Consider the following 52,638-nt stretch of genomic DNA (forward strand, 5'->3'; position numbering starts at 1 on the left):
ACAAACAGCCCACTCTTCTTTTTTTTTCTCTCCTGCAGAACAGTGCCACAGTGTTTAACTGTGCCAGACTCACTGAGGGGAGTTGACCTCCGCTCATTTATCCGTGTGTGCTCGAGGTCGTGCAGCAGTCGCCCTACATTTGACACAGTCTTTAAATGGCCACATCAGCAGACAGATAATCAGTGAGATAAAGAAGAGCATCTTCCATGCCAGGTCAGGGAGGTGTGTGTGTGTGTGTGTAGGGGGAGGTGGGGGGGGGGTGATAGGACGATTGGAGGGGTGTATATAAATGGAGGCCAATGGTCATTCACAATCCCACGCTCTGCTACTGCCTTCAACCCAACGAGCCTGCAGCCATGGCATTCAACGGATCCTGGAAGGTCGATCGCAGCGAGAATTATGACAAGTTCATGGAGCAAATGGGTGAGTGTGTGAGAGCCTGTCACTCATATCATATTTCATTACACATGTCATATTTACCTGCTTTTTCTGGCCTTATGATCTACTTTATGAGTGCAATATATGTAACTGTGTCATGTGTTTCCACATCGTTTGACATTGCTGTGTGGGTTTAACAGAGTGCAGTGAGGTGTTGATAAGTTTGAAGATTTATGGCAGCACCTATTATAATAGCTGCTGCTAAATTAAGAGCTTGTCAATGAACAAAGGCTTTTTCCGGACTTGGACACAGTGTGCTGCTTTAAAGGAGACTGGTGACAATTTCTACTACAAGCAGAGTCCTTTGGTTTTTCTTTGAATGACGATAAATTGTTACTTCCAAATTTACTCTCATTAAATTACCTTCATTGTGTCCCATAATGGCAACAATCCAGCTTCATATTTCTATTATTCTCTGTTCTACAAGGTATTAACATCATGAAGCGCAAGCTGGCAGAGCACGACAACCTGAAGGTCATCATCGAGCAGACAGGGGACAAGTTTCACATCAAAGAGTCCAGCACCTTCCGCACCAAAGAAATTGACTTCACCCTGGGCGTCTTGTTCGACTACAGCTTGGCCGATGGCACTGAAGTCTCAGTGAGTGTCTCATAAAGACGTTCAGACACTATGAAATGAACAGGTGCTGTTTCATAATTTCAGTGCAGCCAGAAATGGTTTTGCATTTCTGGTTGCAAACCATGCCAGCTAAAGCTAAAGCTGGAAGTGATGGAAAAGTGCCAGTGAATAATTACTGCTAGAGTTAAGATGTAGAAGCTGCAATGGGTTTTTATTCCTCAAAAAACCAACAAGCATTCCCTGTGAAACTTAATGTAACACAGCAATAAGAAGAGTATTAAAAAGCTTTTATCACCAACTGTATATGCTCTTCATCAGGGTGCGTGGGAGATGGAGGGTGACATGCTGAAAGGCAAATTTACCAGGAAAGACAACAACAAGGTCCTGACCACCACCAGAACTCTGGTGGGAGGAGAACTCGTGCAGGTCAGTAGGTCCAGATGCGTCTCATCGATCATGATCCAATTCCTATGAAATATGTTAATCACTTTGGCTGCAATATATGTCTCCATACAGTAACACCTCTCTCTCTCTCTCTCTCTCTCTCTATGTCTTGCTTCCCTGCAGAGTTACAACTACGAGGGAGTGGATGCTAAGAGAATTTTCAAGAAGCAGTGACCTTGAGTCCGCAGTTCATATTTTATTTTTATATAGATGACACAATAAAGATTTATGTGTTTGTTTTCTAACTGAAAGACACGGCCAAGTTTCCTGATATTCTACTTCATATTTGACAGCAGGGACAAGCAACTTCCATGAGCTTAAGAGACAATATGGCAAACAAAAAAAAAGCCAACTAACCCCTTTAAATACTTAACAACTAATTACATGCAGCAGGGAAAACAGGTGAAAATGTCATCACCATCTTTAAAAAGGGCATCTTATAAATGGCCAATGACTGATTAAAGGGTTGGTTCACCTAAATTACACAAAATATATTTTCTCACTGACCTCTAGTGGTGTCTAGCAATGCAGATAGGTTTGGTTTAGTTGCTCAGATTTTGAGATATTGAGATCTTGCTGTGAGCAATGCCAATGTATTTCAGCAGAGGCAGAAATCTCAAAATCTGGAAAAAATCAATATCTAAATGGATAGACAGCACTAGAGATAAGCTAGACACTGTGTTTTCTTGTGAACTTTGGGTGAACTTACCCTTTAAATGTCTCCAACAGTGGAGATGAACAGACTTCTTACACTTGAGTTGACCATCCTGTTCACACTAGTCTTCATCATTGTAAGGGAAGCAGCTTACAGCATCACATAGTGGAGGATCAAACCATTACATTCAGTTCATTAGGTGTCGTGATGTGTCTTTATGCAGCTGGGAAATCATTCATTTTGCACTAAAAGGTTCTGATTTAGTTTGTGATAATAAATAAAATGTCATGTGTCATTTGATTCTGTGGTTCTTCTAACACATTTTGAGTACAAGAGGGATGAAATTGTGGATTTAATTGAATGTGGGTGTAAATTCATGACAGGAAAAAAAGTCTAATTGGTGCATCAAATGTCTACAAAGCTGCGAGTCATGGCCGGCTTTGTTCATGTCCTGGTGATTACATTTTACGAGCATCATAAGTTCATAATCGCTGTCGGGTTTCTGAGGAAATGTCACATTAGCAAAGCATTTCAGACTCTGCCTTTAAGACTCTCTTGCATAGCATGACTCCAGTCTGATCACGTGGTGGCAGCAGGGTCTTGTGCAGTCATGTGCTACCCTCAGCAGCAACTATCCTGAACAGACAAACACAGTGATGATAAGGGTTTCTCACATGACAGGCTTGTAAAAATATGGTGGATAATGATGTTCATTCATTGGCAGAAATGTTTGCTTTTCAGTTGTGGATAGAAATGGTAGGAGTGTGTGTGTAATGAGCTTCTCTGACCACAAGAGGGTGACCTTTGTGTATTTTTGATTTACAGCTGTACTAGCCCTGTCTGACACTTCATTTAGTGGTAGACTCGTCTGGCCAATGAAAATATGATTTAAATGGCTTTAAAATCTTATTTGATTCCTACAAAGAAGTTTGACTGAGCAACTTTGCTGCATGTTTGAATCCTGGGATATCACTGTTTGCAGTGATAACAAACTGAGTGCTTATTCCTCACTTGTTTGTAGTTTGAACCAGCATCATCTGCTCCTCTAACATATACAATAAAACAGCTTTAGAGTGCATATTTTAATTCTATAAATAACAGATGACCGGCACAAAGCTGATTATCATTTAGATATGGAGAGTTCACCCGGGATGAGGACAAATATCTTTCATAGTGTGAATTAGAGCTGTGCGATATGGTTGAAATCAGGTTTATATATGGATATTAATAGAAATATTTCTCTCATATCCTATTTTTAGATATAGGCTATCGATATGAAGGAAATGTATTCAAAAGTCACAGACAGATAAACCTCTTCAAACATGTAAAAACAAACTAATTTTTTTTGTTTCTAACTAAATTTTACTTAAAATTAATCTGGGCAACTTAATTTTATAAAGCAATAACATCAAGATATGATTCCAGTGAAAATGATAAATGAATCATTTTAATGTACTGTTTGCTGGATTCACAAAAGCCACACAAAAGTGGTGCATTAAATGATATTTGCACCATAAGTCATGGTGTGCTTCGGAATATAAAACAGACAAGAAGAACATTTCATCCAAGTATGATTAATAACTAATAAAAGTAAGGGTGCTATCCTCCCTCGACATCTCACATCAAAACCTGGACTGCCTGAGTCTACCATCAATTGATCGCAGCCCCCCTCTGAGCCCTGAGTGGCACCCTCTTTCATGGGGGTATAAACCCACCGCGCACTAGGCTAATCTGGCAGAGCCAGGGCTGCTTTGAACACCAGTTTGCCCCTGAACCCACCATGGGGAGCAAAGTCCTCAGAGAACCCTCAGATACAGTGAGGCTAGAGGACTGCCAGCCTACTGATTCTGGTGTAAGGAAAATGGGCTGATTGTGGTATGTTTTTTATTTTAAAGTAACTAAAATCCCTAATAGGATGGGAGTTGTTTCCAATCTTGCGTTTTTCTTAATGTGCTTTGACATGCAGGTTTTGCACCATCCACATCCTCTACCTGCATTCACCTTATTATTGTACCTTATGAAAAAAGTCCCTAATTTTGTGTATGTTTGGCTTAAACTACTACTACTTGAGCATAATGAATATATTGTACAACAAATGGATATTGCTTAAAAAGGTAATTGTACAATATGCCAGAATTTGCCAAACATCCTGTCAAAAAAACTTCTTATTTCTCTTAATGAGGTTTAAAAATATATATTTTGCAGAAGAACATTTCATTACTATGAGTAATTGTGAAAAGTAAATACATGCAGTAGACTTACTTAAGTACTACATTTAAATACCATGCTTGAAGTACAAATTTGAGATACTTGTACATGGGTATTTTTATTTATGCTACATTATAATTCTACTCTACAACACTCATGCACACAAAATGTAAAATATAATGTATTCATCTAGATTGAACTACCCAACAGAACATAAATGAGTCAACACCACTGACCTCATTACATTAAAATGCAATAAAATCATTAAAATGCGTCATTAATTCATTAATATTATATGTTAATGCAGCAGTAATAATATCTATATGATAACATAGCATTCATAGGTCAATTTAGTTAATTAAACTGTTTTTACTTAAGCGCACTTGTGAACACTTGTACTGGAGTATTTTTACAGTGTGGTATTGTCACTTTTACTTAATAAGTGAAGGATCTGAATAATTCTTCCACCAATGATTATAGGAACTGTTCATTGTACTGTGCGTGAATGCTGTAATATAGTTTTATAGCCATCGGGTAGTGCTGTGGAGCTCTTGATCTTTTAAGAGAAATAGCCTGGACTATCATATGATGTCATCTCTCTGTCAAGTTATCATATGACACACACCCTGTTTGCACAGACAGACACACACGCCTACACAATTATTGGATTTCAACTCAAATTATTAAGCAAATAAATCTCCCTGAATCTTTTTGGAATCAAAGAGTAGACTGCAGCAGCGTGAAAACAGTGAGAAACAGGAAAGTAGTGGGAGACCTCAGTGTTTTCATTGCTGTGAGACCGAAGGCGCAGGGGCCCACCCGAGGGAGGTGCAGGCTATGGATGAGAGAGGAGCGGAGGAAAATAGTGAGAGGTGGACAGAGGAAAGACTGAGAGTGAGGACAGAGGGGGGGGGGGGGGGCCCAGAGAGGACAGCGCAGGAAGAAACCTCCCCCTTCCTCCCCCTCCTCCTCCCACACACACACACACACACCTGCTGTGAAATCAAATTCACTGACTCACTCTGAAGTCGTCAGCTTATCTAAAAGAGTAACGATCACAAAAGAGACCAACAGCGCGTCGGGGAGTGTCAGGGCTTTGGGGTTGGGTAATCTTTCCAAGAAGACACAACCCACTTTTGTCCAATCACTGTTTAGACAATGACTGTTCAGGCCTTTGCAGAGACATATGACAGAGGCTGCTGAATGATGAGTCACAATCACTAGTCAGTGCTGAATAGGCTACTGTATCTGAACCATTTTAAAATGCCTTGAGAGATTGGAGCTATTTTAAATTCACGCTGTGTACAGTACATGCTCTAACATAACCTCTGCCAGCCTTGTGAAATTGTAAGTGTTAGTATGATGAAAGTTATGATGATGATGATGGTATACAGTATGTCAGGTTTTAGAGAAAAAAAAGAGGATTGTTTACTAAAGTTTGTCCTTTTGCAAGATCAAAAATGCTAGTATTACAGCGATTTTTTAAATAATATTAGATAATATGTAGATGTATGGGTGTGCAAATCAGCCAGAGCCTGCAAGTAAAATGCCATTTAACAAGATAAAGTCTTTATAAATACACTGGGAAGTCCCAACCGGATGGTTTGAAACACCAGCCAGAAAGATCTGGCCACAATTCAATTCATGGGATAGGAGGTCATCATTTTTTCTAACATTTTGGGGAAATATGCTCATTTGCTTTCTCTTGCTGAGCGTTAGATGAGAAGATTGATACCACTCCTATTTCCATGTTTTTATGCAAAGCTTTTCTTCTGGATCTGGCTTCATATTAACCATAGAGACATCTATCTTCCCATTTACGTAACTACCAGGAAGAAAGCGAATAAGTGCATTTTCAAAAATGTCAAAGTATTTCGGGGGGGTTTTTATAAGCTTAACTAAAATAGGAGACAGTGTAGAGTGACAGGAAATGTGGGGAGAGACACAAAGTCTCTGGTTAATTCCCAGCCAGACCCAAATGTTGCAATCACATGTATTTCCTCTATACAGATTTATTTTTTTCTATTTTAGTTAGGAGAGTTTCACCACACTCGGGCCTCTTAAATGATCAAATGAAATGATTTAAAGAGGGAAATCAGTCATAAACATATTAAATCTGGTGGCTCACAAACAGGCATGGCTTCATTTTAAGGGGGCTTAAGTGCACTATGAACACACTGAGTCCACAGTCTCTTCAGGAATTGTCTGTAACAGCAGTGTATGATACCATGGTTGCCTATTATAGAAAGCAGTGGTTAATGTTTTACTGCGAGTGAGCTGAGCGACATAGTTAATGGCAAAATGAAAATACAAGGAAATACAAGCTCTGATGTCCGAGAGACAGATAAATCCAAAGGGTAGAGGTACAAGATTTTTTAAGGACGTGTATGGCAGCTGGAAGAGGATGAGTGAGAGGAGACAGAGAAACACCTCTTTAATGGATTTGTCAAACGGAGTAACACCATTAGTAAGTGTTGCCAGTTGGGCGTATGCATGCATGCACCTGGATGAATTTGTCCCCCCTGCCCGAACTCCCGCATGCATACACAAACATTTTTATCCCCCCACTTTGCTCCACTCTGACACCCGGTGTGAACCCCCCCCCCCCCCCCCCTCCAGGCATGCAGGCATGGAGGCATGGACCAGTGTGTGTCATGTGAGAAGCTGGTGTGTGCCACCTGGTGTGACTGAGCAGACAGGAGAGAGTGGAAACAGCGAAGAGAGAAACTAAATTGGATGTGGCCTCTGTCTCAGGAGTAGCCAGCCCCTGGGTTAGGTGGGCTATTCTTAAAGAGGGCAAAAAGAGGTCTCCAGCTCCCTTGGCACACAAACCACTTTATAGGATCCCACATCATGTTTTTCATGGCCTCCTGGGATTGTGGGGGAGGTGTTATCCAATGACAAGTGTGAGAGGGGAAGAGGAAATTGTGTTTTACGTAGGTGGATGTCTTTGTGGGTCTTAATTCTCTTCAGTGTGGGACACCCCAACATGACGAAAGCTAGTAAAACATCACACTCGATTGGTGCTTGATTTGAAAAAAAAAAAAAAAAAAGCATGCATCATTAAACGCAACCACAATAACATTCAGAAAGAAGCTAAAAATATAATAATGACAGCAGGGATGACGTCACAGTCTTTAATGGCAGACGGCCTGAAATGTCTTCATTTAACATTTTCATAAAAACTCCTCATTTTGATCACCTTTTTTTTTTTTGTTTCAAACAAACAAACCTCTGCAATTCACTGAAATACAGTTTCTCCTTACAGCGGCTAAAATACATAAATATCAACAGTACTGTATGCATTAAGAAAAAAGAAAAGAAGAACACACACACATGCCGTGAACATGCACAGAACACACGGGTACGCACACGGTATACAGAAACAAGAAAGGAATATTTTTCATTGACAAAAGGAGGGATCATCATATGAATTTCCAGGAACTTCTGTACCGTACTGCTGGCGAAATACAAAAAGATCCATTCGTTCAAAGGGCATGTTTTTTTTTTTTTTTCTGGATTTCACAGTGAATTATGTAGGTAAAACAGTATTCATATATTACATACAGTATGTTCCGATCAGTCAGATACAAACACAAAAAGAATCTCTAGAAAATTACCAAATGAATATACAATTAAACTTACAATAATACTTACATTGAATTATATGATGGGCATCTTCTATGAACTTTAAAAACATAATACCCATAAAAACACACGCACACACACACACCTTATAAATACTTGTTCTAATAAATTTGGTGCCACACTTGGCTTTAAAAAATGTCTGTAAAAGCAAAAAAAAAAAAAAAAAAAAAGATCTCAGAAAATCAGTCGATATGATGTGCATATTATTATTATTCATTACAAACATTGACTATATGATTCAACCAGTCCAATATGATTGTACACACCTGGGCTAAATACAATAGGGAAGATTGTTGTTTTCATATTTCACTTTTTGATTGTCACATCACTGTGAAATGCGACTTAGCCTTATCAGAAAAGTACAAGAATCACTGTTTGTTTGAGTAAGAACGCGACATGAATGAGAATTTTGGCGTCAAAATGTCACAGAATGACGATCACAGGATGATATGTCATACAGCAAAGACGTTATTGCAGGCCCAGAAAACATAAGATTACAAAAAGATTTATTTTTCTCCACTCCGATCACTACTATGTAAATTCAAAATTTACAAAAGCATTTTGAATCACGTTGGCTCCCTAAAAATAGACAAAAGAGACAAATTGCTTAAAGTGAATATCCTTTCAGATGTAGAGTGGCTCTTTGGAGTGACACCAAATGAGACATGCAGCAAAAATAATGTCATACTTCATAAGAAATCAGATTGAGGACTACAAAGCAGTCAAAAATGAAATAATTCCACTAGCCTAGATAGCTCTCCAGTGTAATAAAAAAAATGCCTTTGGTCTTTTGTTTCTCTATACTGTGCTGCTGTCCTCCTGCTACACAATGAAGGAGCAAATTCCTAATTATAGCAGGGCTCAGTTTGCCATGTATTGCAGTCTCTGGGGTCACTCTACCTTCAGCAGCAATGGCTTACTCCTGTCAATGCCTCAGTGAGCTCGTTTTTTTTTTTTTTTTTTTTTTTTTAACACATCTGATTTACCTCAAACTTGTTTTTGTCTCTCCGTGTTAACATCGACTGCTCAGTTGAACCAAAGCACGTCAGACAAAAAAAAGGACTAATATCTTCATCAGGTAAAGACGCCACAAGACGCACATTAGCGGAACAAAATCCACATAATATGTAGACAAGATAAGAGCAAACCAACAGGACTGCTTTGGTGTAGCGAGGTGGCTTACCATTTAGTAATGGCACGAAACAGGAAGGGCAAAAAAAAAAAAAAAAAGTAGGAAAGTTCCTCACACACTTTAGCACAACATGAACCAATCAAACAAAACCATTTCAAACATTGTCTTGATTACAAAAATACCTTTTTGTATTTCTTTAAAATATCTAAAAATGTACAGCATCGTTTTTTTTTCCTTTTTTTTGCAAAGTCATGCTTCAACATGTATTTAATCATCATAATAACATTAATATGAATGATATACAGAATAGTAATAATTATAGTCATATAATAACATTATCCGGTAGCGCTTTAGCCACACTTCTGTATGTCTGGCCTTGCAAAAGTGGGCTGCATAAATGTGTTTGCACTCCTTTGGTGGGCTGTCTTTATACTCGCTTATACAGAATGCAAAAGCGAGAGACCGGCTAACGTTAGAGAGGCGATGCAGTCGACTGGTAAACAAAGGGTGTGCGTGCGCCTTTGTCATGCGGTACCTTTCATGTAGGTGTCAGAGGAGGTGTCGCTAAAGCGCTGCCGGTAAATCTTGAGTATGTAACAGTATAAAAAAGAGATGGAGGGATTTCGGGGAAGGGGTTGGGGGGTGGCTCGATGTGTGATGGAGGCTGGGGTCTAGTATGTCCTGAGGCCCATGAGGCTGCTGCTGCCTGAGAGAAAGACAAGAGAGAGAGATAGAGGGAGACAAGAAAAAAAGGGGTGAGGTTGCCATGGTTGCAGCACACGAACCTCGTACACTAGAAAACACAGGGGAGCATGTGGAATTGTTGCACGACGCAAAACACATTCGCACGCCCGTAAATTCACACACACACACACAGGTAGATACTTTAGTGTAGACACACACACCACAAACCCTAAATACACGCAAAACATGTTTCTTGTTTTCGCTTCAATTTCTCGCACTTGCCTACGAGATGCCAAGACCACACACACTTTTATAGCACAAATATCTTAATACTGCGATTCTGGGTTTTGTTTTCAAAACACTTTCTGTTGAGTAGAAAGTTGAAACATACACAGATGAAAGCTGACATGCTGTCAATATGGCTTGGTGCAGTTATGTTCATTCCAGCAGATGTCTTTGGCAGTGTGATACTGACCCCCCCCCCCCCCCCCCCCCCAATCCAGAAAAAGAAAAACACAACAAAAACACTTTCAAATCAGACACTAAGCCAGAAGGGAGAAAGGCGGGCTGCTTTGGTGGAGGTGTGAGATTTACACCTTTTGTCCTCGCCTGTTGGGATCAATGGTCCTGAAGTCGGCTACCTGAGAGTCAGAAACTCACCGACGGTACGCTGCTAGGTGAGCTGGAGTCAGGTCAGTCCTCCTGGTTTCTAATTGGACAAGAGAGGCAATCAGCAACGCCCGTCACAGCCGGCCACGGCCACCATCACACATCAGGAACCTGAAGGCACAAAGGAGACAGAGTTTTACTGAAGTGAACAAGGTGCAACAGCATCCAAAGTGATGGTGGATTGTTTTTATTGACATGTTGTTTCAACTTTATGGTAAATTTAAAGCTCCACCAATTTAGTATTGCACTTCCTTATAGTTGGGGGACTCAAAAGAGAAAAAAACCAATGGTATATCTGAATTTTTAGCCCCTGGTGTGGCTCAAGCTCACTGGATCCTACAATTCCCAAAATGCAACACAATATTTCATTAGATCCGCTCTGTCTGGTAAACACCAATGTCTTTCAAGCTCAATGCACCCAGTTTGTAACAGATTTAAAGCTCCCACCAGAGCCACAAAACATTATATGTTTTCTCTGTAAGTGTAGTCCTGCCTGTTAAATGACATATATAAACTCAACGGATTGCCCCTTTAAAAAGACAGTTTTGCCAGTATTTCCCAAATCCTTCAAGCTTAAAGCACAGCTGCGACAAACAGGATGTCACATGACAATAGTCTTAAATACTTATGTTGAACTTCTGCTCAATAACCATATCTCCCATGATCCCTCTCCACTACACTGCACCCCCCACATCCCTCCACCACCAGCAGACCGAAGCTAAAGGTCAAACCTACGACCCCGTCACCCACCCCCAGATGTATCACCAAAAATAGACGTCTCTTGGAGACCGTGGTAACTCTTGTGCGGGGGATATGGGGTGGGGGGGGGGGGACTCTTTGGAACAATAAACAATTAGTAAACCAAACATGACCTTAAGAGAAAGAAAGAAAGACAGACTGGGAACTGTTCTCTGTTCAGAGAACGGTGCGTTTCGAAGGGGCACGGCTGGCCTAGCTAATGCCCTGTTGCGCGTTCAATCAAGGATGAGGGAATCGATGCGTTGTACAGCCGCTTGGCTAAGCTGATGCGATGCATACTTCCAGACCACCCTATTTGTTCTGGCTGAGACACCAAGGTTAAAGATTGGGTTGATCATTGAACATGTCTGTGCGAATTAGAGAAAGGTTTAGTGATTTGCGGGCTTAATGTGTTACATCCAATAACTCGGCCCAAGCGCATAATGTGAGATAGGTAAACAAGCAGTGTTTGAGAATGTGGGAGGTGACTTGCTTTCTCATGAATGTGTGCACTGTTTTTGTTTTTTTGGGGTTTTTTTCACAAGGCTTCATGTGGAAAATGTTCCTGCCTGTGTTATCAGTGAGCATTGATCTTGTGCTCACAAATTTAAGCTCAGCATTTGACAGCATATCATGTTTCAGCCCATTTACTATAAATGACCTATAGTGTACTTAACTTACATTAATCACTACTAGACATTCTCTAAATTACGCTCCTATGTATTGGAAAGTTTATTGTTTCTATGTCTCTAGGCATCATTGGACTCCATTCATTCCTGTACGGTATGAAAATCTTTTAACACTCTTGAATCCTGCATGAGTTGAATAATCCACCACAGTGAACATCAAGTCTACATGAATTCTTGTCAAAATTGGAGCCCAACTGAAGCATCAGTATGGTTGATAATATCAGCCAGTTTTAGCTTATTAAAGATATATTGACATTGGCAACTACAGTCTGTTGCAAAGAAGAAAAGTAAGGAAATAAGAAATTAAAGTAGAATGTCAAACACATGTTACTGTATGTTTTCTTTAGTAGCTAAATTTTTGCAACTCTTATCAAATAGTCAGTTTTTGAGCAAAAATGCCCAAAATTTACAGGTTCCTGCTTCTCGAATGTGAATATTTGTTGTTTTTAAGTCTTTTATGATAGTAAACTGCATGTATTTGCAATTTGACAATATCTCCCTGGTCTCTGGGAAATTTCGATGTGCATTCATGGACTCACCAAATAACCAATCAATCAAGAAAGTAATCAGCAGAGGAATAAACAATTAAGATAATTGTTTCAGCTCGTTAATTGTCGGACGTTTCAATTCATTTTACCTTTAAACTGCATTACCACACAATAGTGTAACACTGACAAAAATTAAGCTGAACTTGATGTTCAATGTCAGCAATTACACAACATAAGCAAGTTTCAAGAATCTTCTACCTTTTGTAGCATATGTAAATAAATGAAAACCAATAGTTCCCTCAAGCTGTAGAAAAAAATACATCAAAAATCTAAAGCTATATATATCGTGCTCTCAAAAATTGTCAGCAAAAATGTAAAGTATAATTGATTTGAAGTTCAGGAGCTAAAACTTATAAGCACACCTGCATGGTCCTTTAAGATCCTTCTACCTGTGCAGCGTGAAAAAGGGCCCCGTCCAAAGCCCCTTTAATCCGGAGAAAAGCCTTTAGGCCCTGGCTGTGTTTCTCACATACCAGCAATATCTGGTGGAGCTGGGTGGTGATGAATGCAGCTGCTGACATGTATCTAGCTCCTGAGACCCCGGCACAGGGACGAGGCCACAGTGTCTAGCTACACTGTATGCTTGTCTGTGTATGTGTGTGTGTGTGTGTGTGTGTGTATGTGTGTGTGTGTTTGTTATGTGTCAGTAGGGGGTGAAGGAATAAAGTCCCACTTCCTTATTAGAAGGGGCCCCAGCTGGCCCTCAGCTCTCTAGTGGGAGTTATTCCAACATTGCACAGGAACCATTGGTTTTGTCGGGCTATTGGCCAAAAAGCTCCTCAGGGCAGGCAGCCAGACTACACACACACACACACACACACACACACACACATACACACACACACATATTCATCTCTCTCAGGCTCACACACAAGCATGCATGATAGGGGTACACACACACTACACTCCCCCACCATGTCTTGTCAGATGGAAAATCCGGATTACCTTTCCCTCCAGTTCACTAGGCATTAATGTTCACTATTAGGTTGTCTTTGGGACCGGCCCTGTGCCGGAGCATGAATGTCAAATACAATTCAGCTTCACCAACACTCAGATGAATGTCTAGCCTAAACCTCCAAGGATGGTAGAGTACAAACCTTACGGTACACAGTAGTATGTTTAAAGAAGTCAACTCTGGATAGCTACCTGTTTGAACTTGTATGAAGTGGCACTGCTGTAAATAAAGTTTTCAAAATGGCACTTGACAGGCAGGATGCCAGGTGATTAGGAAAGCTTATTACCAGCCATGACTAAAGACCCTGAACACTACCTCACTTTCAGCTGTTCACACACACACACACACACACACACATTCTAGTCTCCCACGGTTACACTTCCTAAGGCGAACCGCATACTCCGACCGTGAGTGGTCCGCATCCGTGAGATGCCGAGACAACCGTTGACTGACCGCAAGCCTCTCAGGACTGTGGCACTTTACGCTTCTTTGAATTCCCATTGTGATGGTTCACTGTCACCAGACGCCTTCAGCATGAATAACAATTCATAAACGCTGCATTTAAAAAAAAAAAAAAAAAAATTGTACATGAGCCATCAATAGCAGACAGATTGTACAATAGTGGTGCAACAGCTTTTTCCCTGTAACCTCAGTTCATATTTATTTTTGTTGTCTTACAGCTAAAATTGTTTCAATGTTTCACAAGCGCTTTACTTAGCGGATTGCATCGCATAAATAAGTAACACCCCGTCACAGCCCACATCAGGACATCAATTAACTGACCTGACTGTATTCATTTTATGGACAAGAAGGGCCAAAAAACACAAGGTCTGGTACAGCCGAAATGTTTGTTTGAAAAGCTGCAACATGTCAGGGACAAAGAGAGCAGCAAGGTTAGCTCAACACTGACAGTATGTACTGTAGCAAACGAGCAGGATTTCCTTTTTTATTACAGTTACAGGACAGATACAGTTGAACATGACTATTATTACTATGTTAACATGCTTACTGAGGAGATATGTTTTAGTGTATAGAGTAATTTGCATTAAGTGAACGTTGGCCACTGGAACTGAAACCTCCTACTGCGAAATCGCAATTGCAAAATTGTTATACCAAATAAAATTGTTGTCTTCTCAATGTGAACTATGCTCCAATTGTTGTATTGAGACATATTATCTTATTATGGTTCAGTGATTCCAAGAAGTCTTTGTTTTGGGTAGGGGAAAGCGTGGGTAGATCTAATATCACAGGTAAGAATATTCCTTGTTTCCCAACTTCGAAATGATGACTCACTGTGTAATTTATCATAGTTACAACAGAGTGTATCTACTGTAACATCTGACAGCAGCAAAAAAAAAAAAATGCTTGCTGTACTAACATGTTACCTTAATGGCATTGGTTGCTTTCATGGTTGCATATTATGTATTCAGGACAAGCCAGAAAACATGGAGCTAAGGCAGAAAATAATGAAAATTGGTCTGAAGTCAATTCAAGTGTCTTGTATGTCTGACTTTCTTCTGTATTCTTTGTTTTTATGATTTGTGTTATTAGTGATAAGTCGACATGTAGATCATTTTGGATGAAGTTGTTTAGAGATGTTTGTCTCTGAGATTTGAAAAAAAAGTAATAAAACAGCTACATCTCTTTCCTAAGATCATTTTCTGCAGTAACAAGTAGTTTCTCAGAAATGTGTTCACAGTTAAGTTCGTGGTTTTCCAGTTTCTGGAAAGACATGAAGCTGTTGACTTATTTACGTGTAATTTTCCAACGCTGTGAGCAACACAAACAAAATTCCTTTCACCATTATTGTAATGGGGGTGGTGGCAGAAACCTCAGAAACAGATACCTACAAATAAAGACAAATTCGATGAACTTTTGTTTGTGTGCATGTGTTTGTGTGCTTATAAAATTTCCTCTGTTTGGGCATGCACGCAGCATCATTTGAGTGTGTTGCTGCTGCAGTTGCCTGTAATTATAACAATATTCTGACCAGTGGCGTAGGACGAAATTGTATTTTGGGTGGGCCAATATAGAAGTGGGTGGGCCAACTTTTCCCAGAAAAACTGATTTATGATGTTAGAAGAAGAAAAAAGACATCAGTCTATAAAAGCTGTACACAGGCCTGTAGTTAACATTGAGGACACTGAGGTCATGTCCTCAGTATTTTTTCTGAGTCTTTTTTAACTTTTTAATATATATATATATATCTTAAAATGTTAAATTAAAGTGACATATTGCTAAATGTACTTAGTTGTATGGTGTATTGTGAACAAAGGTTGGCATCATCTCACCAGCAGAGCTTTTGCAACTCATTACATTATGTTACATACATTTAACGAGTTGCACATGTACAGTACAGTCCTGTCATTCTATTCACTCTGTAATCTACATACATGCAACACTTAGTACAAGATCAGTCAACTCTATGTTTGAGGTTGCACTTTCAAAGCACATGACTGGCCTTAACAACATGGTATTGGTAATATGGATGATACAAATCCTCTTAGATCATTTAAGAACAATATAGAGTGGCAATAATAAGGAGAGGCGCTCTGGTTATATAGCCTACCTATTGAAGCAAGATTGGTTAATGGCATGAGTGATAAACCTGGTTAGAGACTGTATTCCACCTGACCTACAAACTCAAAACAAGTAACTACGAGTTACACAACACAAACAGAAGCAGCAACAGCAGTGTTCAAGATCTGAACTCACAAATTATTAACCTTTCAAAACATGACAGGTCCAAACTTTTGCACGCAGACTCAATTTGGAGTTTCTGCTCTGACATTCAAAAATATTCACTGTGGGAAATAGGCTAATACATTATAATAAAGTTATACTGCACAGCAGCAGCTTTGAATAAACAATTATCCTAGTTTGCTGAAGCCACGCTGTCTGTTATCGCCTACTCCAAAACTGGCCCTTGTCAAGCCTTGTGCGAGGTTTGTGGTGATGAAGGATCACATCAGGGCATATAGCCTATGTCCAAAATAAATATGCTCACATGTATGAGAGAGAAGTCAGTCTCCTCTGGGTCATTGTGCTGCTAAAGATTTTGGGATGACAAGATTTCCTAATTTCCTTTTGCTCTCTAATGCTTCATGTATCAGAATCTTTGCAGACAGGAAATGAGGGACAGATAGATATTTGTGTGTCCAGTGATTATTAACAAAATGTTTCAGTGATACCTCATTGATCAATAATGAGACATATTTATTTTTATTTTATTGCAAATAATAAGTACATTTACAGTATTTTATTTCTTATTTTAAAGGGCATATTATGTACTGGTATATATTTAATTTAAGCCTATGTATCTTTTCAGCAATTTCATATAAGTTTGAATTAAACTGTAATTTTCCAAGTCAAAAAATCCCCAGCACTTCTTTCTTCCCTTGTATTGAACACATCATTTTTGGTGGGTGTAGTAACCACCAAATTTAGGATTAATTATTTCCATCCCTGCCTGGCCACCACACACCCAAGAGTAAAAATAAAATTAAAAAAAATTACAAACTGGGCAGCAGTCTACAGCACATTACGTAATCAGTGTTCATGGTTCCAAAAAGCACAGCTAAGTGATTAATCAATGCTAATTCATTGCTTGTGTCCCCATTGTGACATCATCAAGGGCAATAATTCTGAACAGCTTGTTAATCTGAGGACTTCAATGCCTGGCCAAACGCCAAGGAGTACCATATTTATGTCATTTTCCCCCAGTGCCTAAATAACATTTCATTTGTAGGAGGAGGCTTCTTTCACCTGTGGTCAGCTGCTGCTATTAGCATTATTCTTTTCTTTCTGGTTTGGCAGTTAAGACGTTTCCACTGTGGATTTTTCCCATGACTTTTTACTGCTTTTTTTTACCTTTAGTAAACGCACTCATTCACACTAGCACACACACACACACATACACACACACATTCCCACATATATACACTGCACTTACACTCATTTTATTATTTGCATAAATTCTACTTTTTTTCAAATGCATCTTTTTTATCTTGCATTTTTTTCCATGTTGGGTTCAGGGGCCCTCAGTCATAACAGTCATACATAGTTTATTTGTTCTACTATATTTTATACACTAATTTTTTCACTGTCATGCCCTGTGTAATTTTTAGATTACGGCTTATTGTTTTGATGAACTTGAGTAATGAGTGTTAAAACACTTGACAGGTAATTTAGTGCAAAACCTGAAAGATACTGCAGTTGTGCTCCTTTATTCAATGTGTTTGACAGTGAAAGTGATTTCAATGCAATAAGAGACTGAACAGAGGAAGAGTAATTTCAAAATTGGCCATATTTGTGACTTGTGTTGGATTCTAGGTGTGTTTCATCTATGTGTTGGTACTTATTATTATTTCCTAAGTGATTAGATACATAGATTTATACTATAGTCTTCAAAATTTTCTCAGAGAGGAGGGGGGTGCCTCCGAACCTGGCTGCGTCTGGTGGACTCGATCGATGGAGGTATCGTCTTCTTCCTCATCTTTTTTTCAAATAACACATTAAAAACTTTGTTAAGCCATTGTTGTAGTGTTAACGTTACATCACCTGAAAAGCAGCTAGTTGGCTGAAAGCAGCCCAGGAAAGTCTGTGTGTCAGAAGCAGACTTCCTACAACTTATTTCAACAGTTTTTGATCAAACTTAGCTGGGTGGGACAGTGAGTAATGTGGGTGGGCCAGTGCCCAGTGCCCATTTACTGGCTACGCCCCTGATTCTGACTGGAGGTCTCAGCCACACTTCACCCTCCACTGCGAGCCGGATGTGGGGATGTTGTTGTTTCACTAAGGGGCTAATATCCACTGGGGCAGCCTGACTGGCCAAATGACTCCCCCTGGTTTGATAGAGGAGTAATTATTTCCTTTAAGCCCCTCCCTCCTCCACTCCCTTCCTCCTTTACCCCCCTGACAGAGCAGAAATCCCCAAAACATCAAATTACAGACATTTTTTTTTTATCATGCTGTGTGTTTAAGTCTCTGAAAATAGACAAATCAGCCATGATACAGGGTTGGAAGGGTCCAGCGCAGGACTAGCACCAATCAACAGCTTGATGAATGTTAGCCTCAATGCTACCAACCACCCACCCACCCACTCCCTACTGACTCCCCGAGGGGTCGGGAGAACATGTTTCTTCCTGTCCCGAGACGTTAGAGGGAGGGTAGTGGTGACAGTGTGACTGGCGCCGAGTGCAAACACACACACACACACACACACACACACACACACACACACACAGGCATGCATGCACACACGCACACGCACATGCACACACACAGACACAGCCAGCCAACACAGATACACAGACTAGCAGGGGATTTGTTGTGCTTTGTGGTTTTGTTTTTCTGCAAGCACAACAGCGTTCAGTTTGTCTGAACCAGAGAGCGAAGCACATGTGCTGTGTGGCTCATGCATGGTTACGGTTGACTCATGTACTTATCAAAGCACTTATTAGAGGCCAGCTGCTCTGTTTACTGTCTGCAGCTCCTCTAAAATTAATTCATCTGTGACTTATTTTAAATAAAGCCCCATACTAATCATTTTTAATAAACTTTCATAAAAAGGTCCCTTCCGGCAGAACCCAGGTATTCCAGGAGTTCATGGTGCATATTCCACATTTACGACCTTTTGAAGCATCATATCCTCTGTCTCTCTCTGTCCTATCCTTTTATAATTCTCCACTGTGTACTTTGTCGTAAAGCCAAAAAACATTTTTTTAAATTAAAAAATGTATTTCATCCTGCCAGGGTTTGACAAAATGACAAACATTTCCTAATATCTGCTGCTTGGCACCACCACTATTGTATCACACTATTCAGTGTTTATTATGACAATGTTCGAGCGACTGCACAATAATAAGCTTTCCTATTTCATACAAGTACAATAAATATCAGGCGACCGTCTTTGGAGCCAATCATTTTCTCTGACCTAGGACAGAAACTTCTCAGCATTTCTAATCCTAAAGCTTGATTTAGTTCCCTTAATGAATAATCATTTCAGTGTAATGAGACAATTTTGTTCCAAAATCAATGAGAATTATAATCAGTTAATCATCAGTAGTGTGTTGTCTGTAAAACCTTAAAGTACAGCTGCCAAATAAATGCAGTGGAGTAAAAAGTACAGTGAGCCTCTTTGATTTTTACACTTAAAGTGTAAAGTACCATTAAATGGAAGGTAAAGTACATGTTCTGTACCACAAAACAGTACTAGAGTAAATGTACTGAGAGATTTCCACCACTGCTTATAATAATATTAACGATCAAAGCAGTTGATATTAGCATTTTAGTCATTTTTGCTGAGCTCTACCTCATCTGTTTTATTAAAGCATCGGCGTCGGAGCTCGTTGTCTATTCTGTTTGACTTACCGCCTTTGATGCCAGAGATCAAGCATCGCATCAATGGGGGAAAGTCGACCCTCTGTACCCTGTGACCTGAGCGGGGGAAAATAATGGAGTTCCCCTTTAAATCGCACCTTTCATCTCTTAGGATGATGTGCGAGGAGTGACCGTGGTTTCGTTGACCACAGGGGCTTAACGCACCTACGTTTGCCTCTACCAGGCTACTTTGTTTTTGTGTTAGTGAGTTGTATGTGTATATGTTTGAAGTCAACTAGCAGAGACGTGACTGATTAGTAGGTTAGTTTGTCAGTTGGTAGGAAGGGGGCCTTTTTCATGTGAGGTCTGAGGGTAAAAAGAGGGTGCTCAGTTGATGCACACACCACGTGCATGGAGTAAAACCCTGTGATATCCCCCACATATGTTTAGGAATATCTCTGCGCCTGTTTAAACAAAGTGTCATAACATTTACTGTAGTAGTTTTATGGCACGTTGCAATGTACACTTTTTTGTCATAGCAGAGCAGGGGGCTCTGTGTGTGCATGGGTGTGTCAGTGTGTGTGTGTGTGTGTGTGTGTGTGTGTGTGTTACTCACACATACTTCAGCAGAACTGCCTGGACTTCCATCCCTGAGGAGTTCCATCTGCAGGTGGGAGCCAACGAATCTAAACACACATGATCACACACGCATTAACATTCACGCACACATACAAATTGACTATATATAACATATATTGTAAGTTCTAATGTGATATTTTGATACATTTTGAAAAATATGTGTATTGGCTTTCTTGCCGCAAGTTAGATGATAAGATCAATACCGCTCTCATATCATTAAGTAAATACATAATGTCCCTTCAGTATGAAACTGGAGCCAGCAGCCACTTAGCTTAGCTTATCCCAAGACTGGAAATGGGGACATAGCTAGCCTGGCTCTGGCTGGAGGTAACAAAAGCAACTTACAAGCACATCTAAAGCTTACTAATTAACATGTAACATCTCGTTTGTTTAATCCACACAAAAACCACAGTGTAAAAACAACAAGTTGTGGCTTTACGTGGGGTTACTATTTCTTGGCCAGGAGCAGTAACTTCCTGGAATCTCCACTGGTTGCCTAGCAACTTAACAGGGACAACAGCACTCTGGGCCAGCTGTTTCCCCTTGCTTAGCTAAGCTCATCTGCTACTGGCGGTAGCTTCATATTTTTCATACAGACATTAAAAAGGTAACAATCTAACGTGAATAAGTGTATTCCTACAATTGTGTACTTTCCTATATATACCTAATACTATCTATTAATTGTTACATATCTGTAAATTTCCACATAACTCACACAATCATTGTCTAGTATTCAAATGAAATCCACATGATATCACATGATGGGTGGATATACTGTATTTCTGAGAGGTATACTTTACAAACAGCTCAGTTGCTAGCATTTACTAGCAATCCAATAACATTGCTGTTCTCTCACTAGAGAGGATGAGAGCAGAAGATCAACCCGGGAGCAAGAGAGCTGAGACCATGTTATGAATTTGGATTTGATCATTTGGTTGTAATGAGCTCTAGGACCTGTTTACATTTTAATATATTTATATTGTACATCAGCATCTCTGTAGGTCAGAAGAGACTTTGAGATGCTAGCATTAACCGCAAGCCCCTCCTGAAATCACAAAACCAGACTCTCATTGTGTGTGTCAGTGTTTGTTCACATATCTGACGTGTGGAGAAATGCCAGCTAGGCAGATTCAGCTTGCACTCATTTCAAATTCTGACATCACCCGAGCCTCAGCTTTGGAGTCTTTGCTAGAGGCCTTTGTAGTTAAATTACCTTACTGAAGATAGGCATTGCATATATGGAAATATACTGGGAAAGATAAAAGGCCAGTAGAACATGCCCAGGTACTGTATTCCTTTGAGCTTAAAATATGCTTGAGTTTAAAATAAATAAATAAGTAGTGAGTGAAGATCAATGCAAGCTTGCAAACCAATCAGCAAACAAAAATTCAGAAACGGTACATCTAGTACTGAGATCTTATCAGGGCCAGTCGGCACCAAACAGGATTCATGAGAAGAATTTCAAGAGATCAATAATGAACTCTTATGTGAACTCACAGTGGAGCTGTGCAGATTAGAAGACCTCGATAAACTGGATCATGGTTGGTGGAAGAAAGGGATTTAATTAATGAAGAAGGTGATGGTCAAATGATGATGCAAACCTTTCACAGCTGGAGCATTCAGTTGAACAGATGATGCTACTAATTGGGATCCGTAACAACACGATATGAGTTGTTATTGATTCATTTTAAATTAATAAATACAATTAAATCATTTTTTGGTCTTGATTTTATCAAGATATACTCAGGGTCTCAGTCAACATGATGATTTCAATTTGTTCTCAAACAATCTTGCTAAGACCTAGAAAAGTTCTGATTATTAATATTGATTATTCATTTGTAGCTTTTTAGATTCAGAAACCTCAGCAGGAGTCCTGTACACTTAGAGGTATATTTCAACTTTACAGAGTTTTATTATTGTTTGTATCAGCATTGGGGCGCAATTCAAGTTCTGTAGTTTATACATGTACCATTTTCAATAAAGGGAATTTGTGGAATTTTGCCATTTTTTGTACTTTTTAGGTTAGGTATGATTTAGGTACGATTGCTTCGTACCGTACCTGAGTAAGACTGCCCCCCCTCTTCACTCCCCCACTGTTCAGCTTTCACATAATTAATGTTGTTCTGTACTCAAGTACACTTGCGTATCCAAACACTCCGATACAGTGGGTGGCAGTATGCGCCTAGTTGGTTTGCAATCCGGCAATAAACACAAAGAAGAAGAAGAAGAAGACGAGAACACTTGTGTCATCAACTATGCGACATTTGTTTTGTTGTCGCTCCAGTGTGGAAAAGCACGCCAATCGCAAGATCCCAATCCTATACAATGGAGCCAGCCTTCACACTGTACCTACTATTATTGATATTTGGAGACAATGTCAAGAACAACCCTCTCAGAGAGATCCTTTTGCGGCCATGTTTGAACAGGACAGTCGAATAGTTATGACGTCACAAATTAGTTTATTTTAGCTGAATTCCTGGAAGTTAATGAGATCAGGTAGCAGTTCCTCCAAAGAGAAGGGTAATACAGCATTAAATGTCTTCAAAAATGGACTACACCAAGTAAATTTAATATTTATAAAAACTAATTTTATACTATCAATAAACAAATTTGATTATATCAAAGTCCCAATCCACCTCTTGCTTTCGTGGTACACAGTGAGCAGATGAATATGACTATGATCAGGTTTTTAGAAATGGTAGTTTCAAGCTATACTTGTTAACATTTTGTATGTTCTTGTCAAAATGTTTAAAAAAAACAAGTATAACATATAAAAACCTTTAACACAGGAAAATATGTATTAAGCTACCTTTGTAAGAGTTGCTGTTACCATAGACCTCACTGAACTTGAGTTATGATCACATTCAACATAAAGTCAAAATGCATGCAGAGACATTTAAAAAATGCCTGCATGAGTTTGCCTGATTGTAAGATAAATGGCAAAATGCCCCAAAAACAAATTGCCCTTTTAAATAAAACAAATAAAAAACACTAGAAATAATTCAAACTTGACTGCTTATAATTTGCAGCCTTTCAGTAGTTTTGTAAATCTACAAATGGAGGTGACTGGGTGGTGTGTGCTCTGAGGTGCATCTGTGGGATGGAGCAAAGAGTGATTTCAGGGCTGACAACAGCAGCTTTTGTGCAGTGGGCTCAGGAGGAGGTGAAGGAGGCGGTGGTGGTGGTGGTGGTGGGGAGAAAGGGGTGGCTTTGCAGGTTACCTGAGCGTGGAGCGAGGAGGGGTAGGTGAAAGCGGGTGGGAGGGCCGGCGACAGCTCCGCCGGGTACAGCGGGTATGACGCCCACACGTCTGGGCTGCTGGGATATAGAGCAGGCACTGTGAGCTCATCTGTGGAAAGAAGAAGAGGAGGAGTGGAGTGAGGAGAGTGGCCAGTGGATGGGTGGGTGGCTAGAGAGACAGGGTGGAGGTGACGGCAGTGGTGGTGGTCGTGGAGGTGTGCTACAGGTGAGTATCAGTTATCTGAAGTAGCTTCCTCTCCTTTCATTTCTTCAAATCAATTGACCGTTTGCTTTGGACAATGGAGCAACCATATCTTAGCAACCATAACTACTCATGGTTGGTCATGGCTAGCCTGTCAACCAGTAGATTTTTTTGTGTTAAGGCAGTGTGCATGGAGCTGTAGGAAGGGATATACTGAGCATCTAAAGATTTTAGAAGAGCGTGCGTTTACATAGCAGTAGTAACTAAGTCTTTCTATGAAGGCCAAAGAACACATCATTAACTAACTATATTAGTTCGTGAGATTGCATATTACGTTAATAAAAAGCCTTGTTCATAATAGCATATCCACTGTGTATTGTTTTCCCACTGTGTGGGAGACAGTCCTGAATGCTACTATATCAAAATGTAGGCTAACGTTAGCATCTTGGTCTTGCTCATTCACATATGTAAACTAAGCAGCTAAACAGGGTTATTTTAGAATGAATTAACAATCTGATTTTACATTTTTCCTTATCATACTTATAAAACAAGGACTGGCAAATGGCAATAGAAGAACAACAATGTTACTATATTTACATATATTTACATTTCTTCTACATGGATAGCCAGCTAGTAAGTTGACTTTTTGCCTGGACCATGTAGCTTTTGTCTCAGACCTTTAGCATAATATCATGTATATAGCCATCAATGTACATTTAAGACCCCTTTACAGTTTTCTCATTCTAAAACAAGTCAGCTGGAAACATTAAAAGTCAGCTGAACGCAGCTTTTTCAACCTCTGATACAATGTGTTAGTGGCAGCTGTCATTTGAGCTGGCAAAATCAACAGTTGCCAAATAGTGATAAGGAGCCTGCTTTTGTCTACCTGCCTGAAATCAAGGTCCTGTTTCTCTAAAAACTAACTACATTAAGATTACGCTACACTACAATTAAGTGGTTACTGTTATTATTGCAAACTGTAGCTTTACAGGAGTTGCAACAGTAACTAAAGGGGGAGCCCTTAGTGAACAGTTATTTATAATCCATCAACATCACTTAAACTGACTTAATTCAGGAGAAAATGAGAGGAAACCATCTCAGATATGATGATTTATTCAGTGAGTCGAGTGTAGAGTGACTGTGAAAAAAGAGCATGAGTGAAGAGAAAGGTGACAGTGCAGAGTGGTATAGAGTGAGTGTACATTTAAAAATGAAGAATCTGAGAAAAAATAGCAACTCATCTGAGAACCATCAGATAGTCGTACAATTTTAAGGAGCATTTTCCCTCTCTGTGTCTCCTGGTAACAGTTTATCAAACCACAATCAGAAAAATGGCTGATTTAAACATCTCTTATCAGGAAATGACAGCAATTTCTCTCCTGGTGATTACGTCATGGTTTCATTAATCGTTTCCTTCCATTTTCCACTGGGGCCTCAAGTACACACCCTTTGTCTGGCAAAAAAAAAAAGATCCAAGATAGAGCAGTTTGGTCATTCAGGAAGAATGTACAACCACAGCTGGCCTATGTTCAACTATCAATGGCTGATTCTTGCAGAATCCTTAACCCATTGGAGAAATATCTAACTAAAGGGGGGAAAAAGGTACAGAGCTGCATTAGCAAATTCCATACACGCCATGAACTCAAAGGCTTTGAGTCCAAATAATTAAAGCAACTGCTTACAGTGAACATGTACTGTTTATGAATCATTAATCTAACAGGGGGCATGTGTCAATTTGGGGGAGAGCTCTAATCAAGGTAACTCTTTATGGCAAAAGTACACAGCATACGATTGAGTAACAAACACACTCAAAGAGAAAAAAACAACTCTTCGGTAATTAGACAAACGAATCTCTGTTTTTCATTTAGAGTAACATCTAAAACACAAACACCCCTCTATTAATGACAAAAATCCTAAAAGGAAACAGCTGTCCAGTCATTTCAAACAAGAGAAACTCATGGCCAAAGGAAGCAGCAACACAGACAAAAAGTAAGACGAGCTCAGGCACAGAAAGACGAATTGAAGAAGTACTCACATGGGTCTCTGCTAATGAACTGTGGCCCGGGGCTCTGCTGGGAGGGAGGTGGGTTGGGAGTGCCAACCAGCTTGTTCTTGGCCATCTTGGTGTTGGCCTTGGCGAACTCCAGCCGCAGGGTCTGGGGGATCTCTGGATCAAACCGGACCCCCTGAGATCAAAGGAGAAGATGTGTCAGCAAAAATATTGTTTCCTTGAAAGCATTTCTCCATACTCATAGAATGGAATAGTTATAATAGTTGGATTCACTTATTGAAAATTACATTCATTTAGATTATGTATTATGGCAAAGTTTGAAATGATAAATAGCATTATTTACATAATAGCAATATTTTTTGAGATGCAGCCAAACTCTTAGACGTATATGTGTGTCATCAATCAACAAATGAGGTCTGTATTCTCATTGTATAGTAGTGATGTCCTGCAAAATTTCCAGTAGTTTGTAACTCTTCAAAATTCCATTAAGAAATTTTGGCCATCAATTTAATTTTTTAATTCAATTTTAATTTACTTCAACTTTGTTTCGGGAGAAATGATGTTTTTTGTCAGATGTCAATTTATCAACCCTGGCTAGGTCACCTGGGTGAAAGTGTATGATTGTTGAAAGACCCAAAACAACCAATTAACCCAGGTTACATCACTGATGATGTGTCCAAGTGCATCATAAGATGTATACAATAACTAGCTCAGTCTGGCTTAGCCAGTGACATCCAGGAACAGGCTGGATGACTACCACAAATACCACAGACAGCTTGAAAAGACAGCAGCCGGGGCAAGAAGGGTTAGCATGCCAAACTGCAGCTTCTGTGAGGGAACACCCACAAAGAAGCTATGGAAACCTCTAAAGAGAAATACCCCCAGGGGTGCCCAGAGGCCAGCAAGGAGAGAGAGCAGCTCCAGTTCTATGAGGATGTGGATGGGATCCTTGAAGCCAAAGCCAAAGGTGATGTTGACCAATGGCTCCAGTTCATGTCTTCAATCCTCATCAACACCGCACCCAAAAGGTTTGGCACTAAGGAGCAGCATTGGGCTAGAAACTTAAGTGGTCCAAATCGACGGGAGACGAGGCTCAGTAAACTCAGGCAGGAGCTAAAATCACAGAGGCATCAGTGCAAGATGGCAAGGGAGAAAGAAAGGGCTGCATTAGCACAGCTATGGCAAATCCTCAAGAAGAATCTAATTACTCTCAGCAGAACAGAATGGCACAGGCAAGGTCTTTGATAGTACCCTGAAATACACTGCATCACTCCAGTCAACCAGTCAACCAGTCATGGCTGGCAGTGGACAAATCGGGGCTGCCAGGGAAATTCCTGGATTTGCCAGCACAGCATCCTTCTTCATCTCCTGTGGCCCCTACTGGTCTATGAGGTCCCACTGATAACGGTCAAGGGCTATGAAAGAAAAGTCAGTTGTTTTCTCCGCAAATGGCTGGGCCTGCCATGAAGCCTGAGCAGCATCTTCTTGTAGGCCAACATTGGAGTGAGGACTGGGAGGAAGTGGAGGGCAGAGGAGGCAGTGGACCAGGCAGAATCATGACTACAGCACAATGTTCTGGCTAGATCAGTGGTGGATAGACATGCAGGGCTCAGCAGCATTCCAAGAACTTGCTATGACAAAACCAGAGGCAAAGATACACTTGGTCCAACAGGAGGTGCAAGCAGGAGTGGAGGAAGTTTGTTCCACAATGGTGCAGGATGGTGGGGATCCAGCGGCAGGGTGCATGGACGAGATGGGAGCAAGCTTTGGAAAGCAAGATCTCTTGGCCCGAGCTCTGGAAGGCAGAGCCACTCATGATCAAGTTTTTGGTCTGATCAGTGTACAATGTTCGTGCCAGCCCAACCAACCTGTATTCCTGGGGGTTGGCTGAGACTCCAGCATGCCCCTGGGTTAGAGAAGAGGATCACTTGAACAAATCCTCAGCTGTTGCCCAATGTTCTGGGAGAGGGACACTATTGCTGGTGTGACGACCAGGTCCTGAATGCAGTAACCAATTCCATCTGCACAGGGATCAGTCAAGCCAAACAACAGCACCCAGCAAGGCAGGCTATTGCATTTATCAAGGCAGGGGAGAAACCACAGGCTCAGGCAAGGATGTCAAGCGGGCTCCTCATCACTGCACAGGACTGGCAGCTGAACGTCGACCTGGGGAAGCAGCTCAAGTTCCCAGAAACTATTGCAGTGACCACACTAAGGCCAGACATGGTCCCGATGTCTGAAACATTAAGCCACCCTAAAACCCTGGATACCCAAAACTCATCCCACGTCATGGACAAAAGAGTGTTGTTCTATGTGAGGATTTTTAAATATTGTATCAGATTTCTTAGAATCTCACCTTAGCTTTTCATCATCTGTGTAACCTCCATGGTGGAGGATTTTTGGTGTCAATTAATCAGTTTGACCCCAGAAAAAAATCTATTTTACTGCATATATCAATGATTTTCATACATTCCTTATAATTAAGTATTCTAATCCATGTATTTGAAGATTTTGGCAAGTGTCAGTTGTTTTGCATGCTGATGAAAGTATTCTTACTCAATTCTTGCAAAGAGTAACAACATATTTATTCATATCTGTCCCAATCAAAATATGATAAATGCTTACACATTGTTTATAGAGGTTTTAGTGTTCTTATATTTCTCTTGTTTTCCTGAAAGGTTGCTCAAAGTCAACACCATGGGGCACCATGTGACTTTGTTAAGCAAGATTCAAGTTCACCACATGATGACTCTTAATAATGTTACACATTAGGTCTGTAATACTTTGCTTAAGCAACTGTAGACCCTGACAAAATATCTGATTTTTTTCACCACTGAGGTGGTGATGTTATAAATAATAGAGAGCAATTGATAGACTTGCTGTCTTGTGCCTTGAAGTAGTGATGAAGCAGACTAGTTATCATGCATGTCTTCCACTTTTGCATTTTCTGCCTTGTTGTGTGTTGTTTATATTTCCAGTGGGAGCTGGGCGATATCTGGAGTTGTCACTTTGTATACTTTTCATCTTTCAACATTTCATAACAGAATTTATTGCAGAACTCTTGGCGGTGAGAGGACATTTTCAGTTGCTTAGACTTTGAAGCCTGCTGTAAATGGCTCAGTGTGGATTAGAGTGTTATTCTGGTTCGGCGCACATGATGACGGGTGACACTCGCAATTGAAAATCAGAAGGCGATGACACAAACCTGGCTAGTGCATGATGTCATTTACACCATGGGTTAGACAAGGCCTTCACTACTCTCCCTACTGAACTCTGTAACTGTAATTGAATCTCATGACATCAAATCCCCCATTCGCCATGACATACTGCAAGCATCACCGCATAAAGTGAGCCAAACATTCTGGCAAATTCTTGAGATGCCATGGCTGAGAGCTTTTTGACATACCGGTGCTCATGACAAGCTGAGTAAAGGTTGTTTTTCACTTCTACAGTTTGATCTGCATCAAAAACCTCCACATGTGCAGTAGTCCAAACCATTTTCCCTCTCAATTACTTCCGCCTGAGGAAAAATACAGAATGTGACATAAACAAAGGTCTTCTTCATCCAAAAACAAAGTTGCTATTTGTTGGCCTGCTTTAGAAGCAACAAGGCCAAAAAATATATAAACTATAAGCACCCTTTAATTAACTTCATTGGATTCTCTGTAAAAGATACAGAAAAACACGAAGGTCAGATCAATGGAGAGGAAAAGCAGTCAAGAGTAAAGTTCTCTGCAGCAAAAGAGCGAGAAGCTGTGAGGATGGGGTTCTAGGCTCGTCCCTGCAGGCTCGGGCAAAGCTGAGCTGAAACAAGTGAGGGATGACTCTTCTCATGAAGGGGGGGGAATTAACTAGGATTGCCTTGGCTCAGTGCACTCGCAGCCTCTGCCAGTCGAGGCTGCAGAGGTATAATAAGGTACATGGATATAATGAGGCCTGAGCACATCTCAGTTTGAACTGTGGGGCTTTCAGAAGAATTGAATCTCCATCTTGAACTTTGTGCTTATTTTTTTTATCTTCTTTGCACTTCCTTTGCTCTTTTTGTACATATTATTTTGGTGATGATTGTAATTGTAGTGAGAATCAAGTCTTATTTTAGAGGCTATATGTGTGTTCATAGTTCAGAGAAATAAAACAAAATTACTATGACTGGAAACAAATCCCCTCCTTTCCTCAGTTCTTCTGTATTTCCTGTATTTTCAGTATGCAGATAGATGTTTGCAAAATCTGGCTTATCTCCATATGACCCCCGGGACGTCGCTTTCCCCGAAAACAAGAGCACTGTTCAATTCTCAGCCCAACTGAGTGATTCTATGGAAACAGTCTAACTATTGTTGGCTCATAATAAGATGATAATTTTTATCCTTCCTACAACTCTCTGCTCTGCCTTTGATGCGCACCAATATCTCAACATCTGAAAGTTGACGGATTTGGCTCGTGTTGTCATGGTCCCACTTTAGGAGGATGATAAAACAGATCTTTTTCTGTGACAAAGAGATCAACAAACACTTAAGAAGCCACAGAAATGTCGTAAATATCCAGACATGTTAAAAAAAAACAATGGGAAAATAAAGCTGTGTGAGAGCTGGTGTTCATTACTCTTTATCTATACTTTGTTTCAAGAGAGCTGAATAAAACCCTGTGAGGACGGGCTCTGTTTTATATTTGAGTTGGCCTCATCAAGGCTTTCTACGAGGCTACATTCTGAAATAAGCGAGATTAAAATTAAACCCCAGATCAATATCGTTCTATTTATATGTGGAAGAAGAGCTAATTTTCCTGCACCGAAAGTTATTGGCTTTGCAGGATCCACGTCAAAGCTTAAAGAAAAAGGCTTTATTTACTCAAACAGAAACATCCAAACATACAAGGTTTAGAGGAGCCATGATGTGTTTGTCTTAACTACTTTTACTGGTTTTTTCGCACGTGATAGAAAATGTAGGAATGTCTGGATTTCCCTGAATTACATTTGCCCATGAGGTAGAGAGATGCGATTCCGAGTCATCACAAGATATACTGGCGCTGAGCTGGTGCTTGAGAGGAGCAGAGAGAGGGCATGACACTTACGTTCAAGGCATTCTTAGCAGCCTCCGCTTCTGATCGACTGTCAAAGCTGACAAACCCCACCGGCTGGGGAGACAAGAAGACAGAACAAAAGGAAGAAACATGGTTTAAGGCAGAAAACTGAGTCTGCATTTCTGTCTGAGTGACATAGACATGTTGTTCTTTTTTTATTTTTTATTTTTTTTTATCATACCCACCCCCCCTCTTTCTCCATCTCTCTCTTTCTCTCTTTCTCTCTTTCTCTCTTTCTTGCCCTGTTTATAAAACCGTGGCGACAGAGAGAAAGAGGGGGAGAAAAACAGAGGCTGGACGCTTACATTGTACAAGCAGAGTTCATCATTCAGCTCCCCTATGCCCAAATACGGGCAATGTGAGAGCGAGAGAGTGCATGTAAGAGTGAATGTGAGAAAGGCAGAGAGGGGGCTGAAAAGGCTGAAAAAGGAGAAGAGATAGAGAAAGAAGACAAACACGGGAGTCTTGAGAATGAGAGGCGAGAAAAAGAGATGGAGGGGGGAAAAAACAGTTTTTTTGGGTTGAAGGTGAGAATGAAAATGAAACAAAGTAGAAATAGTTTTGAAGACCTCTGTGAACAGGCCTGTCAGTGGAAGTGCATGCAATATATTCTCGTTCATATCTGTTTCACCGGAGCTTGTTTTATATTCTGGTGACATCACTACAGAGCCAGTGCCTGCAATAGTAAAGGTGTGTGAGCAAGCGTGAAAAGCAAAAAAAAAAAACCCACAAAGCTGCAGGTTTGGTTCTCTGTTTTCTAAAACACTGTTGCAGATATGAACAAAGAATACACATCATTTTTGCAAGTGAAAGTGTGTGTGTGTGTGTGGATGTGGATGTGGGGAAGTTATGGATGTGGGGGTGAGGAGAAATCTCTAAACATGTTGCTCCCGTGGGGTTGCGCTGCTGCGTGTGATCTGGAAAAGCAGTCTAGGGTTATGGGAATTTTGAACAAGTAGAGAAAGAGGAGGAGGAGGAGGAGGAGAAGGAGGGGAGAAAAAAAAAGACAGACTAAGTGAAGACGTCAGGAGGAAGAAGCGTAACGGGAATATAAATAGAAAGGGTCTGAGATCTGGCTCTTGCTATATATGGATATGGCTGTGTTCTCGGACTGGAATGGAGAGGGAGATCGATTGATTCAAGTCGCCATTGTCATTCCTATTAGTCAGGCGGAGAGTCACTCAAAACAAACACGACTCTGAGGAATGTTGAACAACACTTTGCAGGACCTGGTCATAAGCATCAGTTGACATTTCTCATTGTAGAGGACGGCAATTATGAAACTATGGGGTGGCGCAAAGAGAGAACAAAGTGCACATAGAATTGCTGAGTGTCTTGCTTACTCATTAAACAGGTAAAACAAAGACAGCCAAACCTGCACACACCACATTTTGTAGATTAAGAGATTTGGAATACTGCAGGTTAAGTGAGGGCCAGTAAAGGCTTTGGACTGTAATTGTGAAGCTGCAGTCACAACTAGGGCTGCGACGATTAGTAGATTATTGGATGAGTTGACCAGCAGTGACTATTTTGATAATGTATTAACTGTTGAAGTAATATTTTTAAGATGAAATAACAAATGTTCTCAGTTTCCAGCTTCACCAATGTGAGGTTAACTGAATATTTTCAGATTTGGGACTGTTGTTAAAAAAAACAGACACTGGGATTTCATGATTGATATTTTTCACTATTTCCTGACGTTCCACAGACTAAATGACGAAGTGATAAATTGAGAAAATAATCGGCGGACAATCACTAATAAAGATACTCGTTAGTTGGAGTCCTAGTTGCAAAGAAATAAGGTACAGTATACAAAAATTTAATAATAATATTGGTATCAAAACAACTTAGTATAATTAGTGTAATAAAGTATATTAGAACAGTTGCTCATTACTGTTTGAATGCTTTTGACAGCAATCAACCATACTGAAATTTTAAAAAATGGCGAATCCCAAAGCAAGCAATGGGATTTTGCTTGTTCTTAAGATATTCCACCACCAGAAAGAAATCTCTCCTTTGTTCTTAGTTTTAAAGGTATTATACTCAGCACATTCGATCTAAATCGCCCTAAACCCTTCTAATGAGCATGTCATGTCTTCACGGGAAACAGTGTAACGTGGTAATAAGTACACTGACATGAAGCTAAATTGCTTAACTCTGAATGTGGACACCTGCCAGCTGAGCTCATTTTCAGTCCTCCGCCCCTTGAGGCAAAACTCCACCGTCAGTACTGCTCTTGTCAAAACGCTCGTTTTGACACCTCAAAATTCTTCCCCGTCTCCCTTCCCATCCCCGCGCATCCCACCGGAGTTGACTGTCTGTGACTACAAGCATAGTATGTGACTGCCAAAGGCAAGTTGGTGCAACACTTTTTCCCTTCCTCCAAGCCAATAAACTTTTTTTTTTCTTCTGTTCCTGACAAAGGGTGCTAATCCTTCATGGTCAACAAGCTGATAACCCAGAAAGGGGGGGAAATAGGAAAAAGAGGGACAAAAAAAATAAAGGTGTTGATGAGCAAGAAGTTGCAGACATGTAACAGAATGACGACAGACTGATTGATGGCTTCATTCATCAGTTTCTTTGTATAGAAACATAGCGCTCAATGTGTCTTGACGCATACCTGTTTTGAAGTGAGTTTTATCAAGGAGCCTTCATAGCCCTGAAACGAAGGAGAAAAAAAAGAATAATGAAAAAGACTGTTAACAAAGACAAAAGTATTATTTCTATGCATAGAATATAAATATTTTAGTAAGCAGATTAACAGGTCATGCCAAAATATTGCATAACAACACTTAATATAGTAGTAAAGGTTTCACATTTTTGGCATTGCAGGGTCACAAGTGACTCACAACTGGCTGTGTTGTTTCATGACTCATTCTCATGAAGACCATATGGAATTAATTGTTGTGTCTTACCTGTTTAATCGAGATTTACTGCTTTCAACACTCATGATATAAAGTATTTACTCAGAGCACTTGGTGCACATACCAAGAGCATTATCTAAGTGAGGGATTAGATGCATAGCAATTGTCTCATTATTCACTTAAACTGTGCTGCTCCTGCACCATTAAAGTACATTATACTAGGGCGACAATCCAAAAAGCCTGCAACATCTGCATACGTTCACCTGAACTAAACTCTAGGACTGTTTGTGCTGTGACAAAGTGAAGTTTCTGAGGTGAAGCAAATAGCTTTGTTTTTGTGTCGCAGGCAGCGAGCCATTTTTCCATGAGACACGCACACACATAAGCTTCTCGTGGATCAAGATGTGATTGAACCTAGGCTTTAGGAACACAGACACTTGAACCTCGGGAGAGTTTCCATTGCCGTTTATTTCATCACCATTAATGGAGGTCCCATTGACTGTTGGAAAGAAAAGCTGCTAAGAATAGCTGCAGCCCATCCATTTAAAACATACAAACATACCTTAAATGGTCTGAACAGGAGATAGAGCTCCCGCGGCTTAATATCCAGTGGTAGCCCACTGACAAATAGCGTTCGGACCTGTGGAAGACAAGAAAGAGATCATGTATTTTTCATTAACCTCTACTAGTTATAAATAGCTACCTTGCGTACCTGACAGTAACGGATGAGGTTATGAGGGAGGACATTGGAGAAAGGGACATGAGTTTAACAGTTCTCTAGGGTTGGCTTTAAACCAAAAGATAGACTTTTCAAATACTGATAGTGATGTCTTTCAGCTCAGCAAACACACTCACACATGCTATCACACATATACACACACCTCTCTACAGTAAGAGTATTGTGTTCTTCTGTGTAATCTACGGCCTGCTGTGTTTTATGGCAATCCTCCCTCAGAGTCCTACCCTCTGTTTTACATTTGAACTCTTCAACTTGAAACTCGAGTTTGCATTGCAGGGAGATTACAATGTATACATTAGCAAAGAGAGACTAATGGAACATTTAATTGTTTAGGTCCTTACTGAGTCAGAGAGGGTGTAAAACCACAGGGGAGTAACATGAGAGAGACTCCAAAAGTGCTTTCAGAAGAGGAAGTTGTTACTGTGTTCATAGAAAAGAAAATTAATGCAGTGTGATGGCTCCAGGTGTGCTGCAGGTATAGTCAAGGTTTTTATAAAGTTAGGAGCAATCAAATCTCAATTTGATAGAACACTCTTAACGTGGATATAGTACAAACTCCTTCAATACTGACCGTGAGAAACAGAAAAATGTGGAGTTGAAAAAAAGGCAGATATCACTAGTGAGTAAGAGATACAGCTGATAGTAGTTGAGTGGGAGTATACTCATTTGAGGTACAGTATGTTCTGAGAAAAGGGACCAACTAGAAATATTACTTTGGAAACTATGGGGAGACTGTACTAATGAACAAAGTAAAAATTTACACTAACCTGTAAAAAGTGCAGTTGAGCAACAAGTTTTTAAGACCTGCCACTCAAATAAGGTTAAAAAGAACTGGGGGATGCTGTGGAGCAAGCTATGGAGTAGAAAGTGTATCATTTAGCTTTGCAGAACAAACAATTAAATAAATGGTAAATGAACTGCATTTATATAACACCTTTCTAGTCTTCTGACCACTCAGAGCGCTTTACAATACATGTCAACATTTACCCATTCACACACATTCATACGCTGATGGGAGAGGCTGCCATGCAAGGTGCCAACCTGCTCATCAGGATCTAATCTAATGCACATTCACACACACACTCACACATCGCTGGTGCAGCCATCGGGAGCAATTTGGGGTTCAGTATTTTGCCCGAGGACACTTCGATATGCGGACCTCCTGAGCCAGGGATCGAACCGCTGATCTTCCGATTAATGGACAACCTTCTCTACCTCCTGAGCCACAGCTGCCCCATAATAAATAACTCATTTAAAGGCATTTTGCTCAAAGTTGATCCAGTGACACAGTATTATTAAGGTATTAGATTAACATCCACACTGTATCATGGCGCACAAGACCACTAAAGGACATCAGACCGTCGCACACACACCAAGACCTAGTTCACTTGCTGCATCCTTGACCTCGAGAAGGGTGAGAAAGGTGCTGTAGCCCCCGCTGGGGCTCCCAATATGGAAGACTTAAAACATGAGCTGCTTTCCTCTTTGCATGCGGACTTTGTTGCCATGATGAAAACAGAGGTCAGAGCGGCCTTAGAGAGCAAAATGGCAATAATTAGAACAGATGTTTATGGGGTTAGAACGGGCTTTGAGGACTTTAAAACAGCCATCAACACAGAATTAACAACATTGCACAATACCATGGGAGACACAGAACGGAGCCTGACTGTCTGCTCTGATGACAGTGAAGCTCCAAAAAGGGAGGTAAAACAGCTGGGAGTTCTGACTGACTCATTACAAAATAAATGTGAAGATCTAGAGTCTAGATCCAAGAGGAATAACATTAGGACCATGGGGTTACCAGAGGGTCCCAGTAGTTGCTACTCAACTTCAGTTGCAGACCTGTAGCAGGAAGCATTCAACTTAGATGATGCTCCGTTCATAGACAGCTCCCACAGATGATTACAGCCGGTGCCAAAGCCAGGACAGCACCCCAGGACCATTGTAGCACACCTTCATTATTACAGTGACTGTGCCAATATACTGCATCTCCCCAGGGAAAAGCAGAGGATTAAGGTGAACACATGACCATCTCAGTCTACCCTGACTACACTGCACAGGTGGCCAAGGCACAGGCAGCCTTCAATGGTCCATCACTCGATGGTGCGTGACATCGAGAGCAGCTCAAACGGAAAGACAGACACTACCCTAGTCTGTTGATGATGCCTACACAAATATAGATATATATAAACTAATAATGACATCTTGAAACAAGATTCTCCACCTTTTGATACATGGTGGGTACAACAGTTATGTAAGTATCCACTCTGGACTGTTCCATTTCAAAATTTTATAGGTTTGGTGCTCTTTTAAGGGCTATATTTTGATACTAATGTTTCTACCTCAGGCTTGGGCTATTTTTACCTGATGCTTTTATTGTTAATATTGCCGTTGTTATGACTGTTATTGATGATACTGTTTCTGTTTGCTACTATAAGCTTTACACTATTCTGATTATTATTACCTTTTGTGCCTTAAAAATCTGACTAGACATGTTCTGCAGGCCTTAGTTTAGTGGTTTCCTGGACAACAAGCACCTTTTATGTACTTTTACTTCCTTATTTTAGTTTAGAGATTAGTGAGATCTTCCATTTGGGGGAAGATCTGCATAGGGATTTAAGACTCCCTTTTTACTTATTTTTTTCCTTTTTCTTTTTTGTTTGTTTTTATACAATTTTTCATTTTGATATAAATGAACATGGGGACTATAAATTATCCAGACCCAAATCACTTGATCCAATTGTGCAGCTTTTAATATATTATGGCATCACCTTGTTCCAGTACTTTAGGCTCTATTTGGCTCACCAGCTGGAACATTAAAGGAGTCCACCATCCAATTAAACACAGACGTGTGTTTGCACACGTAACATTTCTGGGCTCAGAAATTATTTTTCAACATGAAACCTACCTCCGCACTAACGAACACACCCCTCTTGAGAGAGTCTCCATTGGACAGATATTTTGTTACAAATATGAGGATAGGTCCAGAGACACAGCCATACTGATAAAAAAGGGAATTCCTTTTGTTCCAACTTCAGTAATTGCCGATAATAATGGCAGATACATAATTCTTGCTGGTAAACTTTTTGGTTCACAAATTGTTTTAGCTAATGTCTATGGGCCAAACTGGGACAACTCATAGTTTTTCTCCTGCTTTATAGCTAAACTACTAGATCTCTACACACAACATCTGGTTTTGGGAGGTGACTTCAACTGCGTGCTACACCCAAGCCCGGGTCCAGACCTAGACCCGGGTGCGATTAAGGTTCTTCTGTCATTTATTGATTTATACAAACTTATAGACCCATGGACACCCTACAACTAAACAATACTTGTTCTTCTCGCTGGTTCACCTCTCGTTTTCACGAGTCCAATGACTGACCCCAAACTAGCTTCAAAGCTACTATAACATGTCAAGAAATTACTCAAGCTATTAACTCAATACAAAGTGGCAAAAACTACCTTAAATGATGACACAGGTAATCATTTCAGTTCTGTCAAAAAAAGGCAGAGATCCCTTAGACTGTGGTGCCTATCAGCCTATAAGCATTCAGCGCTCTGACAATAAAATTCTCACCAAGATCCTCTCTCAACACATGGAGACAGTGATTCCTAACATCATTGCACCTGACCAAACGGGTTTTATTCCAGGCAGGCAATCTTTTAACAACATGTGTAGACTGTTTGATGTGCTCTACTTTTCTCATTCTGCCCAGCAAGCAGAAGTTGTGCTCTCCCTAGATGCAGAGAAAGCCTTTGATTGGATTAAATGGAAGCACCTTCACCCAGTTCTGGAAAGATTTGGATTCAGCCCATCATTCATTACGTGGATCAGACTACTTTGTACAACCCCAAAGGCGTCAGTGTGAACCAGTTCCATATGTTCAGACTACTTTCTCCTCCATCGCAGCATTAGACAAGGCTGCTGCCTATCTCCATATTTATTTAATATTGCTATTGAACCTTTGGCTATAGCCCATAGAGCAGAAGAAAAGATAGCTGGCATCGTGAGAGGGGGCTCTACCCATAAAGTTTCTCTCTATGCGGACAACCTCCTTCTCTACATGTCTAACCCAGTAGAATCCTTACCTTGGCTAATAGATTTGTTTCACCATTTCGAAAAACCCTTGGGATATAAATTTATAAATTTTCCAAAATTATGCTTTTATTTTTCCTATTAATCAAATAGCATCAGATCTTAACTACAATAGTTTTCCATTTAAGCTGGAACATCATTCATTTAACTATCTGGAAATTACTGTTATGCAATCTTATAATGATTTATATGGCCATAATTTTAAAAACTTGTGAGACAAAACTGGATCTGGAAGACCCCTTTAAGAGAATGCCTAGGTCAATGGGAGGACTGGGACTGGCTCTGTTTTATTACTGGCCAATATAGCCAATATAGCTAAATTAACTTACTGTATCACAGTGTTTGAAAATAAAAGTGGCCCCACCTGGGCCCTTATGGAGACCCTTTCTAATCCCAGAGTCTCTCCAATATCCATACTCCACTTCTATCAAACATGTCAATAATCCTGTGACCCTGTATCTTCAATCAGAAAACACTTTAATTTCAACAGTACATGCAGCCATATGCCCTTGACACATACTGTAACCATTTTTCCTCCTGCCCAGACTGATGCAGCATTTCAAATGTGGCATAACAATGGTTTGATCTTTTTTAGCGACCTATTTATAGATGGCACGTTTGCTTCATTTGAAATTCTCCATCAGGACCATATTAAAACAAAGGCACACTTCTTTAGCTACCTCCAGGCCCACAAAATAGCAAATGTTAACCTGGTTTATTAGAGAAAAAATCTACAGTGAATGCTGTGGTCTTCCAACTTAGGGTTACAATAAGGTACACAGACACTGTGCCACTCAGTCAAATTGGTAACTTTGAGCACACAGACAGTGCCATTCCTTCAATAACACATTCAAGAGGTCCTTCAAACCTCCTGCCAAGTGGCAACCTGGCTAACATTCTCCAAAAGGGCTTGTGTGAACAGCAGAGGTTCTTTCAGCATATGCAGACACATTAGCACCAACTGCAACATTTAGTAAACACAGACATAGCAGCACTACAAGACAGAGATGCTGAGACATCCTGTCACATCTCATGAATGCAGATCTGGTTACATTTAGGAGGTGATGAAACAGGAAGTTCGATTTGTTGCATGTAGTTTTATCCAGGATCTGTCCTTAATTTAGGCAGCAGGCAGTTGTTAAGAAAGGCATTTCTAACTCTTAACTAGAATTACATGAACTACATGTGCCCCCTAATAACACAACAGCTTTATTTTTTCATAAAACCTCTCATATTGACTAGTTTTTGAAAAAAATCACCTTTTCTCCAGTGTAGTGATGCTAAGATAACTGTGGCGCACAAGAAAGAACAGACAAATTATACATTTCATAGACAAGTTTGTTATCTAAATAGGCAGTAATCATGCTACATACCTCGAATTATCACCTAATTGAAACTAGCCTGGTTCAGAGAAATAATTGCTTTAGTGCACAAGAGACATCATAATCAAACAATAGACTGTGTGCATCAAACCAGCTTCCACAAGCTCCACCCTACACACCAACATCATTACTGTGATAGTGGATTTGGATGCATAATTTAATTATTTTTTCAATAATCTGATTCTATTTAAGGCCAAATTTAGAATAAAACTGTAGGTATGCAATTACAGAGAGTACATCCAAAGCACCCAGATTCATTAAATAGTGGATTCACAACTCAGGGGACAAAGGAACTGCTGAAGTAACACTACACCTCATTCCCACATGTAACCTGATACGCACCGCTGGTGCCAAAGGCAGAGCAACACACAAACAATGGAGCTTAGCAACTGGGGGAGCAATAGCTGGCGAATGCTAACCCGGCCATCTAGCCAAAAATCACCTCGGCCACTTTCTCACCTCCATTCTTATCTTATCTTATCAGAACTGAGCTGGACCCTGCAGGGCCATCACTGGGATCTGTCTCCGGCAGATCTGTTTAAATAAACTCCATTGAGGGTCTCCTTATATGGTAACAAAGAGTCAGAACAGGATGGCATCAATCAGACACAAGCAAGGCCAGTCAGGGACAGCTGTTGAGGCTGATAAAACTAATAGTGCAATGGTTAAATGTTCTCTAAAAATACTAGCGCTAAAACTAAAAATCTAAAGAGGTGTTTGAGGAGTGGACAGCTAAGTCACGAAAAAGCTTTTTGGTTTTGAAATCTCTGTCATGAACTGGTTTTGTTTTCATTATCATTTTCCCTATTTCAGAGAACATGGACTTAAATCTTGTTACAGCTGCTCATGACCACAAAACGATGCCAGGAAGACATCAGAGACAAAAGATCTGATGCTGGATGCTGCACTCTCATGCTGCTGTTCAGATGACAGATTTTTTTTTCACTCTCCAGTTTTTTTGTTTCTCTTCATGTGGAGAAAAGTCAACAATGAACATCAGAATAAGCAGATAAATTGGGTTTGACATTTAGAATAAGATTACAGTAATGGTATGGATGTATTCGTAAATGAAAATCATGTCTACTGAAGCTTTATCTCTTCTCATTTTCTGCAACACTACCTTAAACAGAATGTTGGCACACATAAAGAAAATCTTACTCATCTATCCTCCCTTGCCAAGCTATCTAAGATCCCATCTTTGATTTAGCTCCCATCCTCAGTCATGAGGCTAATAGACACTTAAGACCTGGATATGCCGCACAAGTTAAGACAAACAAGCACCACAATGTGTCCTTTACATGCTCAGAACAATGGGACATTCTTGTCTGTGTCGGACCTCATTCCTGAGACTTCCTGACGTCAGCTGTTGTGATACATGATCGTTTTGCGGTGTGTCCGGTGTAGAGCAGGCTGCACACGCTGGATACGGGATGATTCACAGGCAAATGTGTCAACACTTCTCTCCTGCAGACATCTGCTGTTGATTACAGTATCAGTCTTTATTTATGTTGCTCGCAGAGAGTTCAAGAAGGCCCACATTGCAACCAAGTAAAGACATCAAGGTGTAGTAAACTAAACTTAAGGTCGAACCAGGGGTTAAGCAGAATCCTCACATTTCGTAAAAAGCAAAGATAAACCTTTTGCCACTGTTTTATTGGGTTTTAGAGACATTGTTTTATTGGTTCCTCGTGAGTCACATACTTACATTTCCATAGTGCTGAGTGGCCTGGTATGGGCCTTTGAATCATTGACCATTTATGGCGTGCTCACACACCAACATGCAGGCAGGCTTCGATCAAAAACAGCAGTCCCTACCTACCGCAAGCCAGCTGAGTACTTCACAGCCGGCGTACCACCACAGTTCCCTGGCAACGCTGAGGCGGAGAACAGCAGAGTGTGGAGCCCCGGGCCAAAAACATCAGATCCTATTAATGCCACTACTGCAGCAAGTCCCAAGGGATCAATGTACCTCTAATCAGAGATCCTTGACTCCACAAGCCCCGGATGAGGTCATCACCTTATTGATACTCTATCATTGCACCTTGCAGGGTTTCCAGTGCCTCTCTAAGGTTCTAGAAGAGGGGGTGAGGGGCCTCTACTCACAGCGACACTCTTAACCCTATCTTGAAGGATAATTCCAGTTTATGGAGAGCTGAAGTGAGACGAAACTTATATGTTCTGCTCTATTAGTAAGAAAACCTAATTTGCTCTAATGCCAATGGCTTAAATATACATATATAAGGATGGTACATTTTTTTACAAACACAATTTCCCATGAGCCCAAGACCATCACAGGTTAAATATCACCACCCTGTTAGAAAAGGTGAGTCCATGGGTGAGTCAAGTGGCAGCGGCGAGTTTAGATGTGGCTAAAGGAATAGCAGGACAGAGAGAAGTGAATGGTGTAGGCCTTTTTAGACAACAGAGATTAGAGGTAAAAAACTGAAGAAATTGAATTAGAAGAGAGAGCTGGTGGATATCATAGATATGGAAGATACTACTTTACGATAATGTAAATACACATGCTGATGGGCTTTTAAATGTTCATCAGAGCTGTAGGGTTTTTTTTATGCTAACAGAGTAATTGTTGTTAAACTTTGTTAAAATCACAAAGGTTTCAACCTGTAATTGCAACTGCTGTAGTAGATATTTAGCTATCTTGGAATATGGAAAGTTTTTTCAGAAAGACCATCGAAAGAAATGCTGAATGAGAGATTGAATTGCAGAAGCTAGTGGAACAGTAGCTAGCATGGTAATGACTGGTGCTACTAGAACTATAAGTACTTGGGTTTTACTTTATGTAGGTTTGGTAATTGTTTCTATTGTTTGTTATAACACTGTATTCACCAAGTCATTGTTGGGATCTGGGAACAATGCAACATATCTTGCTCTGTTGAACTTCTTTAGCAATATTGCAATCATTAGCAATTACCCTGATGACAATTTTATCATGACCAATAGAATCCTACAAAATCTACAAAAAAAGGATCCAAATTGTAATAAAATGAAATATCCTTGATATGAGGCGAATACAGGGGCAAAAGAAAAAATAACTCCGCTTTCACTACACAAAGGCTAATGAATTTAGCTTTGAGCCAACACGTTTGATGCAAAAAAGAAGAAAAAAAAACAGGTTCAGATTGATGTTTTTCTTGCTTTACTACTGAAATGTCATGAACAGGAAAAGGTTCAGGCCCTGAAACCAAGAGACCAACCTTCCACAAAACAGTCACGTCCCCAATAAAATGTCAGGTCTTAATTTTACAAAGCCAAAATTTACACCACAACTGATTCATTCAAAACTTACAATACAGTATACAAGATGTTCTTCAACAAGGATTGGAATTTGTCAGCCATAAAGTGGCTTGATTTGTCTAATTAAACGACCCAGCAATTTATTCATGTGTCATTTCTATTCAGCTTGCGTTGTAGACTGAGATAAAATTTGTTACACCTATTGCCTGAAATGCCTCATTATAATCTGACGCACTGTGTGACTTTCTCAGATATTTGCTCTGACTTTAATTGAGTGCTTTTTTGACCGTTCATTCCGGCTGAAATGAGGGACACGACCTTGGTGCGATGTGAGATGATTACTGTGTTTCTTTCTCCCTCCCTGTGTGTGTGTGTGTGTGTTCGACAGCCAAGTTAATAGATAGAGGTCCTTCAAGCCAACATGTGGCCGGACACAGCTCTAACCTTGAAGCAATGAAAGAGAGGGTACAGTAGCCCATTGTGGTGTGTGTGTGTGCATGCAACAATGCTGCGATTACCTGCATATGAAATCAAAAAAGCACAAAAGAAATCTTTCATTGCACACCCACATGAGTTGTTTTCAAATCCACACACACACACAAGTCTTCGCTGTGACCGAGCTAAAATCAAAGTCTACCCATAAGCCCGTGTGAGCTCGGGGCAAGTTGAGTTTTCTTGCATCAGTTGAGCGCCGCGTTATTAAAAACAGTCTTACTGACAGACTCCCACACTCCTTTGCTGTCTGAGTTGTCACTGCTCTGTGTTGGCATCGCTCTCCATCATCCTCACAAGTTTTTTTTTTTTTTTTTTTTTTCTTTCTTCATCTTCTGTGTCAGAGAATGTGAAGAGTGAGAGACTGCAGGCCTGTGAGGTGTCAAACGACCATAAATGGATGACTCCGTTTGTCTGTTAATCGCAAGGGTTCAACGGGTCAAGTTTCACATTCGGGGTCGGGGGGTCACAGGTGAAGCCGTTATCAGGTTATTACGTAGGTCTGGGGGTTAACTGTGAGGTTGAGCACACTCTTAACATCACGACTGATCTTTGAAAGGAGAATTTCTTTGTTTTTCTCTTTCCTCTCTCTTATTCCCACAAGTGCTTTCAACCAACAATTACGGCCCAGTAAGAGTCTGTAAATGTTCCAACAGGTTAACCTTTAAAAGACATTTAAACAAATGATCTAGGAAAAGCAAGTAAGCGCCCATTTCACCATGTTTTTCCTTCTCTTGCTCCGAGACTCTTTTCTTCCTTTCTCTATTATAGTTTCCCTTGTTTTAAATCCAACCTGGAAAAGAATACTTGTCTTAATCCCACATATGTGTTCTTTTTTTCTCATGAACCAGTTTTGGCCTCCTTCAGATGTCATTTGGATGACATGTGTGGAAGAGTGACCCATTCACAGATTGTCAGTTACACATCAGTTTGACTCCTTGGCTGTCAGCTTAAGGTTCATCAAAATCCTTCATACTAGTTTGCTCTCTTCTTCCTTTCCCTTTATCTGATGAGTCTCAATGAATGGACTTAACATTCCAAAGTGCTCATTAACGTGAACTAATCGGCAAAGTCTGTGTCGGCCTTTCTTGGGCTCCCTTTGTTGCCGCTTGCCCAAGTGGACACCTTAGACTGTTTGGTTTTGAGGTTGGGTGGGCAGAAGGTTAAAGTATCCCGCACAAGCGAGGAAAAACCAACATTAGATACTCAGTCATCCTCTGTGTCACCATAAAGACGTCTAAGTCTGCTGCTAACTTGTTCCTGTTCTGTGATGCTACAGCTGTTCTTGTTGGTTGGTGAGGGCACTTAAAAATCCCTCATTTCTCACTTAACCCATCAATTATTTTTGGCTTTTAGTGAAATGTCTCAACAACTACTGGACATATTGCCATGAATTTTGGTTCAGATATTCACTGTTTCTGTGAGGATGAATTAGTTGAGCTAAGATGGCAATCATGGTAAACATACTTGCTAGCCATCAGCATGTTAGCATTTTGAGTATCTTAGTATTTAGTCTCACAGAGCTGCTATGAGCATATAATAATAATATTAATGATAAGGCACTCAAAGACACTTAACATAGATAAACAAATTTTCAAAAAAGAAGAAACACAACTTACGACGATTAATAGTCTCCTCTGTTGAGAATTAAACGATTCTCAAAATTGCTGCTGATTTTTTTTGTTGTTGTTGTTGTTGTTGGTCAACTATTCAATCTTTAGCAATACCTATCATGTTTTTAGTTTAAAGGTAATTACTGAATGTATTTGAGCACAAATAGCTCCTGTATTCAAAATGCTTAGCCAATGATATCCAAGAGCAGTGATTGATTGAGTGGACATCTGATCCTGCCTATAAAAAGAATTTAACAAAATCTAATTTCATTAATGCCTTTACTGTAAATGCATTTTTATGTGCTTAGAAATAAAGTCTGAATTCTTACAAAAGAGGATCTTTCATTTTCTGTTGAGTAGCTAATCTACATTTCCTGGAAAAGTATAACATTACATGTAATTACATTACAGCTTACAATGGACAACATAATAAGAAATTAGCCCTGCTTGAGCATTTTAGGGGTATTCCATCAATGCCTATCCACAGACTTTTCTTTTACAAGCCAAGCTTGAGAGGTGTGACCTTGGATATCTAACGTTCGCTGGCCGGCCAAAAGGCTGTTGGCACACAGTTGAATAGTCGGACGGACAAGTTTCTCCTTGTTACCGTTCTGCCTGGCTCGCTCCTGTCTTTAGGGCTCTTCCCATGACCATAAACGGTCCTTCTGTTCAGATCTCAGGGTCATGCTTTCAACTTATGGGCCGATAAGGGATAAGGAGTTTGTCAGCTGGGATTAAATGGGTGCGAGAGCGAGCAGGACGAGAGGAGGAGGGAGTAGGTAAGAGGAGAAGAAGAGTGGCAAATTATAAACAGTACCAGGGTGGAGGGAGGGAGGGAAAAGAGGGAGGAAACGGCGAGAGAACAAGATAAAGAGAGAGAAAGAAGAAACAGGGTGGGACAGACGAAAGGAAGGAGGGAAGGAAATGGAGGGGAAGGGAGATAAAAGTGGCGAGAGGGAGCACCAGAGGAGGAGGCAGATGGATGGAGGGGAGGGAAGGGGGGGGTCAAAAAAGAAATTAGAGAATTACTGAGTGAAAAAAAAAAGTGTGCATAACATGAAAGAAGTGTGAGGGAGTGTGTGCAAAGAGAGACAGAGAAGAGTTAATGTAAGGTGGATAATTATAGCTTGTGAGTAAGCAATATTAAGTGGAGGTGACAGAATAAGCACATAAATACAGTATGACAAAGCAAGACAAGATGGCTGACACTGTCTAGGCAAAAGCTCCACTTCCTTCACTCATGTAGCCTATCATTTATTACAAAGCAAACTCAAAGTTGACAACGCAGGCCTTTTAAGGAAAGTAGCACCATTCAGGAGTCTTCTCTCCTCACTCGTCAGTTTTAATAGCTTATATATCGCTATAAATAGATATATATATATCTAAATATCTGTTGGGACAATTATTTATCGTTCACTTTTTTCTTTTCTTCTTCACATCCGTTTAGCAGACTCCTTTGCCAGCCGTTTCTGACACTAAGCCTTGTTGTTGTCTTTTCAAATACCTCTTGTCGCACAGCTGACAAATGGCTAAGATAAGATGACAATTCCCCCGGCGTTTTTATAAATAAACTCCAACCTATCAGATGGGTAGATGGAACGAGGTTTTACTGCCTATGTGAGCCTGTATAGGAGCCTTTTATTGTGTGTATTAATGTATATTTCATAGTATATCTTGTTTTTTTCTTACTGAGAGTCTTAATCTACAGTAAATCTCTGCATATACTGTCTTCAACAAACCGTGAGATCCTTTTTATGTTTTCTCCTTTTTTGCCCATCATGGCCACTTTACCCTCTAAGCTCCCCTCTGATAACGTTTCATGTCACTGAGAGTTAATATATCTGCGTGCCCTTTTCATAGACACATGCACACGTAAGGACCACACACATGCCAACGCCACCGCGCTACAGACCGTCGTGGCCTCCCTCCACTTCACCGTGCTTCTCCAGCAGCGTAGCTCCCCACCTACATCTCCTCATGGAAAAGGTCACGCTGGCCACATGACCTGCTATTTGAAGAAGACCTGGTAGATACCCAAAGCAGGCCGAGCACAATCCAATTACACCCCAGGGAGATGCGCCGCATTTGCTGAACTCTGCTTGAGTGATATTCTGTTTCTCTTTGGGCGCTTGTAAAGATCCACTTACGCATTTATGGTCAACTAGGAACCAGAATCAACAGATGTCTTACGAGTGCTGAGACGCCTGCTGTGGTACACTGTTACTTCCAGGAAAGACAGTTTGACTATGATTGGGCCAAATACGAGTTCAAGTAAAACATAGTTTCATCCTGTAGAGGAAATTATAAAAGAATAGATGCTCTGTGTTCACTCATTTGTCAAAAATCAAGCGCTGTTTGCCAGTGGACCTTCAAGGCTGAGGAGGCCGAGCAGGTCCTGACTAGTAAACAGGATTTAGAAAGAGAGGGAAATTGGCAGCAAGAAGGTTAAAGGTCAAGCTTAGTCAGGTGACTTGACCGGCTATGATGCATTCCATATACCTACAACCTGTACTGCGGCTTCACCTTTTCACTGTTTCTCATCATTCCCCTTCCAAAAATGTATTAAAGCTACTGCTGCAACAAATGATTATTTTCATTACTCATTTGTTTTGCTGGATGTATTAATAGAACAAAAATACTTTTATTAATCAGTTGTTTAGTTTGTGAAATGTCAGAAAATAGATAAAATGGCCTTCACAATTTCCTAGAACAGATAAGTGAACATCTTCAAATGGCTTGTTTTGAAATTGAAAACCCAAAAATATTCAATTCACAGTGAAAACAGCAAAGAGCAGCAACTTTTTACATCTGAGAAGCTGGAATCAGCAAATGCTTTGCTCTTTTGCTTGACAAATTACTTAAATCATTAATCAATTATCAAAATTAGGGCTGAAAATAACAAGTATTTTCATTAGCAATTAATCTGCTCACTATTTTCCCTGATTAGTTGATTAAATTAGTCAGACCACAAGTACATAAGCCTAAGATTTTCAATTTACTATCATATAAAACAGAGAAAAGTAGCAAATCCTCACGTTTGAGAGGCTGGGAGCAGCAAATGTTTGGCATTTCTGCTTCATAAATAACTCATAGGATTAATCAGAATTGTCAACACTATTCATTTCAGCACTAAAAGGAGATGAACAACCTTTAGTAAACACGGTTTCCTTCCTCCCTTCACCGCATGCACTCTGTCATGATATGTTACCATCATGATAACACTAACATGCCTGGAATCTGTCACCTCACCTCAGTCTTAATGAATATACTTAACTCTCTCCATAGTTCAGAATGTAAAAAACATGTAAAAACATATGCAATTCTTCTATTAAACCCATCTGTAAATGAGTTTTATGAAAAATAAATCCACTCTTGAGACTCTTCGGGTCTCTTGTCCTTACAAGGTCTGGAAACCGCAGCTTGTTGAAACATATCTTTGACATTCGCCATGTAAGAGACGGTGGCATGTCAGCCAGACTGCATCAGTGGCCGTTGAGTGCCACAGTATGTGAGAGCATCCAGAACACCTGATAATAAAGCTTATCAATCCAGCTCACAAGATTAGATGCTGCCGGGGCTGAAACCTACATACCTCGTCTGCAACAAGACCATGTTTGGTGAGCACTGGTCCACACAAGATAAACATTAAGCATCGTCAAGTTTTGGTGTACACTGATGATGGCGTGTGAGGTTGAGCAATGAAGCGGGCATGAGAAGCCAAGCTTGCTACGGAGCTTTACTGGTGCGAATCAGTGATCCATTGAGTCACATACTACACTGTGCAGGGGGGGGGGGATGCCGCTGTTGATCAGCATGTGAGAGTCATACCAGTAAGGTTGTTAAACTTTGGCTCCCATAAGGTCATAGTTTATGGTTACTTTAGTGCTGTTAAGCACAAAGCTGTTTGGCATTTTATAGTTAGTGGCTTCGACTATAGGGGAGGTTTTCTATGCAAGGGATGGATGGAAACAAGAGGAAAACAGAAAATATGGAAATAAGACGTCTAATAAGTCTACTGAACATCAGTAAACCTTGAAATGTATGAAAATAAAACACTACATCTTTGTGTGGAGAGTCTGTTCATGACTTGTGTGCAAAAAAAAGTGCAAGTCATGGCATCTCAACCAGAAATAAGTCACATTATTCTTGTAGTTTTGCGTTTTTTTGTGTGAATATGCACACCTGCCTGCTCTTATATGCGAGTGTGAATGTGTGTCTGTGTGGTACAGTCTCCCTAAAACCTGCTGCTGCTGCCCTGCGTCTAACACACAACCTTACATAAAGAGATAAAGCTGTGCTGTCTAACCTTACGTTAATTCACAAGTAAATTGAAGTCCCTGCCAGTCTGGATGGCTTCCAAACATTTCTACAACCATTAGATTGCTCTGGCCATTACTCTCTCAGTCTCTGTGTGTCTGCTTTTTACACAATGCTCGTCTAGCCCTCCTGCTTGTGCACATGACAGAATTTCAGATGTCTTTAAAGGGTATGCTAGTTTAAAGATGTATTCATCAAAATAAATGACTAACGATTGTATTCACTGTAAGCTAATCTGTCACTTATTTTCTTTTTTTTTTCTGTTTATTGAACAGCAGAAAATAGCAAAACACACCTATCACAAGTTCCCCAGAGCCCAAGGTGACATCTTTAAATTGCTTTCTTTGTCCAACCACCAATCCATGAGCCAAAGATTTCATATAAAACAGAGAATGTTTTCCATTTCTACTTGAAAAAATCACTTGAAGGATTAATCGGTTATTAATATAATCGCAATTCATTTCCTGTCTTTAAACAAAGCGTTTAAAACAATTTTCTTGTAATGTTTTGTCTTCACTGAGGAAAAGAAAAAGGAGCCAGTAGCAACAAAGGAACAAAAATGTTAAGAGTAGTGCTGAAACAATTTGTTGATTATTTGATTAGCTGATCGACAGAAAGATATCCACAACTACTTTAATAATCATTTAATTGTTTATGTCATTTATTGAGCAAAAAGTTGAATATCTGTAGGTTTTGGACTGTTAGTCGGAATTGAAAACACAATTTTTTCATTATTCCCCCATATTTTTACATTAAAGTTAATCAATAATGACAATAATCATTAGTTGCATCCTCAGAATCATGTGCTGGTACATATACCATGAAATAATACTACTGCAGTACTGTAGCATGCGTACACAAGGTCACAAAGTGAGTGGAGCTGGTCAATGTGAAACTCTCGATTAGACTTCCAAGAAGTCAGTTCCTCTCACTTTACTTCATCTGTGTAGAAATACACTAACTCCCTGCATCCATAGTAACCTCAGCGGTGGACCAAATATGGTATTACATCAGGCTGGGTACGTTTGGCTATTCGGTTACAAAGTGACGAACAGTACACCGAGCCTTAATCAAATTGCTCCAAGAGAAATATCAGATATAATTTGATATACCTTTCTTACATCACTTGGCTGCAGACATGTGGAGCTCTGAAATAACAAGTCTGTCGTTTGCATAGAGATACTTCCGTGCCAAAGAAAATCACCCCATGCAAAGAGCACCACTACAAACTTATTTACCAAGGAGGAGATATTATGGAAGCGGGTCAAGATTGTGAAATGTTTACAGAGGAGGAGGAAGAGGAAGAAACCGGGCAATTATCCAGCATATTGGAGAGGACATACATATTGAAATGGATTACTTCACAATTTCTTTTTTGGATAAACAATATCATTCTGCAGTGTAAAGATGTAATAAGTCATATCTTGCTTGGCTGTAAAGCAGCGGGCCACAAAGAGATATTGCCTACATGTTGCAGCAGCAGTTGTTTGAACTTCAATTGCTCCCTCAGCTTCAGTGAAAACTAATTCACCCTGGCTGTGAATTCCCTTTACTACTGCTTTCCAGTGTCGTATGAAGTCTGCCTTTATGGTACAGTAAGCCTCCTATTATTATAGACTGTAGGCTATAGCCATTGCCTCAGACTTATTCAGGATTTGCTTGTTAGAAATTCATAGATAGATAGATAGATAGACAGATACTTTATTTATCCCACTGGTAGGTCTTGCTTTGTTCTTTACTTTTGGTAACTACTCAGGAAGTAAGTGTCTAATAAAGAAAATTATGAAGCTGATGTTAAGTTGGCTTCAGCATCAGGTAAATTACAAGAATTATTTGGAGAAGAGAGAATATGTCTAAAGAAAATACATGACAGGTGCCAAATTTAGTTAGAGGATGATTTATAGTGCTTCGGAAAACCCCCACAGGCTATTAAATGCTACACGTGCATATAACATGTCAGGTCTAGCAACTTTTACATGGCAAAAACTGGGTTATAAACACAGAAAATGCAACAGAGTTACTACAAGAGACACCTCAATTCGGATATCACAGGAATATTTTTGACACCAGGGGTGTTATGTCGGCTTTGGGCGTTAACTCGCTATTAGCGCCGCCGGTTCCGTGTGAATCGCTTTATTAAGATGTCGTTATGGGTCACGGACCGACCAATTACAATCACACGCGCTACAACAGCAGTGAGCCCAGGTGCTCGCGTCGCGTGCGGATACATACCTCCTCTTCGTGGTTGGTGAATTCACTCTGCTCGTTTTCTTTCTCGATTTTGTTGTTATTCATTCTGAGCCGGACTCTTTTATCACTTTCACTTTGACTGTCTTCTTCTTCTTGTTCTTCCTTCTTTGTGTCTTTTGTTTCTGCTTCGCTCTGTTCTTCTTCTCCGGGACCCAATTTCTTTTTTTTTTTTAAAGAAAAAGAAAAGCACCGTCCGACAGACAACAGTCCGCGTGCGGCCGCTGTCCTACTGACCCGAGCTTCCCCGCTAGTTTGGTGACATCAATCTCAGCAAGGGTATATTAAAAAAAAAACCCAGAAAAGTCAGCTGTGAGTGGTGTTTCTGTGCAGTCCGATATTCCTCAGCATTCCCTGGAAAGCTTCTCCGGAGGCTCTTGTTGCTGTTCCCCAAAATGAAATACAGTAAATGTTCAGTGGACTGCGCCGCAGGCAAACTTCTCTCCCCATCCCCTTGTGAGGGAGGAAGGGAGGGATGGAGGGAGCAGCAGGGGGGAGGGTGGAGGGGGGGGAGTTTAGGGTGGGGTAGAGGGTGGGATGCACCGTGTGCTGGGCTTTATCAAGTTTTATCAAGTGCTGGAGAGCGGCAGTGGAAAATCTGCGCCAATCACTCCTACCTTTTAGACCAGCTGAGTGTTATTTTAGTCACTGCAACACTCCTGAAGCATTCTGTGAATGTAGTGGCTTATATGGGTATGTTTTTGCCACCTGTGTTATTATGTGGCTGCTTTAATATTCATACATGTACTTAAAAATA

The 52,638-nt window shown here is 40.3% G+C and overlaps 2 protein-coding genes across 6 annotated transcripts; one reads left to right on the plus strand and one right to left on the minus strand.

Moving 5' to 3' along the window:
• Positions 1-292: 292 nt before the first annotated feature.
• LOC121889275 (fatty acid-binding protein, intestinal-like) lies at positions 293-2,411 on the plus strand. The gene is made up of 4 exons (XM_042401105.1): positions 293-423; positions 866-1,038; positions 1,336-1,443; positions 1,585-2,411. Exons 1-4 carry the CDS (start codon positions 300-302, stop codon positions 1,633-1,635), a joined length of 456 nt encoding a protein of 151 aa, XP_042257039.1. The 5' UTR covers positions 293-299; the 3' UTR covers positions 1,636-2,411.
• A 5,036-nt stretch (positions 2,412-7,447) lies between these two features.
• LOC121889097 (RNA-binding protein with multiple splicing-like) lies at positions 7,448-52,361 on the minus strand. 5 transcript variants are annotated; one of them, XM_042400777.1, is made up of 9 exons: positions 51,867-52,360; positions 34,303-34,380; positions 33,497-33,535; positions 30,868-30,930; positions 25,825-25,975; positions 23,569-23,696; positions 20,331-20,394; positions 10,449-10,568; positions 7,448-9,810 (listed from the first exon to the last, which is right to left on the minus strand). In XM_042400777.1, the coding sequence occupies exons 1-7, from the start codon at positions 51,927-51,929 to the stop codon at positions 20,332-20,334; spliced, it is 585 nt and encodes a 194-aa protein (XP_042256711.1). In that variant the 5' UTR covers positions 51,930-52,360; the 3' UTR covers positions 7,448-9,810; positions 10,449-10,568; position 20,331. The 5 variants fall into 5 exon arrangements, with proteins under 5 accessions (XP_042256711.1, XP_042256712.1, XP_042256710.1 ...); XM_042400778.1 differs by having other exon boundaries at positions 7,448-9,806; positions 20,325-20,394; positions 51,867-52,359; XM_042400776.1 differs by having other exon boundaries at positions 20,325-20,394; positions 51,867-52,359.
• Positions 52,362-52,638: the final 277 nt, after the last annotated feature.

This window comes from Thunnus maccoyii, chromosome 22 (genome assembly GCF_910596095.1).
Source record: "Thunnus maccoyii chromosome 22, fThuMac1.1, whole genome shotgun sequence".
NCBI lineage: Eukaryota > Metazoa > Chordata > Actinopteri > Scombriformes > Scombridae > Thunnus > Thunnus maccoyii.

Bases quoted from the DNA above. Each gene is read 5' to 3' on its own strand.
- LOC121889275 (XM_042401105.1), top strand. From the start codon at position 300: ATGGTCATTCACAATCCCACGCTCTGCTACTGCCTTCAACCCAACGAG. The intron at 424-865 runs GTGAGTGTGTGA...CTGTTCTACAAG, and splicing joins CAAGTTCATGGAGCAAATGG to GTATTAACATCATGAAGCGC. The intron at 1,444-1,584 runs GTCAGTAGGTCC...GCTTCCCTGCAG, and splicing joins TGGGAGGAGAACTCGTGCAG to AGTTACAACTACGAGGGAGT.
- LOC121889097 (XM_042400777.1), bottom strand. From the start codon at position 51,929: ATGAATAACAACAAAATCGAGAAAGAAAACGAGCAGAGTGAATTCACC. The intron at 30,931-33,496 runs GTATGCGTCAAG...TTGTCTCCCCAG, and splicing joins TAAAACTCACTTCAAAACAG to CCGGTGGGGTTTGTCAGCTT. The intron at 23,697-25,824 runs GTGAGTACTTCT...TTCTTTCCACAG, and splicing joins GTTCATTAGCAGAGACCCAT to ATGAGCTCACAGTGCCTGCT.